Source organism: Lathyrus oleraceus, chromosome 7, assembly GCF_024323335.1.
Source record: "Lathyrus oleraceus cultivar Zhongwan6 chromosome 7, CAAS_Psat_ZW6_1.0, whole genome shotgun sequence".
Taxonomy (NCBI): Eukaryota; Viridiplantae; Streptophyta; class Magnoliopsida; order Fabales; family Fabaceae; genus Lathyrus; species Lathyrus oleraceus.
Window position 1 is genome coordinate 140,955,450 of NC_066585.1, and position 72,089 is coordinate 141,027,538.

The 72,089-nt window shown below is 39.8% G+C and overlaps 1 protein-coding gene across 4 annotated transcripts; it reads left to right on the forward strand.

The window, feature by feature from the left end:
- The first annotated feature begins 41,925 nt into the window (after positions 1-41,925).
- Positions 41,926-46,057, forward strand: LOC127100594 (transcription factor TCP2). Of its 4 annotated transcripts, none has more exons than XM_051037827.1 (4): positions 41,926-42,382; positions 42,567-42,669; positions 43,246-44,969; positions 45,808-46,057. In XM_051037827.1, the coding sequence occupies exon 3, from the start codon at positions 43,524-43,526 to the stop codon at positions 44,943-44,945; it is 1,422 nt and encodes a 473-aa protein (XP_050893784.1). In that variant the 5' UTR covers positions 41,926-42,382; positions 42,567-42,669; positions 43,246-43,523; the 3' UTR covers positions 44,946-44,969; positions 45,808-46,057. The 4 variants fall into 4 exon arrangements, with proteins under 4 accessions (XP_050893784.1, XP_050893785.1, XP_050893783.1 ...); XM_051037828.1 differs by having other exon boundaries at positions 42,567-42,634; XM_051037826.1 differs by lacking the exon at positions 42,567-42,669 and having other exon boundaries at positions 41,926-42,396.
- The last annotated feature ends 26,032 nt before the right edge of the window (positions 46,058-72,089 follow it).

Genomic DNA, 72,089 nt, shown 5'->3' on the forward strand with positions numbered 1-72,089 from the left:
GGGACAAGAAAGGGATAGAGGTGACTGAGAAGGATCAGTTAAAGATTCCAATGTCTGTGGTCCCAAAACGCCCGACGAAAAATGGAGCTTTCCCTCGTGTTGATGATTGTTGCGCAGCCGTCGCTACAAAGGGGTGTGTAGTAATTGGGGAATCGGTCCAGAGAAAGATGAAAGTAGAAATGGACGATGTAAGGGGTAAAGTACCCAGTCTGGCAGTTGAAACCGTCAAGGTGGAAAATGCCATTGGTGTTGAGAAAGAGAAAAAGCCGTCCATTTCTTCTTATAAGCAGGCATTGGAAGTGGTGAGAAATGGAGGGATCCCAGGCTGGGGACAGATCGTAGGCATTGTGGTAAAGGCGGATATGTTTGGGATTGGTTATCATCCAGGTCAAGACTCGTCTGAGCAGAACAGAGGACGTCGTCCGTCGTTCACCTTTGTCAGTGCCGGAATGCTAGATTCAGATCACGCCTATACAGTGGGTAAAGAGATTGACAGTGACTGGGAGATTGATCAATGGATAAAATCGTGCGTACCAGGAAGCTGGCAGGCCTAAACAAGATCATCACTGACACTCGTCCGGAAGAGTAATATTTCTTGTTTTCAGTTTATATGCATGGAAGCCATATGTGTTGCCCGACACGTAATGGTTCATTGTAAGGGCCACCTCATGTTCATAAATTTGCATTTTCTGCATCATTAATAAATGGATGTTTTTCAGTCAAAAAGCGGTGTTCCCTGTTTTTCATTTATTTTTGCAGTTTTAAAAAACAAATAAAAATGGCAATGTTTATTTTCATTTTTCTTTTTGTGTTTTGTCTCGTTCCGCCTTCGAAACAATAATTCTCCGGATCTCGTTGATAACGATTTGGTTACACCTCATATGACTTCGACAAACCGATCTATCATGCCGAAGAAGAAGGCGAAGAAGATTGTGATCTGCCGGAATTAGCCAGGTTGTCGAAACAAGAGGAGAAGGTGATTCAGACGCGTGAAGAGAGAGTTGAGGTTGTTATTCCAAGCACCGCCAAGGTCAGGAAGGAAATCGGAAAATGAGGCCGCTTCAGAGGCGAATCGAGAGCAGAATGGTAGTCCTGTTAAAGGAGCATGACGGTACCTTCACCTGGTCATGTTAGGATATGCCAGGGTCGAACACCGATGTCGTTGTGCACAAGCTGCCATGGAGAGAAGATTGTCCTCTAGAGAAGCAGAGCGCCGATGCCACATATCATGGTGACTTTGTTTCATGGTATGATTTATCATGAAATGGAATGCTATGCTATGACATGATAGCAAAGTCCCAAACAGGAGTGGGGCATCTGGTGGAGATAACTCAGACTGAGGTTGAATTCAGATAAGTGCACTACCAGAGTGCGATCCGGTAAGCTGTGGGGTTCGTTGTAAGGGAGGAATCGAGGTTCATCCTGCTAAAAATAAATAAATAAAAAATAAAAAATAAAAAAAAGAAAAAAAAGAACAATAAGAGAAACGCCTGAACCGAGAAAAAGTAAAGAAAGAGGTTCGTGGTTTCTTAGAAAGATTGAACTACCTGTCATGGTTCACATCTCATCTAACAGCCACGTGTGAACTCGTATTCAGATGAAAAAAAAAGGATCAAACGGTCAGGTAGAATAATGATTGCCAAGGGGCATTGAAAAATAAAAGAATAAGTTGCAGGAATCTCTGATTCTGGCGTCTCCCTGAGGAGGGACGACCATCAATTGTTAATCTGGTACTTGACGGCCTTCGAGGGGTCTATGAGGTGAAGTGGGTCAGCATGACGAGTCTTGTCGAAAAGAGCATGCAATTTACCTTAGCAAAAATTTTACCGACTGTGAAACAATACATTCACTGTTCGAGAAAACTTGTTGTACTTTGGCATAGGCTGCTCGCCGACTGAGACAGTGTATGCTGGTTCATGCCACTTTGTGGATTTCCGAGACGGATCTGATCAAGTATGGGTTTGAGGATCCAACATTCACCGGACGGGTTGCGAGAGGAGCAAAATAATGTTGACTGATTTGTGACACTCTCAGAAAGCAATAAAGGGGTGTATTGTCTGATTACATAACCTAGCAACTCATTGAGGGTTATCAACCGATGAAGTTTGAGTTCCCTGATGCGGACATCTCGAGGTGCTCCAATCGAAAGGTTGAGAGTGACCGATCCCGGAGGAGGGGCCTGACCCCGAATCCGAACGGGTTCTGATGTCTGATGGGGTTAGTGTGAAGGAGTTAGTGCTGCTTTGGTAATGCCGAAAGAATCCCATGAGCTTTTGTTGCCCGGATAACGTTTGAATACACCGATGGTGTGATTGAGTATGAAACCGTATCATGGGTATCGAACGTCGGTGCGTACATCTACTGGGGAAACTCCTTTCTCATTGGTATATGGGATGGAGGTTGTGTTACCCGTTGAGGTTCAGATTCCCTCTTTGAGAGTCCTGATGGACGTGAAGTTGCAAGAGGCTGAATGGGTAAGGACCCGGTATGAAGAGTTGAGCCTGATAGAGGAAAAGAGGCTGGCAGCCATCTGTCATGGGCAGTTGTACCAGCAAAGGATGAAGCGTGCTTTTGACAAGAAGGTGCGACCTCGGGTATATCACGTAGGTGATATGGTGCTGAAAAGGATCTTTCCTCCTCAAAACGATAGAAGGGGCAAATGGACACCGAATTATGAATGTCCATTCGTGGTCAAGAAGGTTTTCTCTGGCGGAGCCTTGTTGTTAACGACCATGGATGGCGAGGATTTTCCATCCCCTGTGAATGCGGACGCAGTTAAAAAATACTGCGTGTAAATAGACCCGCTGGACGAAAAGAATAAAATAGTCCAGGCAAAAATGGGCATCCCGGCGAACCAAAAACAGAAAGAAAGGTTCGGGCAAAAATTAGGGATAAAAGTGAAAAATGTACACCCGGCAAGTCGAAAACCTGAAAAGGCGACTTGGGCAAAAATGGGTATCCCGGTGGACTGAAAACCCGAAAGGGCGGTCCAGGCAAAAGAGGGATTGAAACGAACAACTGCGTCCCGCATGATCGTTTGCGCTTTGGTTAAAGCATCATGGATGATACCCGGTAGGGATCAATCAGAAACGTCTTGTTCAGAAGGCAGAAAAGCACGGAGAGTCTGAGGACATATGGGGTGTAACCGAGTTGAAACTCGATGAGATCACGGGTTTCACATTGCCATTAGGATAGATTTTTCCTTTTGCGCAATTACCTCTTTTCAGGAATTGCTTCCTTTGTATTGCTCATTTGAGCCACACTTTTTCAGTCAATAAATGCATGTTCAGTCAAATAATTTTGTTTTTGTTTTTCATTACCGCTTTGATTGCAAAAACATCCAGATATTTTTGATAACGAATTTTGCATTTTAAGACATACAGGTTCCTTCCAATGCATGTTTATAAGATTGAAAGCTTGAAATCTTATTCGGAAGGTTGAGTGACCCAAGTGTTGAAATCTTGACACGCCTGGGGCACGGTTTTATCTGACGATCTATTTTGCAGGTACTGTTAGATATTCTTCACTCACTTGCAGGTTGTGATGTGGAAGCTTTGACAAAACGAATCCCCAGGGAGTCCGATCAGAGGACGAATGAATGAAAGGATGACGAAGACGTTGAGACGTACGACGTTCCTTGATGATAATCAAGAAGACTTTTCAAAATCGGAAGATTGGAAAGTCTGTAGAAATTCCCCGCAGAGTCTGATCAGGTACTGATGAATGAATATGAAGGGATGACGGAGAAGACGTTGAGACGTCCGACGACCTTTGAAATTAATCAAGAAGACTCTTCAAAGTCGGAAAATTGAAATTTCTGTATAAATCCCAGGAGTACGTCTCGTCGAGCGCGACACGATTTTGGAATACGAGATGATGGAGCAGAAAAGGTCCAGACGAGTCTGGGGATTCTCAAAAGTGGAAAGATGATACGAGATTGGGAGGTAGATACCATGGTTCGACGAGTCGACGGGTGTTCTGTGCCAACTTTTCTCATTTCCCAGCTAGGTCCCCGAGCAGAATTAGAGGACCAACCCCCAGCAGATCCAATGTCTGTGGACTTCCCCAGCCGAGTCGTGATGATTATCCCCGGCAGGTTTAAAATGGTGTTTCCTCAGCCGCCAGGTCAGAAGGTTGCTATTCCCCGAGTGGAGCGGGTTTCAATGAAATATATCTCCAACAGTGATCATCCTACCAGTGGATTGGACAAGTTCCCGTAGCGGACGGATGTTTGCATGCTCAGCTGAGTTGATCCTACCTATGGATTGCATGGGTTGTTCCCAGCGGAATAATAGGCATTTCCCTAGCAGGGTCAGGAGGGTTGCCCAGCAGGTGATAGAGTGATGCGTCCCCAGTTGAGTCTGGAGATTGCTATTTTCCCCAACGGAGTATCTGTGAGCATTTCCCCAGTGAAGTCAGCAGGTATCTGTGAGGGTTTTCCCGAAGCGGAGTCAGGATTGATATTCCCCAGCAAGTCAAGAGCTATTATATCCCCACAGAGCGTTGGTGGTGATTATCCCCAGCGGTTTCTCGAGTGGATTGGGTGCAAAGGAGGTTCTTCCCCAGCAAGGGTTGCCTTATCCCCAGCAGCAGTTATTCCCCAGCATGGTGGAAATCGGAGCGGTGACGAGTTCCTCAGCGGAGTGTCTCGTATTCCCCCAGAGGAGTCCCTTGAGGGGGATACTTTTTTATGCATTCATCATGAAAAAATAACATGGCATATTGCATAGAAAAATAAATAATCGCGTAGCATTTCCATAAGTATGGAGCATTACGTAGAAAAAAAATCGATCATTCATCATTGCAAGCATAAGCTAGTCTCAAACCGTGGTTACTGTTCGAGAAGTGGTTTTGCCCAAAGGTGAAGAGGTGTTACTCCGAGGAGTTCAGCATCGTGATTAAATCGAAGATATTCCCCAGTAGTGCGATACTGGAGTAATTGTTTTCCGTCAAGCCGAGATGGGAAATGTTTGGCGTTCAGCGCAATTCAAGCCGTGGTTACCGCTTGAAGCTTTGGTGCACCAAGTGGTGAGGATGTTACTCTGAGGAGTCTAGCATCATGACGTCAGATCAGCAGTGTTCCCCAGTAGTGCGATATTGGAGGAAATGTTTCCGTCGGACGGAGATGGAAATAAAATCAGAAGACGTTACGCGATCAGCGCGATTTCGGGGTTCAAATGGAGAAAAGAAATGCTGAGGCATGTTCTGGGGTTCAAACGGAGAAAAGGAGATACTGAGGTATTTTCTGGGGTTCAAATGGAGATGGAGTTGAAGATTGTATCCGGGATGAGGTCCTCAGGATTATCTTCTGTTCATGTGTCACCTTAGACTCTGGCTGAGGTCAATGGAGGTCGTTAAAGGTGTCTTCCGAGGAAGAGTTACACATGCTACCTTCCTTTTGAGAAGGTTTACCCTCTGACATGTCGCCCTCAGAGTGGTTTGGTGTTATTTCCGACGTTGCCAGCAGAATTATCACGAGAGATTGGAGAAAAGGAAATGTTGAGGCATTTTCTAGGGTTCAAATGGAGAAAAGGAAATACTGAGGTATTTTCTGGGGTTCAAACGGAGAAAGGGAGATGTTGCGGCATTTTCTGGAGAACGGGGTTCATATTGGCGATCGCGAGTTATCGTCAGGCGACTGGGGTTCAAACTGGAGATTGGGGTTCATTATTTTGGCAAACAGGAGAATGGAGTTCAAATGCAGAGATCCGAGGGTCGTTTGCGCAGAGAAAATTTCGGGGTTCAAGAAAATGAAAAAAAGAGCAGAGAAAAATTTCGGGGTTCAAGAAAAAGGAAAAAAGAAGAGAGAATAATGATCCCGAGTGGATGTGTGGTGTTCAGGCCATAGTTATCCCTGCGTTACCATTTATTTTGGTATCCAGGTCGACGTCTTTTCGTTTTTGAGATTGTTTCTTCGCCGATGCTGACAGGCGCTGTTAATTATGTCCCGATCAGAGTGCAAATTGTTCGTCTGTTCTTGGTATTCAATCACTCTTCATCCTGATCATCTGAAAGCCGAGGCTATTCATATCGACAGGTTCACAGTGGATTGAATAGGGGCAGCTGTAACACCTCAAAATTTGCCCTCCTTTCTTGGGACTAGCATTATCATTGTACATATCATTTTAGGTCATTAGGCATTGCATATTGTATATCATGTGGTTACATTGTGCAAGCTATCCTCCCAAGTTTTGATCAGAGGATGAAGAAGTCAAAAGTGCAAGCCTAGGGTTTACTGACTGATCATTGGCCATCTGAGGATTGGGCTGTGAATTAGGGTTTTATGATTCTCAATGGATAGTGGTCTTCATCTTGATTGCAATGATACATTATCATCATCATGGTTGGATGTCATCAGGAGATTGAAGAAGATTCCTTGAGATTAGGGTTTTGACCACTGGTCAACCCTAATCAGTTGTATTGGGCCAATCAGGGCATAATCAGGAGATGAGGTTTATGATGGATATGGGGTTCATAATTTGATTATATTGAGCTTATTGAGGCTAGGGTTTCACCCTTGAGCCATTTCATCAGGAGAATGGGGCTCAGATTGATCTATGCATTGCCAGATTCATCTATCAGTTGAAAAAGTCAACTGTGGTCAACTGTACATGATCTGATGGATTTGGAGGTGGAAATGAGTTAGATACACTTCAATCATGTTGGAACAAGTGTTATTTGACATGTCAAAGCTTAAGAATGGAGAAAATCAAGTCAGAACAAAAACTGCCAAAAATAGAAAGTGACTTGTAATGGAAGTTTCCAAAAATGGAAAGTTTTTGACCTCAAGACCACGTGTCCAAGGAAGCTTCAAATGAAAATTGGTTCAACATGAAAGTTGTAGATCTTGTTCTCACCTTTCCAAAAAGTCCAAGAACTTGAAAATCCTATGTATGGTTGTCAAGTTATGGCTCAGTGAATTTCAAAAATGACCCATAATTAGGAGGCCATAATTTCCACATGGTTTGTCCAAATTGCAAGTTCTTTATATGCACAAACTCCATTTGACATGTACTTTCATGGTGCATAATTGGATTTTATCAAAAGTGGCCAATGCAAAAAGTCAAATTTCAACTGGACAGTTAAATGAACCAGGGGCAAAATTGTCCAACTTGTGAAATAATTGGAATTTTTGAGTGGGGATTTTTGCAACACCTCATAAATGGTATTTGAAACTTGTTGGAATCATCATTACATGCCTAGGCCTTGTGGTTTGGAATTTGACTTGTAAAATGAAATGGCAAAATTGGATGCATAACCATCACATAGTGAATTTCTAAAATACACATCCAATGAGAGTGAAACAAGTTGCAACAGCTCACACATGTCATTTGGAGAGTGTGTGAGCTGTCCATGAGGTGGCAATGAGCTGGCTTTGGAAAGTACCATTTTGCCCTTACTTGAAAATTAGCCATTTCACTAATCAATTCAATTTGGCTAATGAGTGTGATTAAGCTTGGATTAAGCAGGAGTATATAAACATAATCATCCACTAATCATAACAGAATATCACACATCCCAAAATCAGATCAAAAATTCATCAAATTCTTCAATTTCTCTCAAGAACACATTGAACTCAAATTCATCAAACTTCCTCAATTCTTGATCATTTGGAAAAGTGCTTGTGGATTCGAGTTTCATACATCATCTACTTCATCTGTTTGTGAAGATTCACCTCAAATTCACCACCATTCACGACTGTTCAAGCAAGGTCCTTCCATGGTGAAATCGAATTTCTCCTTCTAGAAGCCATTTCCATTGATCCTGAGTGTTCCAGGCTACTTCTTGAAGCTTGTTCTTCGACTGTTTCGCGTCACAACACCTTGAAAGCTCCGATTCCAACACTGCAATCTCAAGGTACTCAAAATTCGAGTCTCACGATTTTGCTAATTGTCATATGCGTTGTGTAGGTCATTTGTCATAGGTTAACATGTAGCAATCGGTTTGTAAAATGATTGAGCGAGTTGAGAGAAATCGCGACTCGAAGCTTTGAATGTGAAACTTTAAACGATCGATCCGGTTAGTACAGTTAGATTTAGGTTGATTAGGTTATATATTCATGATCTATGCACTGAGACGGTTTCAACGCATATCCATTTGTGAGATTTGGTTGAAGTTTGAGTAAAATCATTGTTGGACGGGGATGAGTATGCCGCGCGAAGAGGAAGGAAAATTCTGGAAAAAACGTGTTCGATCCAATTTTTCATTTGAATGTTTCAGTTTCGCTGTTTACCGCGCCAAGTTGAAGATATTTACCATACTGCCATTAATGAATCTTATTTAATTATATTAATTCATAAAAATTGCTAAAAAATCATTTCAACTTTAAAAAATTCACCAAAAATCCATAAAAAATCAGAAAAATATAGGAATTTTTGTGTTGACTTCCTTTTTGACTGTAGGATTTTTTTGACCTATTGGTTGAAGTTGTGCATGGTAATATTTGTGTTTGGCTTAGGTTTCTTTAACATGTGCTACATTTTGATACATTCTACCATTTTGATTGTGAAATGCTCATAGTTACAAATAAATTCTTGAAAATTTTTGTGATGATTGTGGACTGGTTGATGCTTATTTACATGTAAATTTCATGAGTTTTTGATACCTGGTCATTGAGATGTGAATTTTTGAACTTAGGTGTGACAATTTGTGTCACACCTCATTATGTCAACTTGCTGGATTTATTTGAATGACCTAGACTTGTTAGAATGATGTGAAATTTTGCATGGATGTTCATTAACATGTTAAGATGCTATGTGAATTTTTGTGGAATTTTATGTGGCATTTTCAAATTGATTGCTATTTTTCATCTCTGTTGGTCAAATGTGTAAGCTTGTGTGACATAGGTTGGTAGATTTTATGTGAAATGCTCATATGGTATTGAATGATCATGAAATTTGATATGCTTGTAATAGACACATTATAGGACATCCCTGTTTTGGTCTCACTCATTTCTTTACTGTTTTCATTGAGTTATGAATTTTTGAAGTGGAAGCATGTGTTGATGTTGTGATTTGGAGCATATAATTGTGTCTGTTTTTGTTGATTTTCATTGACATAGTTACCTTGGTCCAATTAGGCTAAAATTTGACATGCTAGACCTTAAGTATCCCCTGTTTAGGTGTAAATTATTTGAGAATTTTTGGATTTGTTTTGATATGGAATTGGATGCAATAGTTCTGTTTGGATGTTTTGTGTTCCTTTTGACCTAAGTTGGATTGTTTTGTACATGAAATAAATATAATGAATGATATGGACATGGGATTAATTGTGTTGGCTTTTGTTTGACATTAATTTGACTTTGGTTAGAGATACCTTGCTGTTTAGGAATTTTTCTTGCTTTTGGACCCTAGGCTTGGCCTAGTGGTCTAGTTGCTAATATTTGCTTGATTTTTCAGGATGAATAGCATAAGGCTCATGGAGAATGATCCAAGTTGATTGAAATGATGTTGTTTGATGTTTGTACACTAACACAACTTTGTTTTGTAGGTTGTGAAGTTTGGGCTTGAGCTCATAACTTGCCTTTGTTGTGCATTAGTTTGTATAGTCTGACTGATTAATACTTGCTGTTTATTTTGGTATGTCTGAGTACTAACTGTGTTTGACTGTTTCCAGGTACTTTTAGTTGCTCAGTTCCTTGTGAACTTTTGCTTTGCTTTGCTTAAGCAACTTGCATTGAGGTATAACTTCCTAACTTCATGTAGTCTGGGAGACCCGGCTGTTACCGGGCCGGGCAAATGTCTGAAGTCCTCCTTAAGAGGCAATGATTGTGGTTGTTTATTTTTTGTGCCAAGCAGGTGAAAGTCCTTTAAATAAGGCAATTGGTGGAAGTTAGGGATAAGCAATCTGTCCCCCACTATTCTGTGAGTCTTCTCCTTGCTCCCATTACATGGTTGTAGCATTGAGATTACAAGCCCAAGATCCGTGCAGTGCACATTGTGTCAGAGTCTCTGAGTATAGAAGGGTTCCCCCATTCTGGACCCATGCTCATTTGTCAGAAGCTCTCCCTGGTTAGGGATAAGAGCTGTGAGGTCTCTTCCTCACTTCATCCTTTCATCTGCTTCACCTTAGCCTCGTAATGGCAAGGTTAAGAGCAAACCCAGCCCGTACAGACGACTCGCTTCGGCAGTCAAACCTATTGATTGAGCCCCCTTGATTGGCTATAGTGCGTGCTATGTGGATATTTGATTGACATGCTTGTTTGAGATGCTTGTTCTCATTTGATGTATGCTTATATTCTGTATGCTTGTGTGCTTGCTTCTTTCCTGGTTAGGATAGGCTTGCTTATGCAAGTAGGATAGAAACCTGAACTTAGGGCGACTTTGCATGACAACATCTAGGCTCGAGTCGTAGTCTCCCTAGTGTCGTGTCTTCCCCTGGTTTCTGGTTAGGAGAGTTTCTCCCTTTCAGGGGAACTACATCGCCCTGATCCTCGTTCCAGACGAGGTATGTAGGCAGGTGGTCGTGCGAGACCACTCCGGGCAACCTTTTTCTTTTTTGCGTGTGTTTACTTGTTATCTGATTGTGTGTTTTGGTTCGGATGCCGACGTAAGTCCAATAATTGGCTGTCGGGCTCCACGTTTGCCGTTTTGTGCGTGTTCTGGTTCGGATGCTGACGTAATTCCATCAAGTGGTTGTCGGGCTCCATGTTTGCCACCCTTGCTTGTTTGTATGTGTTGTGTTGTTTGGCGTGCGTAAGCCGAACTACAGTGGCTCTGATTCTTGTTCCAGACAAGATATGTAGGCATAGGATGCGACGTCCTATCGAGCTCCCTTCTGTTAACCCCACCTGCGTTCCCTGTGTGTGTGTGATGTTTTAGCAACCTTTTCTTTTCTTAGAATGTGGATCCCGTCGAGTACGACGGACGTGAGGGGTGCTAATACCTTCCCCTTGCGTAACCGACTCCCTTACCCTTTCTCTTTGGTCGCAAGACCATTTCCTTTCCAGGTTTCTCTGAGCGTTTCCTTTCCCTATCTTGGGATAAATAACGTGCAGTGGCGGCTCTGTGTGTGTTTTATTTGAGTCTCGCCGGTTGTTTTTTCGCGGATGCGACAGCTGGCGACTCTGCTGGGGAATGAGGAGATGTAGACCTATGCTGGTCCATCGTCCCTGAGCGAGTCCTTCCTAGCGTTTTAGGATAGTTTAGGTCGCTTGTTTTGTTTGATTTATTGCATTTATTATTCTAACCAGTGTATATATTTGCATTAATGTCTGCATGCATCATACTATCATGTTGTTGCCGTCCTCTGTGCAGGTGGTTCCTCTGTTTGGGGTGGGTGTTCTGAGTGGGGCTAAAACCCAGGCCCGAGTATACACCTAGGATTAGTGTGGTCTCATGTTGCCTCCTTCATGTTAGGTCAATATGTGCCTGGCAGCATGATGTACCACAAGCCGGACGAGGTTCATTTGATAGTGCTTGCCTCTGTGGGTATTCCACTTTGGTTGAGTTACTTCATTTGAGCTGTTGATTCTGGTGACCGATCATTTCCCGGATCTTTGGTTTAGACGGTCTCAGGAGAGCTACAATGGCACACCCGAAAGGGCAAACCCATTGAGTATCTCTGCCCGATTGTCGAGACTATTATCCGCCTTAGGATGACCTGTTTAGAATTTACCTGTGAGGGGAGGGTTGATTCTTACAGATGCATGTTCAGATGGTGACTCAGATGGTGACTTTTGTTCCGTGGGTCTTATTTATAAGTCGGATTTATGGCCGTTTATTTCAGAGACGCCGGAGTGCTGTCCGTGATTTATCAGTGGGGATCCGTTTATTTCAGGATTCCCCGGGCCGAGATATTTATCAGTGGGGATCCGTTTATTTCAGGATTCCCCGGGCCGATTCAGAGGGTTGTGAATGTCTGCTCAGAGACTGGTGATGATGATGATGTATCTTTCTTCCGTTTATTTCGGAACCCGTGGGTCAGATTTGTGGTTACATATTCCTCAGATGGTTATGATCAGTTCAGAAATCAAGGCTGTGACTCAGAGCAACAAATGATCAGATGACTTGGAGGATGGCCCAGTGCATTGCATACATCTGCATCATTCTCATTTTGCATTCATCTGCATCAAACTCACGTCTAGCCATATGGGGAGTATTATTGATTGAGAATCTGGTTGAGAGACATCTTGAATTTCAGAATGTGGATGTCAAAATATTAGCTGTCTCGATGAAACCAGAATCAAAGGACAGAATCTTCCTCATATGGACAGACGTTGCATTCATGCATACTAACCCATTTGCTATTTTGTAGGTGTCGACCGGTGCGCATAGCTCGTTTGCTCAGATATCCTGCTAGGGGCAACAAATCCAAACTGATGGATCCTCCCAACGCCGACATCCTCGAACTGAAAGAGATGGTGAGGGATTTGTTCAGGGTTATGCAAGGGCTTGCCTTGGGGCAGAAAGCCATGGCCGAGAGATTAGAAAGGATTGAGGGCTGGATGATCAAAGAGAAAGTTCAGGGAAAGGCTCTGTCATCCGAAGTAACAAATCCCTCTGGCTCTGTAGCGAAGAAATCCCTTGACAGTGGTCGGCCCAAGAAGAAGGTTGAATTAGGTGGTGCACAGACTAAAAGAGAACGTGGTAAGGATCGTTATCACCCATATGCTGATACGGTAACAGTCCCTACTAGTAATCAACCTGCACAACAGCGGCAACCACCACCTCAACAGAGGACACAAAGAGCAGTGGGCCAAGTGAGAAGGAGGACGACAGATCGTCATTTCAATAAGCCGCCCGTGACTTACGCCTCTCTGTTTAAAAAGTTGAAGGATCTTGGGTTGGTACAGCCAAGGATGTTGACTCTGTTGAAATCTGATCAGAGGCCTGCCAGTTACGATGAGAATGTCAGGTGTGAGTTCCATGCTGGGGCACCCGGACATCATGTTGAGGATTGCAAAGCTTTTAAGCATGTGGTCCAAGACTTGGTGGATTCTAAGGCAATCAATTTTGCACCGACGACAGATGATAGTGCTAACCCCGTGACAAGGCATGGTCCTGTAAAAGTGGAGATGATGTCGAGGGACAAGAAAGGGATAGAGGTGACTGAGAAGGATCAGTTAAAGATTCCAATGTCTGTGGTCCCAAAACGCCCGACGAAAAATGGAGCTTTCCCTCGTGTTGATGATTGTTGCGCAGCCGTCGCTACAAAGGGGTGTGTAGTAATTGGGGAATCGGTCCAGAGAAAGATGAAAGTAGAAATGGACGATGTAAGGGGTAAAGTACCCAGTCTGGCAGTTGAAACCGTCAAGGTGGAAAATGCCATTGGTGTTGAGAAAGAGAAAAAGCCGTCCATTTCTTCTTATAAGCAGGCATTGGAAGTGGTGAGAAATGGAGGGATCCCAGGCTGGGGACAGATCGTAGGCATTGTGGTAAAGGCGGATATGTTTGGGATTGGTTATTATCCAGGTCAAGACTCGTCTGAGCAAAACAGAGGACGTCGTCCGTCGTTCACCTTTGTCAGTGCCGGAATGCTAGATTCAGATCACGCCTATACAGTGGGTAAGGAGATTGACAGTGACTGGTAAAGAGATCACGCCTATACAGTGGGTAAAGGATGCAAGTCCATGGATTGGCATTCTGTTTCCTGTTGTGTGTTTCGTTTGACGTCTCAGCGTCTCTTTTTGGTGTTTTGTTTCGGCGTGCGTTAGTCGAACTACGAGTGTTCTGATTCTTACTCTGGATAGAGAAGATACGTAGGCATAGGATGCGATGTCCTAGCGAGCATGTTCCCCATTTCCCCGAACTATGTTGACTCTGATGTTTGTTTCTGACAAACTACGTAGGCCCAGGATGCGACATCCTGCCGAGTCCCATCCCTCCATCTTCTTTCACCTGTTTATTATTCCAGTGTGTGTGCATTCTCTTTGAGCAGTTATTTAGCAACCTTTTCCTATTCTGTTGAGCGTGGATCTCGTCGAGTACGGAGGACGTGAGGGGTGCTAATACCTTCCCCTTGCGTAACCGACTCCCGTACTTTGAAATCTCTGGTCGTAAGACCGTTCCTTTCCCTTTCTTAGGTTAGTCATGCGCTTCCTTTCCGTCATAGGATGAATAGCGTCGGTGGCGGCTCTGTATTTTTCCGCCGGTTGTTTTTCGCGTTGCGACAGCTGGCGACTCTGCTTGGGATAGAAGTTGACCTATTGCTGGTCCATCTTCCCTAAGCGAGTCAATCCTAGCGCTCTCTAGGGTAGTTTTGGTTGCTTTTACTGCTTTATTTATTGCATTTATGATTATTATATTGTGACTGTATATATTTGCATATATGTTTGCATGCATCATATTATTACTGTGCTGGATTCTGGACAGGTTTGGTTCCTATGATTTGGGGTGGGTGTTCTGAGTGGGGCTAAAACCCAGGCCCGAGTATACACCTAGGATTAGCGTGGTCTCACGTTTCCTCACATGTTGGATTAACATGATTGTTGCGACGTGACATACCACAGCCGGACGAGGTTCTTTTGAGAGAAGATTTTCCTTGTGGAGTTTCCACTATGGTTGAGTTTATCTCTTTTGAGCTGTTGACTTCGGTGTCCGTTCTTTCCCGGATCTTCGGTTTAGATGATCTTATGAGAGCTGCAACGGCACATCCGAAAGGGAAAACCCGTTGAGTATCTTGTCCGATCGTCGAGACCATTATCCGCCTTAGGTTGACCTTATTAGAATTCACCTGTGAGGGGAGGGTTTGATTCCTACAAATGCAGTTTCTGTTGGTGACTATTGGATGGTGACTTTGGTCCGGTCCGTAATCAGAGTTCTATTTATGAGTCGGATTTATGGATATTTATTTCTGAGACGCCGGAGTTCTCCGTGGTATTTATCAGCGGGTTCCGTTTATTTCGGATCCCCGGGTTGAATTTGAGGGTACTCGTTCAGAGGATTTTGTTGTTATCCGATCAGTGGCTTTCCTGTGATGATGGTGATGTATCCTCCTTTCCGTTTATTTTGGAATTCCCAAGTTGGATTTGTGGTTACTCGGTCCCTCAGATGGTTGTGATCAGTTCAGAGACCGGAATCCAGCACAGTTGATGTTCAGATGACTTGGAGGATGGCACTATGCATTGCATTCATACATCTGCATCATTCCCATTTTGCATTTATCCGCATCTAATTCATGTTTATCCATATGCAGGGTACATTCTTGATTGAGATCCTGGTTGAGAGACATTCTTGTTCCCGATATGAGGACCGACTTGAAGGCTGATGTTGTATACAGTTTCTTCAATCCAGAGATAAGCGTGCTAAAGGGTATGATAGCATTGATTACACCTGACCATGTGGGGATGTTCCGTGAGGCTTATGGAGGTATTCTGAAGATGGTTTTCAAGCTCACAGATGGGGGTAGGGACGCCATCCATACTCTTCTCCAGTTTTATGATTCGGGTTTGAGATGTTTCGTCTTCCCGGATTACTTGTTGGGACCTTTGATGGAGGACTATGCCAGTATCTTGGGTATTCCAGTCAGAAACCAGATTCCTTTCTATGCTACTAAGGAAGAACCTGATGATGGTGAGATCTCTCGTGCTCTTTATTTGAGCCCCGAAGTGACTAAGGGGGGTCTGAAGGAGAAGGGAAAGTTGCCCGGTTTTCATCTGAGTTTCTTGGAGGCTAAAGCCAAGGAGCATGCTGTTTTGGGTGATTGGAAGGCTGTCTGTGCTCTGCTTGCTGTGAGCATTTATGGAATCATCTTGTTCCCTAATCAGAAGAACTTTGTAGACATTAATGCCATCAGGGTGTTTGTGCAGAGGAATCCTATTCCTACTTTGGTCGGGGATGTTTATTACTCGGTCCATAATCGGAACGAGAAGCGACGTGGGGGATTGGTTAGATGTTGTGCTCAACTGTTATATAAATGGTTCATGGGATATTTGCCTTCCAGGGGTGCCTTTGTTCTTCTTGACCATACGGTTAATTGAACAACCAAGTTGATGGGTTTGAGAGCCAAGGACATGGTTTGGACTCACATTGATGAGGCTGGACGAGACTTTATTTGCAGTTGTGGAAGTTTTCCCAATGTACCTCTTATGGGAGTTCAAGGTTGCATTAATTACAACCCGACGCTTCTTAAGAGACAATTGGGATTTGCTATGGAGGTTCCTCCTCTCGAGTGTGAGATTCAGGAGTCTTGTTGCTTCCCGGTTGAGGGTAACCAATCATCGTTGGAGATAGTTTCTGAGGCGTGGCGCGACATTCACAAGAAAGGCAAGGTTCCTTTTGGTAGAGTTAATAACAGGTCTTTTCCTCCATTTGATGACTGGCTCAGAAAGAGGGTTGAGCTCACTCGTCTGCCATTTCCTGTGGGTGATCTTTGGTACCCGGTGATTGAGGAGCCATGTTCTTCTGTCAGTATGGAAGAATTCTTGGAGATGAAAAGGGAGAGAGATCAGCTGCAAGCAGAGAAGACTGAGTTGGAGATGAGTGTTGCTAGAATCCAAATGGCTAATCAGGAAATCAAGAGGGAAACAGAAGACCATGCTAAGAGACATGCTCTTATGGTGAAGCGTTTCGAGATAGACACCGCTTATTATTGCAAGATCAGCCAAGCTTTAGAATCATCTACAAAGGAGCACGACATTACCAAGGAGAAGTTGGATAGAGCTTTGAAGGTCATTGAAGATCAGAAGAGAAGACAAATCCTTGTGAAGACTCAGAGAGAAGTTAGAGCCAAAGCTCTTACCGTCGAGTGGGAAGCAAAGCTGAAGGTTAAGGGAGAAGAGCAAGTGAAGATTGTGGCTGAGAGAGATCATTATCTGGCTGAGAGGGACCATTATTTCCGACAGATGAAGATTCATCAAAAGGAGGTGGGAAGACTTCAGCAGGAGAATACTGAGCTCAGGTTCGCTGTGAAGTTTACCCAGATGGTTGATGATGCAGAGCCTTCTGTGGGACCTTCTTCAGTTTAGACTTTTATGGCAGTTGTTATCATGTGTTGGATTACCGTCAGGCATGTTGACGGAATTCACTTGCTTGTATTTTCTTTCTGATTATGGAGAATTGTAAAATTGATTTGTATCAGACATGATGCATGACTCTTGCACGTGTTGTGCACTTTTGATATACAGGGGTTATTATCATTCAGTGATCGATCTTCAAGGCTTTATTTGCTTTTCCGCGTACACTCACATAACACACACATGGTCGGGTGATGTCTTTGATAAATCATAACTTTTTGTTCCGTATGGTGAAGCCAGTTGACTTACATCAGAATGTTGCTGTCGGATTATTACCTGTCTCAATGAAACCAGGATCGAAAGACAGAGTGTTCCTCACATGGATAGACATTGCATTCATGCATGAATCATAATAACGTGTCTTCTATTTTGCAGGTGTCGGTTTCTAACGTGTTTGATTGTTTCAGGAATCATTGCTCGCGCGCGCAGAATCATTCCCTTGCACGTAGCTCGTCCGCACAAATACCCTACCAGGCGCAACAAATCCAAACTGATGGATCTACCCAACGCTGACATTCTCGAGCTGAAAGAAAAGATGGGAGAGTTGATCAGTGCCATGCAAGGATTTTCCTTGGGGCAGAAAGCACTTGCCGATAAGGTGGAAAAGCTCGAGCGGGCTTCGGCTGCCAATAGTGGCAATAATCAGGAGGGTGTTTCCAACAATGGTCTCGGTGGTTCTAGGGATGGTGGTGATCCCAGAAGGAAGGCGACTACTGCTGGTGTAGTGATCAACAATGGGGGAGGTTTTGGTTTCGCTACAGGCGGAGGGCCAGGTCCTGTAGGCAATAATCTGAAGGATAATCAGTTTCCTCCTTTCTTTGGGGCCATGGAGGATAAAGAAGAAGATCAGTTCTCTGTGTTGAATGAGCAATTTGGTCAGTACGGTGTTCCGCCGCCAAACAAAGAAATTCAGGTACTAGCAGAGAAGATCAGGGCTCTGGAAAGCCATGCTACTCCTGGGGCTATCAATATGACAAACATGGGGCTGGTTGAGGGGATTGTGATCCCACAGGAGTTTAAAGCGCCCGCTTTTGATAAATACAATGGGAGTTCTTGCCCGGAAACTTATCTCCAGGATTTTGTCCGAAAAATATCTGCTTATACAATGGATCAGAAGCTCTGGATGTACTTCTTTCAGGACAGCTTGTCTGGTGGGTCTCTGGAATGGTATACCAAGTTGAGATCATCGGATATCAAGAGCTGGTAGGATTTGGGAGATGCGTTCTTTAAACAGTACCAATTCAACGCTGACATGGCTCCTAGTTGTACCCAGTTACAGGGTATGTTTCAGAAGCCAAATGAAGGGTTTAAAGAATACACACAGAGATGGAGAGAGTTGGCTGCCAAAGTTCAACCTCCGTTGGTAGATCGGGAGATGTCTGATCTATTCATGGGTACCCTCCAGGGGACGTTTGCTGAAAGAATGGTGGGATGCCCAATCACCAACTTTGCAGACATTGTGGTGGCTGGGGAGAGAATCGAAAGCTGGCTGAAAATGGGGAAGATACAGGGAAATGCTTCGTCGTCTGGGTCGAAGAAGCCATTCGGTAACGGTCAGCGTAAGAAGGAGGGTGACACGAGTGTTGTGTATGCCCAGAGAGGACACGGTAGGGATCGTTACTACCAGCATACTGCTGCGGTAACAATTCCTGCTGGTGATCAATATGTACAACAACAACAACAGTCACCTCAACAGAGAACGCAGAGAGCTGGGTACCAAGTGAGAGGAAGGATGGCAGATCGTCAATTTGATAAGCCACCCATGACGTATACTCTTCTGTTGAAGAAGTTGAAGGATCTCAGGATGGTACAGTTGAGGACGTTAGCTCCGTTGAGACCAGACCAGAGGCCTGTAAGCTATGATGAGAACGCCAAGTGTGAGTTCCATTCTGGTGCTCCCGGGCATAATGTTGAGAATTGTAAAGCCTTCAAGCATGCCGTCCAAGACTTGGTGGATTCCAAGGCCATCAATTTCGCACCATTGCCGAATGTTAATGTTAATCCCATGCCGGCGCATGGTCAGGTGGGGGTGAATGCAATTTCTGAGGATGCAGATCACGTCTGTGCGGTGGGTGAAGAGATCGATAGTGACTGCGAGCTCGACTCATAGATAAAACCGTGCGTACCAGGGATGGAGATCCAGAACTAGATGGCCGAAAAGATCATCACTGTCACTCTACGTGAAGAGTAATATTTCTGTTTTTCAATTCTGTTTGCATGAAAACCATGTGTTTTGCCCAAAACGTAATGGTTCATTGTAAGGGCCACCTCATGTGTTTCATTTTGCAATATTTGCATCATCAATAAAAGGATGTTTTTTTATTAAAAGCGGTGTTCCCTGTTTTTCATTTATTTTTGCAGTTTAAAAACAAAACAATAAAAATGGTAATGTTTATTTTCATTTTTTCTTCCTTTTAATTTGCTTCGCTCCGGTTCTAAAAGCAATGCATGAATCAACATTCATGCAGATGCGATCGTTCTCCGGATCTCATTGATAACAATCCTGTTACACCCTCATATGACTTCGACAATCAGATCTATCATGCCGAAGAAGAAGGCGAAGAAGATTGTGAACTGCCAGAAGAATTAGCCAGATTGTTGAAACAAGAGGAGAAGGTGATTCAACCGCACGAGGAGCAAGTCGAGATTGTGAATCTGGGTACCGAGGAGGTCCGAAAGGAAGTAAAGGTTGGGGCTGCTTTGGAGGTGAATGTCAAGAGCAGAATGGTAGCGTTGTTGAAAGAGTATGTTGATATCTTCGTTTGGTCTTATCAAGATATGCCAGGGTTGGATACCGATATCGTTGTGCACAAGTTACCATTGAGAGCAGATTATCCTCCAGTGAAGCAGAAGTTGCACAAAACTCGACCTGAGATGGCCATGAAAATTAAAGAGGAGGTGCAGAAGCAGTTGGATGCTGGTTTCCTAGCTGTTACTAATTATCCGCCTTGGGTCGCGAATATTGTGCCGGTGCCGAAGAAGGATGGAAAGGTGAGGATGTGTGTGGACTACCGGGATCTGAACAGAGTTAGCCCGAAGGATGATTTCCCATTACCTCACATCGATGTGTTGGTAGATAATACAGCTCAATTCTCGGTGTTTTCCTTCATGGATGGCTTTTCTGGCTATAATCAAATTAAAATGTCGCCAGATGATATGGAGAAAACAACGTTCATCACACCGTGGGGTACTTTTTGCTATAAGGTAATGCCATTCGGTCTCAAGAACGCCGGTGCCACGTATCAAAGAGCTATGGTGACTTTGTTTCATGATATGATTCATCATGAGATCGAATGCTATGTTGATGACATGATAGCAAAGTCCCAAACAGAAGAGGGGCATCTGGTAGATCTGGCCAAGTTGTTTGACCGATTGAGACATTTCAGACTAAGGTTGAATTCGAATAAGTGCACTTTCGAAGTGCGATCCGGTAAGTTACTGGGGTTTATTGTAAGCGAAAGAGGAATCGAGGTTGATCCTGCCAAAGTAAAAGTAATACAAGAAATGCCTGAACCGAGAACAGAGAAGGAGGTTCGTGGTTTCTTAGGTAGATTGAACTACATTTCACGGTTCATATCTCATCTAACCGCCACGTGTGAACCCATATTCAAGTTGTTAAGAAAAGATCAGACGGTCAGGTGGAATAATGATTGCCAAACGGCATTTGAAAAGATAAAAGAATATTTGCAGGAGCCTCCAATTCTGATGCCTCCCGTGGAGGGACGACCGTTAATTCTGTACTTGACAGTCCTTGAGGGGTCTATGGGGTGTGTACTGGGGCAGCATGACGAGTCTGGTCGAAAAGAGCATGCAGTTTACTACCTTAGCAAAAAGTTTACCGGCTGTGAAACAAGATATTCACTGCTCGAGAAAACTTGTTGTGCTTTGGTATGGGCTGCTCGCCGACTAAGACAGTATATGCTGGTTCATACCACTTTGTTGATTTCCAAGATGGATCCGATCAAGTATATATTTGAGAAGCCAGCATTGACCGGACGGGTTGCGAGATGGCAAATGATTTTGACTGAATATGATATCCAGTACACTTCTCAGAAAGCAATAAAGGGGAGTGTATTATCTGATTACCTCGCCCAGCAACCCATTGAGGATTATCAACCGATGAAGTTTGAGTTCCCTGATGAGGACATCATGTTTCTCAAATCGAAAGATTATGAGGAACCGATCCCGGAGGAGGGGCCTGACCCTGAATCCGAATGGATTCTGATGTTTGATGGGGCCGTTAACGTGAATGGTAGTGGAGTTGGTGCTGTTTTGGTTACGCCGAAGGGATCCCACATTCCTTTTGCTGCCCGGCTAACATTTGAATGCACCAACAATGTGGCTGAATACGAAGCTTGTATCTTGGGGATCGAAGAGGCGATTGATTTGAGGATCAAGAACCTTGTCATTTATGGAGATTCAGCTTTAGTTGTGAACCAGGTTAACGGGAAATGGTATACGCATCAATCTCATTTAATTCCATACCGGGATTATACGAGGAGATTGTTGACGTTTTTCACCAAGGTGGAATTACACCATGTGCCGAGAGAAGAGAATCCTTTGGCAGATGCTTTGGCTACTCTGGCTGCCTTGATTAAGGTGCAGTGGTGGAATCAGTTCCCTAGTGTTGAGGTGGGACGTATGGATAGACCGGCTTATGTGTTTGCTGTTGACACAGCGCCTAATGATGAAAAGCCGTGGTATTATGATATCAAGCGCTATCTGGAAACCCGAGAGTATCCCGAGGGAGCGTCTAAGAAAGACCGAAAGACTCTGAGGAGGTTGGCCATGGTATTCTATCTGAATAAGGGTGGGGTTTTGTACAAGCGGAATTTTGATTGGGTGTTGCTTAGATGTGTCGATGACAAAGAAGCGAGCCAATTGATGAAAGAAGTGCACGAGGAGTCGTTTGGTACCCATGCCAGTGGGAATGCAATGGTGAAAAAGTTGTTACGGGCTGGTTATTACTGGATGACAATGGAGGCCCAGTGTTTCAACTTTGTGCGGAAATGTCATAAATGCCAGATTTATGCTGATAAGGTGCACGTGCCTCCAAACTCGTTGAGTTTGACGTCATCTCCGTGGCCGTTTGCTATGTGGGGCATTGATATGATTGGGAAGATTGAGCCCACGGCTTCGAATGGGCACCGGTTCATATTAGTGGCTATTGACTACTTCACCAAGTGGGTGGAAGCGGCATCTTACGCAAATGTGACGAAACAGGTCGTTGATAGGTGTAGGTGTTTAATTGGCTGCATTATATGGTAAAACACTAATGTCTTGACTGATGTCATGACATGTATATGTGACTACATTATAGTTACTGCAGGACTAGCTAACACATGATTATTGAATGCTGTGACATTCATACCTGTCAACAGATACTAAGGAACAGAAGTTCTGTTAGAACTTAGTATGCATTTGCAGTCTGGTTATCAAGGAAGAACCAGACCTGGCATAAGGCCTACTGACTGAATGTCAAACTGGATGTTGTGACATTCATCATTGACAGCAGCTACTGAAGATTAGGCAGAGTGGTGTTCTGCTATACTTCAGCATGTAACTTAGTTTGTTCTTCAAGAGAATAACAAAACTAACTTAAGGCCAAATGTGTAAATGTTAAGTTGGACACTTTGACATTTATTAATGTAAGTTGTTACTGTAGTATGGTCATTTTGATCCTGTACAGGTCAGCAAAATTGTACAGTCTGTTTTCTGGAAAAACAGACTCAGCATATGGACCTTGATGTCAAGCTGAATGTCGTGACATTCATGCCTGACAGCATATGCTAAATTGTAGGTTGTGCAGTTTTCTGTTTCAGCTTTTTCTTGGGCTATTCTTCAGGAAGTCAACAGCTTAGAGAAAATCCAGGAAACCAACAACCAAGCTACAATTAAGGAACCTAACAAATAGCCTATTTGTTAGCACACTAATATGTGGAAATTAGTTAGAATCCTATGTGGCATTATTTGTGGAGGTCTTGAGATATTTTAGGAACTAAATGTGGAGATATTTTAGGAACTAAATATGGAGATATTTTAGGAACTAAATTTGGAGATATTTTAGGAACTAAAAGATTGAAGACCTTGTTTGTAGCAGAAAGTTTCTGCTAATGTTGTAACAGCAAAGGAGAAGTTTGCTGCGATTTCTGAAGGCCCAAATCCACTTGGGTGATTAGGTTATAAATAGCTGATTGTAATCTAGTCTTTGTAAGCCTCTTAGAATGAATTTTTAGGGGTGTGTGTAAGGTAAACCTCCCAATCTGTGGGAAGGTTACCATGTGTCTCTCAGTGGTAAACCTGAGAGTGTTTGTCACTCAAAGCCTGTAGGCAAGAGTGATTATGTTCTTGAATGAAGCTGTGAAGCAAGTTCAAGGTGTTTGCACATTACATTGTATTTGTAGTGATAGGAATGGAAACTGGAGGTTTCTATCTAGGAGTTCCTAGGTATAGATTGCATTGGGTAGGGATTAAGTGATGAGTTGTAAACGGGGGAGTTTAACTCTGAATTGATACTACTAATAGTGGATCTTCTTCCTGGCTTGGTAGCCCCCAGATGTAGGTCATGTTGGACTGAACTGGGTTAACAATTACTTGTGTTTTTACCTTTTGCATGTTATAATTGTGCCAGTTATAAAATAAGGTAAACTTGTAATGCTGTAACAGATGATGTTCAAATCAACAGTAAGACATCATGCTGATAACTATGGAAGAAAACAACTGAAGTGAGTGCTAGGTTTGACTTCTGTTGAGTCTTTCTTCCTGAAGCACAGAACCAGGGGTTCATACATTCTAGGGCGACATAGAATGAGATGTCGTGACATCTGTGAACCTGTGCATATTAGTACAGTGGTTAATAACTATCTTGCTGTATTAGTTACAATGTTAGATCAGATGTCATGTCGTGGTGGATAACATCTGAATTCTGACTACACCAGAATTTCAATTGGTATCAGAGCAGGCATCCTGTTCTGTCTCTGGATGAGATCCATGGGTGATACTTTCTGGTATCTTGCCAGAAGTTATGGTAGTACTAATGTTGGAACCTGTGAAAGGTTCTGTACTTTCCCTGAATGGTCCCTTGAAGTAGGTGGATGGACTGTTCATGACAGGAATGGTGTGTACCTGTCTCTGGAGGGTGGCAATTGGCCTGTGTGTGGGACAGCTGTGCCAGTATTGAATCACAGTCAAACGTGGTATGGTCTTGGAGGCTGATCTGGTGAAGTGTGTGTTCATAGGTTGAGTTGTATTATGATTTCCGCTGCATAATACCTGGCAAAACTCAAACTCTGATGTTGTTTCCCCTCATGTGGATGTAAGGCTGCTGTATTCAAGATCTCATCATAATCTACTGAAGATGTCAAAGATACTTGAGTCCCCTCAAGTCCACTCATCATGACGTTCTCACTTCAGGATGGTAAGAATCACTTAATCACTGATTCTTTTACTCACTTGAGTAGGGTGTATGAAGACCTTGAAGACCTTCAAGGAAGGTTTGTTCCAAGGAGGTGGAACTAATGTTCTATGCGATGTTAGAACATGTTGTTCAACAAGTATGCAGCTACTGGTTGAAGAGCAGATATTTTTAGGTATCAAACAAAGGGATACTTCTGTTTGGAACCTACTCCTGACCTGGAAGAGGAGACATTTGTGTGTGCTAAGTTGACAAGGGAAGGGTCAACTGTATGTGTGCTCAAGAAGGTCACCTTTAGAAGTCTGATCTCTAAAAGTTGAGCTGGTTGAGATGTGGCAGTGTGCAATCTCCTGCTGTTTGGCATATTCCTGTAGATTGAGCAGGGTTGGATAGGTGTTCCCTGAAGTACTATGCTGTGTTGGAAGACAAGTCCCCTGGATGTTAGCAGTCAATAATGGGGTAACCTGAGTGTTGTATCATCTACGAGGATTGGAACCATGAATCATGTTATTCAAACACCACGTGCAGAAGTGGCAGTTCTGTCAAGGAGTAAGAATATGAAGATTCAGAGGTTGGTTGAAGTAGTATGCCCTGGCAATGCATAACTACTATCGACTGGTATTGTGTGTCTCACTAGTACTTATGGTCAGTTGGAGTCTGATTGGAGGAGTTAGTTGCCACTGGTAGGGATAATGTATGTCATGTTGAGACATATGTGTACAATGCATGGATATTGGTGTGGAGTATCCATGATTGTTAAGTTGAGGGGGAGTTTTGGTTAACCTCCTCAAGTCTGGTCAGCCTAGGGTCTGGTTGGCTGTTGACCTGTGTCACATGGGTTCTGGTGGTTGTGTGACACATTTGCAAGGAAGAATTCATCTCTCTCATTCCTAAGGGTGAATTTAATCTGGGAAGACTTTCAAAATTGTCTAGGTGCTTGCAAGCAGAAGATGTTGACACAAGAAGAGTATTTTCAAAGTATTCTTATGGTGGAAGTATCTGAAGGGATGATTGGGAAAGGATTTAAGATCAATGTCTACTTGTGCCAAGTGCAAGTGTTTAATTGATTATCCTTGGAGCTCAAGATAACTGATGTTCTTAAAGATGTTGGAACATCACTTCTTCAAGACCCTGTGCAGAATCACAGGAAGGACAGTACATTGGCTTATGATCTATCTCTTTGGTGGCAGCAAAAGCATATGATCTCTGAAAAGGTTTCCTGGCAAGAAACATGTTCAGCCTTGGTATGTACAAGAAGAAGAAGACATCATAGTCTTGATGGTGGTTACTTGGATCAGTTTATTTCTGATCTAGGTAAGGAAGTGCATTAGCTTATGCACACTGTGAAGTCAAGAACAAGTGGCAGTAGTCTTGACATCATGGAAACAGCCTTGCCTTAGGATGTGGAATCCTTGGTAGAGCTGAAGGGTTAGTTTCTAACTGGTCCTTCTGAAGACTCATACATCAGAGTGTCTGATGTCTTTGGAGAAGAAGCAGGGATTCATCAAGGTGTGAGCTTGGATGACTTAACTGCAAACCTGCAGGATGGAGGTTGTTTACTCAAACTTGGTTCCACAATCAAGTCTATGAGAACATTGAACTCTTGTTCTGTGAAGGGAGGAAGTTCTTTCAAGTGGCAGAAGAAGGAGCTGAATTCAACAGCTGGATGTCAAAACACAATGTTGTGACATTTGGTTCAACATCAGATTCTTAGTTGGTGAAGTGGCACATCAACTTGAGATAGAAAGGTCTACAGGGTTGTAGATTGGATACTTCAAAAAGCTTGAAGTTCAAGTCTCACTTGGAAGGTCAGAATATCTTTGGGAGAAGTCTGATAAACTTGGGGAGGTCAAAAAGTAGCATTTGACCTTGTCATATGAGGATTCATGAAGGAGGTAATCAACCAGTGGCATTTGGTCTATCTCAGGAGTGAGTTCGAAGAATCAAGATAATCCATATGGCAGCTGATTATTCTTGAGGAAAGTCTGAGACAAATTACTTTTGAGCAGAAAAGTAGTAAGTTGAAGACTAAAGGAGGTGTTTTCTATTCATCCCTTGGAGCTTGTGGTAGGAGTTCTGAGCTATCTATGGAAGATTATCTCTTGTAATGGGATGAAAATGTATATGTCCCAATGTATGTCTGGGTTCTTCTTGATCAACCCGGTGACTCAGTGATATCTGAAGACTATCAGATGGTGTGCCTTGTCCTGTTATTAAGGATGTCCCAGCTGATGTTAGAACATCTTGTGAAGTGGTCTTCTGTTCTGGTTAGAAGAGAGATTGACACAGAGTGTGAATGTGTTCAGCTAAGAGGGTTGAACAGAGGGTGTGCTCTTGAAGACATGAAGATGCGTCTTATGTTTTCCATTCATCAAGTGGTCTGGAGTCTCTTTGAATCAGGAAGTATGTGAAGGTCCAACTTTGGGATGTTGGATATGCCCATGTGTGATCTCCAAGCTTCAAGAGGAGAATGGGTTGTTCATGACAGGGGGAGTTCTGTCCTTGCACTGCAAGTAATCATCAAGCTTGTGGTCTATGTGTTCTCAGATAACAAGGTTTGGAAACCTGTTAGATAGTGGGATAAAGTTGGTATGTGTCAAGGCTGAGTGAGCAGAAGAATGTCTGACCGGATGTCATGACAATATGGAAGCATATGCCAGTAGGACATTCTGGCTGGTACAGGTGCTGGAGTTACAGCAGCTGTTATTTGATGAATGCACAGACTTAGGGGGAGAAGAAGTACCCTTGTGCATGTGTGTATTACTAGTAGCCATAACTAGTAATTGTTTTTGCTCCTGCTGCTGACTAAACTACTATTATGTGGTTTAAACTGCTGATAGTTTGCCTTGTTAACAAAAAGGACAGAGTATTCACAAGATGTCTTAACATAAGATATCTTATGTGCCTGCTGGAGTTCAAGAAAGTGTTCATGCAGGAGTGGATCAAGATGTCAGACTCAAAGTCTTGGAATCTGATATGGCTGTACCTACTGTAAAGCAAAAGTGGGTGATTACTTGATCGAAGCTGTGAAGCAAGATCAAGTGGATGTGAACTTGGTTGAAACTGTGAAGTAAAACCAAGTCTGGAACTCTGTCAGTGTGCTCTGGCTATGTTGCTGGCTTTGGCAACATTTTTGACAAAAAGGGGGAGTAATAACCACCAATACCCCTGACAAACAGAGTGGGTCTCTACAACAGACTTTCATGACAGATCTGAAGATTCCCCCCTGCAGCTGATGTTGAAGTTTAGGTGCAACTTCTAACATGTGTGTGCTGCTATGCGAAGTTTTTATTTAACTTCCATGTGTGTGAGTGTGCTGCCACTCTGAGTGTATTAGCTAGTAGTATTCCGCTGCCATGAACTCTGTTATGGGGATCAAAGTGTTTTAGCCAAAAATTTGCCAAAGGGGGAGTTTGTAGGTGTTTAATTGGCTGCATTATATGGTAAAACACTAATGTCTTGACTGATGTCATGACATGGATATGTGACTACATTGTAGTTACTGCAGGACTAGCTAACACAGGATTATTGAATGTTGTGACATTCATACCTGTCAACAGATACTAAGGAACAGAAGTTCTGTTAGAACTTAGTATGCATTTGCAGTCTGGTTATCAAGGAAGAACCAGACCTGGCATAAGGCCTACTGACTGAATGTCAAACTGGATGTTGTGACATTCATCATTGACAGTAGCTACTGAAGATTAGGCAGAGTGGTGTTCTGCTATACTTCAGCATGTAACTTAGTTTGTTCTTCAAGAGAATAACAAAACTAACTTAAGGCCAAATGTGTAAATGTTAAGTTGGACACTTTGACATTTATTAATGTAAGCTGTTACTGTAGTATGGTCATTTTGATCCTGTACAGGTCAGCAAAATTGTACAGTCTGTTTTCTGGAAAAACAGACTCAGCATATGGACCTTGATGTCAAGCTGAATGTCGTGACATTCATGCCTGACAGCATATGCTAAATTGTAGGTTGTGCAGTTTTCTGTTTCAGCTTTTTCTTGGGCTATTCTTCAGGAAGTCAACAGCTTAGAGAAAATCCAGGAAACCAACAACCAAGCTACAATTAAGGAACCTAACAAATAGCCTATTTGTTAGCACACTAATATGTGGAAATTAGTTAGAATCCTATGTGGCATTATTTATGGAGGTCTTGAGATATTTTAGGAACTAAATGTGGAGATATTTTAGGAACTAAATATGGAGATATTTTAGGAACTAAATTTGGAGATATTTTAGGAACTAAAAGATTGAAGACCTTGTTTGTAGCAGAAAGTTTCTGCTAATGTTGTAACAGCAAAGGAGAAGTTTGTTGCGATTTCTGAAGGCCCAAATCCACTTGGGTGATTAGGTTATAAATAGCTGATTGTAATATAGTCTTTGTAAGCCTCTTAGAATGAATTTTTAGGGGTGTGTGTAAGGTAAACCTCCCAATCTGTGGGAAGGTTACCATGTGTCTCTCAGTGGTAAACCTGAGAGTGTTTGTCACTCAAAGCCTGTAGGCAAGAGTGATTATGTTCTTGAATGAAGCTGTGAAGCAAGTTCAAGGTGTTTGCACATTACATTGTATTTATAGTGATAGGAATGGAAACTGGAGGTTTCTATCTAGGAGTTCCTAGGTATAAATTGCATTGGGTAGGGATTAAGTGATGAGTTGTAAACGGGGGAGTTTAACTCTGAATTGATACTACTAATAGTGGATCTTCTTCCTGGCTTGGTAGCCCCCAGATGTAGGTCATGTTGGACTGAACTAGGTTAACAATTACTTGTGTTTTTACCTTTTGCATGTTATAATTGTGCCAGTTATAAAATAAGGTAAACCTGTAATGCTGTAACAGATGATGTTCAAATCAATAGTAAGACATCATGCTGATAACTATGGAAGAAAACAACTGAAGTGAGTGCTAGGTTTGACTTCTGTTGAGTCTTTCTTCCTGAAGCACAGAACCAGGGGTTCATACATTCTAGGGCGACATAGAATGAGATGTCGTGACATCTGTGAACCTGTGCATATTAGTACAGTGGTTAATAACTATCTTGATGTATTAGTTACAATGTTAGATCAGATGTCATGTCGTGGTGGATAACATCTGAATTCTGACTACACCAGAATTTCAATAGGTTCCTCAAAAGAGACATCATTTGCAGATATGGGGTTCCCGAAAGAATCATTACTGATAATGGTTCTAATCTTAACAACAAGATGATGGCAGAACTGTGCCGGGAGTTCAAGATCGAGCATCACAATTCTTCTCCTTATCGTCCAAAGATGAATGGGGCGATTGAGGCAGCCAATAAGAATATAAAGAAGATTGTGCAGAAGATGGTCGTGACCTATAAGGATTGGCATGAGATGTTGTCATTTGCATTGCATGGGTATCGAACCTCGGTGCGTACATCTACTGGGGCAACGCCTTTCTCACTTGTATATGGGATGGAAGTCGTGCTACCGGTTGAGGTTCAGATTCCTTCGTTGAGAGTCCTGATGGATGTGAAATTGGAAGAAGCTGAATGGGTAAGGACTCGGTATGAAGAGTTGAGCCTGATTGAGGAAAAGAGGTTGGCGGCCATTTGTCATGGGCAGTTGTACCAGCAGCGAATGAAGCGGGCTTTTGACCGAAAGGTGCGACCTCGTGTGTACCACGTAGGAGACATGGTGTTGAAAAGGATCCTTCCTCCTCAGAACGATCGTCGGGGCAAGTGGACACCCAATTACGAAGGTCCATTCGTGGTCAAGAAGGTTTTCTCTGGCGGAGCCTTGTTGTTGACGACCATGGACGGTTTCGCATTGCCATTAGGATAGATTTTCCTTTTGTGCGCAATTACCTCTTTTCAGGGATTGCTTCCTGTGTACTGCTCGGTTTCGAGCCACCTTTTTCAATCAATAAAATGCATATTCAGTCAAATAATTTTGTTTTTGTCTTCATTACTACTTTGATTGCAAAAACATCCGGTGTATTTTGATAAAGAATCTTTGCATTTTGAGACGTAGGGGTCCCTTACAATGCATGTTCATAAGATTGAAAACATGAAATCTTATTCGGAAGGTTGAGTGACCTGGGTGTTGAAATTTTGGCACGCCTGGGGCACGTTTTTATCTAACGATCTCTTTTGCAGGTGCTGTTAGATGTTTTCACTCACTTGCAGGTTGTGATGTGAAGCTTTTTGACGAAAGATTCCCGTGGAGTCCAATCAGGGACGAGGAATAGAAGAATGGTGAAAAGACGGCGAAAGGGTGGCGACGATCCTAGAGGTTTAATCAAGAAGACTCTTCAAAGTCCGAAGTGGAAAGTTGACATTATGGTTAGACGGTGAATGCCAGTGTTTGACGAGTCGACAGGTGTTCCGTGCCAGATATTTCGTATCTCCCCCGCGGGTTCGAGATCGGTGTTTCCTCGGCAGCCAAGTCTGAAGTGTGTTGTTTCCCCTAGCATGATGGAGATTGTTATTTCCCCAGCAAGTCAAAGATTGTTGTTTCCCCAGCGGAGGTGTGCGTTAGTAATTTCTTCCTCCAGTGAAGTCCCCAAGTGGATCGGGTTCAGGGGAGGTCATCCCAAGTGAGGGTTATCCTTTCCCTAGCAGCAGTGCTATTTCCCCAGCAGGATTGGAGATTGGAGCGATATCGAGTGCCTCGAGCTCCTTAGTAGAGTCCCCTGAGGGGGATATTTTTTATGCATTCATCATTTAGATAAGCATAGCATATTGCATACCTGAGTGTGTAGCATTTCCATGATTATAGAGCATTACGCTGAAAAACTCATGCATAAGCATTGCATGCATAAACTAGTCTCGAGTCGTGGTTACCGTTTGAGAATTGGTTTGGCTGGTTGGTGAAGATGTTACTCTGAGGAGTTTAGCATCGTGATTTTGACTCAACAAGTTTTCCCCAGTAGCGCGATATTGGAGGAAGAGATTTCGTCGTACGGAGATGGAGTTTCAGATGGAGAGTGGGGTTCATTGTTTGGCAGTAAGAGTGACATAAAAGTTTTGAGGTTCAAGAAAAGTAAAAAAATAATAGTAATAAAAGAATAATCCCCAGCGGAGCGCGAATTGTTCGATTGATCTTGGTATCCAACCACTTTTTCACCCGGATCATGTGAAAGCCGAGGCTATTCATATCGACAGGTTCACAGTGGATTGAATGAAAGACCATCCTGTTTATGACTTATTATCCCCAGCATAGGTCGTTGGCCCGCGTGCCGCCTCAATTATCATTTTCCCTATTTTCTGCCGATACTGACAGGCATGAAGAAGTTTCTGATGTTCAGATTGAAGAAGTTTCCGACGTTCAGGTTGACGCACTTGTGGCAGTCAGACTAAGTTTCCGATGTTCAGATCGAAGAAGTTTCCGACGTTCAGGTTGACGCACTTGTGGGAGTCAGACCAAGTTTCCGATGTTCAGATCGAAGAAGTTTCCGACGTTCAGGTTGAAGCACTTGTGGCAGTCAGACCAAGTTTCCGATGTTCAGATCGAAGAAGTTTCCGACGTTCAGGTTGAAGCACTTGTGGCAGTCAGACCAAGTTTCCGATGTTCAGATCGAAGAAGTTTCCGACGTTCAGGTTGACGCACTTGTGGCAGTCAGACCAAGTTTCCGATGTTCAGATCGAAGAAGTTTCCGACGTTCAGGTTGACGCACTTGTGGCAGTCAGGCCAAGTTTCCGATGTTCAAATTGAAGAAGTTTCTGACGTTCAGGTCGACACACGGTGGCGGTCAGGCCAAGTTTCCGATGTTCAGATCGAAGAAGTTTCCGACATTCAGGTCGGCGCGAAGTGGTATTCAGACCGAAGTGGTATTCAGACCAGATTTCTGGTGTTTAGACCGATATTAATACTCTCATATTCCGATGCTCAGCATTCAGACTGATGAGCGGTGTTCAGGCCATGGTTATTCCGTGTTACCATTTATTTTGGTATCCAGGCTAACGTTCTTTTCGGTATTCAGACTGACTCTCACCGTACCAGACGGATTCTCTTTCGAGGTCACCTCTTTGCCGATTCTGACAGGCATTGTTACTTAATTCCCAGCGGAGCGCAAATTGTTCGTCTGTTCTTTGTATTCAACCACTCTTCACTCTGATCATCTGAAAGCCGAGGCTGTTCATATTGACAGGTTCACAGTGGATTGAATAGGGGCAGCTGTAACACCTCAAAATTTGCCCTCCTCTTCTTGGGACTAGTTTGACACATTGCATTTCATATTTTAGGGTATTAGGCATTGCGTTTGCATATCATATGATAATAAAAATATCATCCTCCAAAGTCTTTTCAGAAGATGGAGATGTTACATGGTTCAAGCCTGAGGGTTTCCATGGATTGATGATCAACCATCTGAGGGTTTGCACTTCAATTAAGGTTTCCTGATCCTTCAAAGGTCTTGAGCATTATCTTGTTTGCAAGTATATATTACCATCATCATGGTTCTTTCATCATCAAGGGTTTCAAAGTTCATCCTCAAGTTCCTTTGGATTAGGGTTCTGACCCATGGTCAACCCTGATCAATGACATTCTTCCAGCCAGGGTTTCTTAAGGAGATGAGGCATTCTATTGAGATGGAGGTCACATGGTTATATTGAAGAGCTTATATGAGCTAGGGTTTCATTTTTGAGCAAATTCCTCAAGTGGTAGAGGCTCAAGCTGTTCAGGGCATGTCAAGGTCATCTGAGGACCACATAAAATCAATTGTGCAGTCAATTGAGGGCTATGAGTTGAGGAATGGAATTTCTTCATCCTAATCATGTTCAAAAGAGATCCATTTGTCATTTCAAACATATATCTTGAAGATTTTGAAGTCAGGGCAAAAGTTTCCAAAAATGGAAAGTGACCTATAATTGAAAGTTTCCAAAAATGGCAAGTTTTTGGTCCATATTCAACTTGATTTTCCAACATCAAAGAAGTTTCAAATGGATTTTTGGTGAACATGAAAGTTGAAGATCTTTCTCTCCTCTTTTCAAAAAGTCCTATATCATGTCCATCTGATGAAGGGTTGAGAAGTTATGGCCAAATGATCACAAAGTATGCATGGAGGTTCAAAGTGGCATAACTTTTGACTCAAATCTCCAAATTGGTCCACTCTTTTTGAAAAATACTTGTCATGACCAATACTTTCCAAATCAAGCCTTGCCTTGCATGAAAGAAGATCACATGACCACTTGTTCATTCATGTTTATTTTGGAGGGAAATTTAGCAATTCAAATTTGGTTCAAGATGCAAGCAATTTAACCATTCCATGTTGATTATTGGATGTTTTTAAGTGAAATTGGACCCTTGCATGGCACTGTTCACGTGCACATGACCACATGATGTCACATTTTGCATTTTTTTGCAAATATTCCATATTTCACTAATCTTAATTAACCTTTGCCTAATTTTGATTACAGCATGATTAGCACATTATATATAAGCCTAATCATAACAGAATTTGCCAGAAGAACAATTCTAGATCTGAAAATTCATTTTCCCTCCAATTTTCTCTCACTTTGATTTTCATTTTTCTTCACACAAACACCTAATATTTTCTGAGATTCTTGATCCTCATGGAATTCTGAGCAGGAATCAACCATTATTTGTTGGAATTGAGCAAGAATTGGAGTAGTTCGAGCACATCTTCATGGACATGGAATTCTGAAATTGAGCTAGATCCACGTGCCTTCAACCACTATTTCTTGCACAAAGCTTCATAGGAGGATTATTGGAGCATATCTGGAGAGTTTGAGCACCTGAACACGCGATCTCCATCATTGCCATTTCAAGTAGGTGCAATTTTCGACCTCTCTTTTTTGCCAATTTCTTGTGATAATCATGTAGATCTTACTTAGGGGATCATGCTCATATGTTTAGAATTGATTTTGGCTGAAAAATAAGGAAGTTATGTGGAATATAAGTTTAGATCTAGGATAAGTTTCTCTTCGATTTGAACAATCCATGGAGAGTTAGACTAAACCAAAGCCATATTCGTGATCCTCGTGGCGAGACCTTTTGAATGATATAGGGCACGGCGAATTCTGGAAAAAAAATTGCAGCTCCGCCGTGGACACGGTCGGAGAAGACGACCGGAACTACTGTTCCGGCGTCTGGTTTGGTGGCTTAGGGTTTGTGTTTCAAACGCTGCGTTTTGGCGCTTTTGACCCTAGCTAGTGCGGGTTCGAACCTTCGTTTGTACATTTTGTTTTAAAATTCCAATTGAGCGCTTCTTGGACCGTGCGTACCTGAGTTCGAAACCTGGCTTGCGCATTTTTTTGATTTCCAATTGTTTTTTACTTGAGCGCACGTTATCCTGGCCAGCATGGGTTCGATACTTGGCCTGTGTACTTCTGAATTTAATTGTTGGTTTCTCATTTGACTTGCCATGCGTAGGTTCGATACCTGGCTCTTGCAGTTGCTGATTTTCATCTGAATTATCATGTTTCCACATTATTTCATATTAATCCATTTTATTCATTCAACTTTGAAAAATCATTAAAAATAGTAAACATGTCCAAATTGATCAAACTTTTTTTCACATGTCTGTTTTAATGTCTAGTTGTTTATAGGATTTATTTCATGATTTTTTGTGTTTCTGGATTTTTAATTGTGATTGTTTGTTTGAACATGATGCCAAATTGATGTGCCATGTTCATTTGCTTGTGAAATGCTATGCTTTAATCTAATTGCCTTGAAATTTGGCATGCTTGATCATAACATGTAACATGATTTTTTCGATTTTGTTTGGCATTTTTATCATTTGATACCACTGTTTTGGACACATGAACATGTAGTGTGACATTTGGTGTAACATTTTGTGCCTTGCCTTTGTGCATTTTCATTCATTTACCATCTGAGCTCTTCTGAATTTAATTTTTGGTATGATGCTTGTACATAACATGTTGAGCTCTCATAAAAAATTTCATGATCATTGGATACATTTCTGTTTTAATGTGGATTTTCTATTCTTGATGTCCAATTTTGATCACATTGCTTGCCTTTGCTTTATCTTGATTATGTGTTGGCTTTGCCTATTGAATTGGCTTTGGTCCTTTTGAGGACTCTTTCTTGTTTGATTGAATGTGCTTCATGTGGAATGTTGACTTCTGTTTTGGTCATTTGACTTGCCTTTGACCCTAGTCTTTGTACTAGTGGTTTGTACTCACCAATTGTGTTTTGTGTTTCAGGTATTTAGCACTAAAGATTGGTGTGGCCTCATTATTTGAGATGCCAGTTGCTTTGATTACTAACTTTTATTGTGTTGTAGGTCCATTGATGTGATGAACTCACTTGAGTGCTTGCATTTGAGACTTGCATTGTGTATAATTGTTGGATGATTCCACTGTTGTCTGTTTGGTTTTCTGAATACAATATTAACTGTTTGGCTTTTGTACAGGTACATTAGTCGCTTTTAACTCTTGCTGAGCTTTGCTTTGGAGTGTGGTTGATACACCATTGAGGTAGTTTAGCCTTCTCACTCCATGTAGTCTGGAAGCCCTGTCGCTTTTTTGGCAGGCATTTGGCTGAAGTCCTCCTTAAGAGGCAATGTTTGTGTTTGTTTACATTTGTGCCAAAGACCTCTAAATGAGGCATGTTACTTGTTAAGTCCTCCTAAGTGAAGAGGCAATTGATAGATAGAAGGGATTAACAATCAATCCCCTGTTATTCAGTGAGTCGTTCATTATGCTCGCACTACGTGCTGATGCTCTTGAACAACGTACCCAAGATCCTTGTATAGAGTCAGTCAAGTGGAACAGGGTCCCTCTTTCTAGACCCCCACGCTTTCTTGGATTGGAGCTCACCCTGGCCAGGGTTAAGAGCATGAGGTCTCATCCTCATTACCTTTCATCAGCTTCACCCTAACTCTCAATGTTAGTGGTTAAGAGCTTCAGCATACCTCTACAGTTTTGGCTTGTTTGTCGAGGTTGATATGAACCCTCTTGACTAAAGCCCAACCATTTGTCTGAGCCTCTTGTTTGTATATAAAGTGTGATGATTGCTGGTATGTTTATTTGCTTTCCATTTCTCATCTCCTTTTCTGTAGGAGTCGTATGATCAACTTTCGAGGAAGTTGAACGTACGTAGAGATAGACTTGAGTTGACTCACTTCCTGTGTGAGTCAAACTCTTGTTAGAGACCTCAACCTAGGGTTTTAGTTTGCATGACGACTATTAGGCTTGAGTCAGTCTCCCTTTTAGTTCGTTGTTTCCCTTGGTCTCTGGTTAGGAGAGTTTCTCCCTTGTTAAGGGGAACTACGTCGCCCTGATTCTCATACCAGATGAGATACGTAGGTAGGAGATCGAGCAAGATCTCTCCGGGCACCCTTTTGCTTTTTTTTTTATGTTCAACCTCTTTGTTTCTTTTGACGTCTCAGCGTCTCCTTCTCTTTGTGTTTGTGTGGCAGCTACTAGGCTCGAGTTCTAGACTCCCTATTAGTTTGTCAATCTGATAACCTTTTTCTTTGGCGTTCGCTGGTTAGCGTGTGCTATCTGTTTCCTTGTTTGTGTTGTTTGTTTGGAGTCGGATGTAAGTCCATGTATTGGCATTCTGTTTCCTTTTGTTTGTTGTTTGGAGTTGGATGTAAGTCCATGGATTGGCATTCTGTTTCCTGTTGAGTGTTTTGTTTGACGTCTCAGCGTCTCTTTTTGGTGTTTTGTTTCGGCGTGCGTTAGCCGAACTACGAGTGTTCTGATTCTTACTCTGGATAGAGAAGATACGTAGGCATAGGATGCGATGTCCTAGCGAGCATGTTCCCCATTTCCCTGAACTACGTTGACTCTGATGTTTGTTTCTGACAAACTACGTAGGCCCAGGATGCGACATCCTGCCGAGTCCCCTCCCTCCATCTTCTTTCACCTGTTTATTATCCAGTGTGTGTGCATTCTCTTTGAGCAGTTATTTATCAACCTTTTCCTATTCTGTTGAGCGTGGATCCCGTCGAGTACGGCGGACGTGAGGGGTGCTAATACTTTCCCCTTGCGTAACCGACTCCCGTACCTTGCAATCTCTGGTCGTAAGACCGTTCCTTTCCCTTTCTTAGGTTAGTCCTGCGCTTCCTTTCCGTCATAGGATGAATAACGTCGGTGGCGGCTCTGTATTTTTCCGCCGGTTGTTTTTCGCGTTGCGACACATGACTATACCAGCCTCCTATCTTAATTGCACTCAAGTTCGGGTTAGAACTTATCTCACCACTCAGAGATCACCAAGCACAACAAGCAGATTATATCATAGAAACAAATATACATACATCAAATATATACAATTATATACACAAAAAAGTAGGCTAAACCCACTGGAGACTACTCCCCAGTAGAGTCGCCACTTAACTTCTGTAGCGGTAAATTCATGATCATCAAGCTATGGATAAGCAAGACATCAAATAACAAGAGTCGCCACCGCGCTTTTATTTTTTCCAAGGTAAAAGGGAAAAGTACGAACAAAACACAAAAATAAGAAGTTTTCAAAAACTAGAGCGGATATTCACTGTTGGAGGGGAAAATGGGGAAAATAAATAGAGCGGATATTCACTGTTAGATGGTGAAAGAAGTGATATTGTGTATTGTCCTTCGCCCACAAATTCAGCAACATGTGTGATGTATAGTACTATCCTTGCCCACTATATCAGGTAGTGAAAAGAATATTTAATTTGTATTATGTACTATTTGATCACGTACCCATTTGATCTTATCTTCAAGTTCATTGGCTTCTGATGAAAGTGGATGAAGCATGAAATGAAGAAACATAAAGCAGGATTCATAAACTTCAGAATCTTCGGTCAGAACCTTGACAACATCAGCAGTCTGGCTTGAGATCTTCAGTATCTTCAGAATCTTCAGAGTTTTCAGAATCTATACTCAGAACCTTGATAACCTCAACGTCTAGCTTAAGATCTTCAGAATCTCCAGCTAAGTAACAAAACTTCAAAAGCTTGTCATTCTTTAGAAGCTTGATAATCAGAGTTATGTCCAAAAGTAGAAGTGGAGAGAATGTTGCAGCAACAAGCTAGCATCTCTTCAGAAACTTCTCAAGAGTGAATCAACACAGAAGCAGAAAGAACATTGCAACAACAACTTGATATCTTTCAGAACTTCTCATGATTAGCGTAAAAAACGGAATTCGAAACACAATTGTTTAGAAACTGATGACATTGCACGTCATATACTCAAAATCAGAACTAATTATTAAAGCTACACAATAACAAACCATTAGGATACCAAAATTGTTCTCACACAAATACAACATTGTTATATGGAAACAGATAGTGAAGAACAAGAGGAAGGTAAACCGAAAGCTTTCAATAAGATTTTGAAAGCTCATGCGTCATTTAGAATAAGAGCGCCTAGATGAAGGGTCTTTCTAAACGGGATTGTGAGTAAGGATCAGTTGTCTATAAGAGTTATCTTAACTTCCCCCGTCGATCTATCTTGTGTTTTATGCTTCCAGGTTGCCAAAAATTTGAAGCATATTTTTTTCGAATGTTATGAGGAAAAAAGGGTTTGGCAGAAAGCGAAAGATTGGTTAGGCATTACTTTGCGGATGAATGGGTCGTCTTGGAGGTTTCTTTACATAGTAGTAGAGTGTTGTTGTGAAAATGATACCGAAATAACAAAGTATAATCGGTTTCTTAATCGGCAAGAAATCCACAAGGGTAGAAAAAAGCGAAGTAAGAAGAACACAATAAGTTGGTTATAAACTGTTATTCTTTACTTTCTCTTTGAAACAAGATTATAAGTGTTACAGAATAGCAAATAACCTCTCTTACCCTAATTAGGATTTGAGTTATAGAATGATGAGAGAATAGTATCCTATTTATAAGAAAACTAACACACTAAACGAAATGGCTTTTACACACAGGCTCATTCTACAAGCTAACTTAGAGGACAAGCTAACTTAAATAATTGGGCATAACAAACATGCCTAATTCGACATGCTAACAATCCTAACATACTTCGACTACAACATGTGAACAAACTTTGATGGTATGTTAATGATCATGCCAAATTGTCGAACCAAGAAGCTAGCCTTCAACCATACTAGAGTTTGATCCAATATCTCACAAATTTCCACCTTGGAACAAACTCTAGAACGTCAAGGAAACAAACTATCTTTCTTCATGCAGATTTATCAACTACATACAGTGGAAAATTTGCAACTTGGTAATGTCTTGGTGATCATATCAACAACATTGTGATCTGTCGAAACCTTCAGCACTTGGACTTCTCCACGCTCGATTACCCCTTTGATGAAATGCAGTCTCACATTGATGGGCTTGGTTTACTCATGATAGGCTGAATTCTTTGATAGGTGTACAACACTTTGACTGTCACATTTAACAGTGATAACTCAACCTTGAGGTTTCAGATCCTTAGTAAAACCTTCAAACCACAATGCTTCTTTCACAACTTCAGTAAGGGTGATATATTCCACTTCAGTGGTTGATAAGGCAACAACCTTCTTAAGTGTTTCTTTCTAACTGATTGTTGTGCCAAACATAGTGAACACATATCTAGAAATAGATTTTCTAGAATACATACAACATGCATAATCAGAGTCGACATACTCTTCAATTTCTACTTTACTATTTTCACCACATGTTCCACCATAAATCAGGACTCTGTTCAGAGACCTATTTATGTACCTTAGAATCCACTTCAATGCTTGCCAATGAGCCTTTCCAGGATTCCCCATGTACCTACTTACAATACTTACTGCATATGCTATGTTGGATCTAGTACATACCATAACACACATCAAAGAACCTATTATGTTAGCATATGGGATACTATGGATATAATCTTTTTCTACCTGACATTGATTCGTACTTAGGTTGAATTGAGGGTTTGTTGGAGTCACAACAGGCTTTGAATTCTACATACCAAACTTGTCGAGAATCTTCCATAGGTATGTCTCTTGAGATAAGCATAATTTTGACTGCTTTGTATCTCTTCAGATGTCAATCCAAAGAATCCTGGATGTAGCTCCCAGATCCTTCATATCGAACTCCTTATTGGGTTCATCTTTCACCTTCATTACATCCTCGACATTGTTGCTTGCTATGAGAATGTCATCCCCATAAAGCAACAAAATAACAAATGAATTTTCAGGTCAAAATCTGAAGTAAACACAGTGGTCGAACTGATTTCTAATGAAACCTATGTGTGCCATGAACTTGTCGAATCTCCTATTCCACCATCGAGGATATTGTTTCAGTCCATATAAAGATATATTCAGCTTGCACACATAATCTTCCTTTCCCTTTTCTGCATACCCTTCAAGTTGCCTCATCAGAATTGTTTCATTTAGATCTCCATACAAGAAAGTAGTTTTCACATCCATTTGTTCCAGTTCTAGATCAAATTGTGCCACCATGACAAGTAACATTCGAATGGACTTGTGCTTCACAACAGGAGATAACACATCATTGAAGTTAATACCTTATTTCTGAGTGAAACCCCTTGCGACCAATCGTGCCTAGTATCTCTTCGACGTCACTCCTTTGATTCCTTAACTTTGAAAATCCACTTACAACTGACTAACCTGTCTCCAACAGGTTTCTTGACCAGTTCCCAAGTGTGGTTATCATGAAGAGACTTCATCGCATCATCCATGACCTTCATTCATTCAGTCTTATTTCGACTTATCATAGCTTAAGTTGTTGTTTGTTGGAATGTTTCTTTTATCCGAATCTTCTCGATCTTTTGTAATCGGACAAGAGTATCCCTAGTACTATTTCATCAAAATCTTTGCTTAAAAAAAGCTTTTTGAATGTGTAATTCATATTTGTAAGATTTTTTGTTTTGTTTTTTATTTGTTATACACATCTAATGCTTTTTAAATCAACATTTTTTTCTATAAAAAAATACACTAGTAAAAAAGAAGTATTTCCTTTATCTCATATCTTATTTAAATTAAATTTTGTTTCTCAAAAATAATTAATTGTTTTAATTATAAAATTTTTTATTAAATTATATCAATGAAATAGTTAAATATAAGACAGCCTAAATATAATAATATACAAATTATTTTTAATTTTTAAAAAATTATTCTACTAAATGCATATTTAATTGACATTTCTATAAATTTAAAAAACACTTCTGTTGAATTCCACTTCAACATAACAACTGTTTTTCTTTCTTCTCTAAAATCAATTTTGTTCCTTCAAAAACAATTTTATTAAAATATATCATTCCTATAATTTGAGGTTAGTAAGAATCAATTCTAAATTATAATATTTTGATTGTTACAAAATCAATTATATTCATCACTAATGCAAACACACATCAAGTTAGCTAGAACAATCAATTATATATTTTTTTCCTTTTCTTCGAATAGTTTAATAACTAAAATTCACATTTTAAAACTAATACATATATACCAATAAAATTAATTTAACTAGAAATATTACATCATCTATTTATTCACATTAAAGAAAGGTGAAATTCTAATGATTGAATAAAAAATTTCAAAAATATTTTGATATAAAGTATAATTGAAACATTTGTAAGAGACGTACAATACTTAGTATGTATATAGTACTAATTGATTGTATAGATAAGGTATTGAAGTAAATATAAGAAAAAAGAAGGACAAATTTAAAAGAATATAAGATACATACAATGTGTAACAGCACCGTGTCTGGTCTTTTCCGATAAGCTCGTTCATTGTTCCAATGGCGACTTCAAATCTTTCTCCTTCTTAATCATCATCTTCACCCTTTTCTTTCTTTCTACCTCTCACACAATTCTCATATATGCACTCTCTTTTTGTTTCTCACCCACTAAACTACCAACCCTATAACATTCTTCCCTTGTGTACCTCACTCTTTTTCTCTCTCTTACTATACTTTACATGTTCAACATGAAAGTGTTAATCAAACTCAAAAATGTTAACATACTTTGGTAGTGGATTTGAGCTTTTATCTTGAACTTCTTCAACAACAAACAAAAAAACAAAAACAAAAATTTATAATTTTTATCCTATTTTGCATTCCAAGGAAAGACAATTTCAGAAATTCAGCAATTCCCTGAAAATCAGGCAGCAAAGAAGGTCTTATCTCATATGTATTTTTCTTCTCAATTTTATATTCATGATTTTTTTTTGTTGGCTTAATGGGGGTTTTACTTGTGATCTGAAAAAGTATTGTCTTTTACAATTAATAATATTAATGGAACCTCATTTTATGTTTGTTTTTTTGTTTCAATGGAACCGGTACCATAACATAATTGCACAGATCTGTGAGGTGTTTAAGAGACACGGAATTGTTGATTAATCAGCAACAACAACAACAACAAAAACTGGGTTTATTTTCTTTCTTTTCTGTCTTTGTTTATGAGGTTAACACCTGTCAAAAACTCCGACCAAACATTGTTCTAAGTAATAACCTAGCTGTATTGTACTTGTACCCTTCAACTTTTTTTAATCATTTCTGAAATATTGTTTCATTAAAAAAACATGTGAGTTTCAAAAACCTTGTAGCTGTGTCTGTGTGTGTGTGTTTAGTTTGGTTTCTAATCTAATGAAATAATAATGTATGCTATTTTGAAGGACATGAAAAAGCAAAAGCTATAAATACTATAAAGGGTTTGGTTCAGATCGGGTAGATAGTTTTATGCAAATTTTGCTTCTTTTTTTTAGCTTAAAAACAAAGCAGAAAGGTTCAGAATCAGATCTATGGTGCAAATATGTAGGGGTCTATAAGTTTAGAGTTTTTTCATAAAATGATGTAGGTTTTTTTTAGGCTCTATTCTAAGCTATGTTGATAAACATATATTGAGGGTTTATGCTATGATGAGCTATGAATGATGCTAAACATACTCAGATCTTATATCTGTTTTGTACTATAGATAGTGTGTATTTTGATTTTGATTTTGTTTTTGCAATTTAATTGTGTTTGGTTTTGAGTTTTGCAGGAAGTGGTTTGGTTTGCTTTTTGAAAGCGTTTTATTCTGCAAAACTGCAAAAGGCTAAACAAGGTCCTCCTGACTTGGACCGTGATATATCAGAGTGTAAAAAAAGTCCTTTTTTTCACTACACAGCCAAACAAGTCTCTGAATTTTCATCATCAATGCAAAGGACATATTAGCTAGCTAACCCCACAGACACACACTCTCTCTCTCTTTTCTCTCTCTATATTTGTGCACAAAAAAAAAGCCAAGTTGGTTTGTTTTTGCAAAGGCATGATTTTGGTATGGAGGAGGAGGATGAGATTCAAGCGCAACAATCATGTAAATTCCCAAGAGTTGGAAATGAAGAAGAAAATGGGAGTTTAAACAGGTTCAACAATTGGCACCATCATTCATCTAGAATCATAAGGGTGTCAAGAGCTTCTGGTGGAAAAGATAGGCACAGCAAGGTTATGACTTCAAAGGGTTTAAGAGACAGAAGGGTTAGGCTTTCTGTTACAACAGCTATTCAATTCTATGATCTTCAAGATAGGTTGGGTTATGACCAACCAAGTAAAGCTGTTGAATGGCTTATCAAATCAGCTTCTGATGCTATTTCAGAATTACCTTCACTCAACAACTCGTTATTCTCTGATAATAATAATAATAATACTAACAATCCGAGTGAACAAGGCGGCGTTGATTCGGTTCATGATGCTGAAATGGTTGTGGAGAATGGTGAGAATAATTATCATCAAAGCCAGAATCTTTCTTTGTCTAAATCTGGTTGTAGTAGCACTTCCGAGACAAGTAAAGGTTCGGGTTTGTCTCTTTCGAGATCTGATGTTCGTGTGAGCCGCGTTAAGGCTAGGGAAAGAGCGAGAGAAAGAACGGCCAAAGAGAAGGAAAAGGAAAATCATGACAGTGTTAATCCTCTTCATCATCATCAACATCAACAACACCAGAATGTTAACTCTTCTTCCATTTCTCAAACAGCTTCATTCACTGAACTTCTTACGGGTGGAATCAACAATGCAGCAGCAAGGAGTCCAAGAAGGTCAGTTGAAGAATCAAATTTCTTCAACAAAGCTCGACAACAACAACAACAACAGCAGCAACAGCATCAGCAACAACAGCAGCAATGGAGTTCTTCTTCGGCGCCAATGGATCATTACTTTAGTCCAGTGCTTATAGGAACTCCTTCTTCATCAAGAACACATCATCATCATCATCATCAACATTTAGGACATTCACTTCATGATCACCAATCCATGACAATGTCTAATTCAGTTTCACCCTTCAGCAGTGGTGAAAACCAGAATCAGCATCAGTTCTCATTCATACCTGATCATATGATGCAAAATGTGGTTACTTCTTCTTCGACTCAACCAAGCGATTATAATCTCAACTTTACTATCTCATCGGGCCTTGCTGGTTACAATAGGGGGACCCTTCAGTCCAATTCACCGTCTCTTTTGTCTCATCTTCAGAGGTTTTCAGTTTCATCTTTAGACGGATCCAACAATCTACCTTTTTTCATGGGAGGAGGAGGAGGAGGTGCTGCTTCTACTTCTTCTTCTCCTGCTTCTGGTTCACCTGCAATGGAGAACAATCATCCTCATCCTCACCATCACCACAACCAGATTCAACACCATCCATTTTCATCTGTTTTTGATGGTAGCAGCTTGCAACTCTACTCAGATCAGAAAGGAAAACCCAAAAACTGAAGAACCTCCATTTTCTTCCTGCAGGTATGTCATACGTCATAACAAAAAAAACAATATTTTCTTTTTTTCTCTTCTCTTTATTATTATTATAAGTAGTACCCTTTCATTTTGATATTTATTGTGAAATAGTACAACATTGTTGATGTTTTTTGTTTGACTGATTTCTTCCCCATTGGCTTTGGTAAACCAACAAGTGATTTGAATGATATAAAAAAAATAAGACAAGTTGCATAAAATGATGCATTTAGTGATGTGTTTTAATTTGATTAGATTAATTATTGTACATAGGTTGGAGTGAATAAGGTTGATGTTGTTGTTGTATTATCGGCTGGTTGTCTCCTTATTGGTTCCCTCCTAAATAGCATGTCAGTAATGTGGCATAACACAAAGCATGTGTTAGCGAGTGAATGGGGTTAAAGTGCTAAAATGTAACTAAATGGCTTTAACTTTAGTTAATTTAATTATACTGTGTGCACCCACATGATATGACCCTGGTTTGCTCAGGTTGTGTAAGCTAGTACTAGTAGGAAAATAGGGTAGCTATATGGGATTGATGGCTTTTTCACTATGCTTGAAAGGTCCATGCACGTAGGAAACACATTTCATTTCTGACACTCATCCATGCTCACAAACACTCTCTTAACCTACCTAGCTACTCTAGTAGTACTAATAATTTTCCATGCTGTTAATTATCTAAATTATCTTTGTTGAAATTATAAAATTAAATAAATACTTTATTAGAAATACCAACATTAAAATTTTTTAGATGGTTAAGAAATACTGTACTATGATATTGGAATTGCTTAAAGGAGTTACTGTTACATATTACAATTGTTAATACAAGTATATGATACTAATGTAGGACTCAAAAAAATGGAGTACTGGGAGCAAGATGTGGTTCCTGATAAAGCTTGTCTTCACCAAAACAGTTGATATGCTAGCTGTTGGCATGTTGTTATCAAGTGTTGGTTTTTTTTTTCTTGTGGAATCATTTTCAAGTCGTTCTATTTGGTTGAGTATTTTTGGATATAATTAAATATATTTATTTATGTATGTGTGCAAAGATCATTGTGTTTTGGAGATTTGTAAAAGCTACTTAATTTGACTTCTCAGTTTACTTTCTGCCATTGTTTTTGCATTGCTGGGAAAAGATCTGTGTCCACTGGAAGAAGCTATATCTTCTATAATTTCTACTGTGTTATTGAAATGCTTACGATGAAAAACAAGAATATGTTGAAAAAACAAAGAACCCATAAAGTGATTTAAAATAAAATAAAGATATATTTTTAGTATTTCAATAAAATAGTTATTATTATTATTATTGAAAAGTGATATAGATGATTAAATAAATTCAACTAACTAACTTGTGTCACACAAAACAGTCATACTACTATAGACTAAGAGTAATTTGACTAAAGAATGAGTCAAACCTTGAGACAAACTAATAATAAACTAGTATTATTCAATATCTCCTTACAAGTAGAGCACATATGTAAAATAGAGAGTTAGGGCGGGACAATAAACCGGAAATTATCCGCAATAATCGAATTGAGCTGAGTTGAAACGGGTTGGCGGGTCATCAGGTCCAAACCTTGGTTTTGGATAAATTTTAATGGACGGATTCGATTCATTTAAATAGACATTCGGATATTCAAATCAACTCGAATGAATATTATATTTTTATTTTGCAAAATATTGGTGTGGTAGAATATTAAATTTTTATTTCTTTATAACTTCTCAATCAAATTTTGAATATTACATTTGTTTATATTTTTATTAAATTTGGATGAGTATATAGATTTTGAATTTTTCAAAATGCGATTTAGACTTATTTATTAAATAACTAATTTAAATTGCAACTATAATTAAATCTGCAACTTAATTTAAGAGTGAATTTTTTTCTATTCAATAGAGCATGTAAAATGTACTAGTATATAATATTATACTATCACTTTTAAATGTTGCCCAATTAAATGTTTGACGTATTTTTTACATTTGAAATTTTGATATGTAATGTAAGAACAAATTAGATTTTGTCAAGATCAAATAATGTCATTGGGCTTAAAATGGGTAAGCCCAAAACCCGAATAAATCGATCAAAATAACATGTAATCCGTGCTAACTCAATCCATCAAAACCGATTTGAAAAATAGGCAGAAATGGGCCTAGTTTGTTCAACGGTGGTTTGGGACGGATGTCACTTTTGGACCCGAACCCGCCCAACCGACTCGTTGTCCACCCCTAATCAGAGTAATAACACAACACACGACTAATTACAATACTACACCATAACTAATGTACTAATTTCATTAAACTTATCTATTTTTTATTCCATATGTAAAGTGGATAAATATTACAAATTATGATCACGTGCATTAAAATAAATTATGTGACTGATCATAATTGAATTGAATGAATCATTATTTAAGGAATATAATAGACTTGGCCTTATTTCTTGTTTTTCTTCTTCCACTTATACATCACAAAGTCATTACGGAACTTGGCCTTTGTTGTATTCCTCTTGGCCCTAAGTTGAAGCCACATATCATTATTTCCTCAATCTTATCCAATGTTCTATTTTGGGCATCTTCCTCTTCTTCATGGTTCATGACATCCCCTATTCCATCAAAATTCACCTTGTCCTCAAAGTGGAAGTCAATGTATGTTTGCAGAATATCTTGGTATGATTCTCAAATGACATCCTCAGAGAATAGCCATGTTCATTAGATGAGGACCATTTTGTCCTCGCTTTGTTCACCAGGTTTTCAATCCAAGACACTAAGAAGTTGGGCCACAAGTTGACTCCCTACTCTAGTGGAGATATGTCCAATGGGTTATCATTCGTGTTAAAGTAGGGTTTGAGTTGAGATACTCGGAAAACCGAGTGTATCTTACTTCAAGGTGGTAGCTCAAGCTGAAAAAGTTGTATCCCAATTTTCCTTAAGTAACTTGAAGGGCCCATAATAGCACTTAGATAGCTTTTTGACACACCATCCAACTATAAAGAAAATTCTACAGGGTCTCAATTTAACAAACATTAAGTCCCCTACCTTGAACTCGTGTGTAGTTCTCTTTCTATCAACAATTACTTTCCTCCCACTCCGAGCTTTCTGCAACATATTCTTCAAAATTTGCATGCTATTAGGACACTATAAAAGTGTGATGTCCATAGCTTCTAGTGTAGTGGTACCTGCTATGTAATTTGGTAGTGTCAGATGGGGTTTTCCATACGCCTCCCAGAATGGTGAAAATCCAGTGGACGTATGAGTTGTCATGTTGTACTGTTGTCATACCCCAATTTTGTCCGGACATTTTAAAATTTTCATACATCCGAATTTACTTTACGTTGTATCATCTGCATAGTATAACATGCATTTCATCACGCATAATGCCTAAAATGTCGACCAGAATAAATTTTCGGATATACAAACAGACCAGTTAAATCAATTTTCAAATTACGCAAAATTAGCGGGCGAAAAAATTCAAAATTGAGCTTGTGAAAATGTTTTGAAAGATCACTTGACATTGGATCAAGTGTTTGGAAATTTTGTTATGAAAGGTGTGATAATGGAATAGAGATAGAAGTGGGAGAATAGAATGGAATGCAGTGGATGAGATACTTGACGTTGGATCAAGCACTCGCGTTGCTTTCAAGTGAATTTGATTTAGGAAAAACATTTGACGTTGGATCAAGTGTGTTTTTATTCTTTAGAAAAGTTATTTTTATCGTTTTGATTTTATCTTGTTAGTTAACATGCAAAGGAAAGCGATAAAGGTAAGTAAATCCTAAACTATTACATGTTCATGGGAATGAGAGATATTTTACCCACAATTGGGGGATGAATTACTACATGAAATGGGAAGATTCGCATACAAATATACAATATTACCATGCCTAAAATAATCAAGTGGCAATGGTAGAATTGAGCACATTCAACTATGCAATGCAAAATGAATGTGTTGTGAAAATGATGTCGAAATTACAAAGTATAATTGGTTTCTTGATTGGTAAGAAACCCATAAGGGTAGAAAAGAATAAGACAATAAGAACACAATGAAATTGGTTATAAACTACTATTCTTTACTCTCTCTTTAAAACAAGATTACAAGTGTTACAAAATAACAAATAACATCTATCATCCTAATTAGGATTTGCATTATGCAATGATGAGAGACTAGTATGCTATTTATAAGAAAACTAACATACTAAACTAATGGGCTTTTACACACAGGCCCATTACACAAGCCAAATTAGAGAACAGGCTAACTTTAACAATTAGGCATAACAAACAGACCCAATTCGATATGCTAACAATCCTAGCATACTTCGACTACAACATGTGAAGAGACTTCGACGACATGCTAAGGTCTTGTCGAATTGTCGAACCTAAAAGCTACCATTCGACCATACTAGAGTTCGATCCAATATCTCACTAATCTCCACCTTGGAACAAACTCTATAACATCAAGGGAATAAACTAACTTTCTTTTTTCTATGTTCGTTAACGCAACGTCCATGGCTTCGGCTCCCTTCAACGCTTCTAAATAATCCCGTTGAACCAGTATCTTCAAGCGCCACAGATCAAAATCGTTCACTCCGGTGAATTTTTCAATCTCATGCTTTGTTGACGACATCCTCTCCATGCTCACCGCACCAATTTGTTTGGAAAACGATGTCGGAATCACAAAGTATAATTGGTTTCTTGATCGGTAAGAAACCCACAAGGGTAAAAAAGAAGAAAACAATAAGAACACAATGAAATTGGTTATAAACTACTATTATTTACTCTCTCTTTGAAACAAGATTACAAGTGTTACAGAATAGCAAATAACCTCTCTCACCTTAATTAGGATTTGCATTATCCAATGATGAGAGACTAGTATGCTATTTATAAGAAAACTAACATACTAAACTAATGAGATTTTACACGCAAGCCCATTACACAATCTAACTTAGAGAACAAGTTAACTTAAACAATTGGGCATAACAAACAAGTCCAATTCGACATGCTAACAATCCTAGCATACTTCGACTACAACATGTGAGCAGACTTTGATGACATGCTAAGATCCTATCGAATTGTCAAACCAAGAAGTTACCCTTCGACCATACTAGAGTTCAATCCAATATCTCACATAATGGATACAACAAGAATGCAAATTAGGGCTAGGTCTAAAGCCATACATCAAAATGAAGTACAAAGCTAAATGAAATCATGTGACCAAGTGATTTTCAACCAAGAAATGAATTAAAATCTAATGGGAAATTAATTGTAAATTAACCACAAAAGTAATTGAAGATTAACATACAAATAACATTAAAATTCTACTATGATGGATCAGAATTATTAGAAATTGGTTAATGGACTATACTAATCAAAAACCTAATTAACTCTAGCCTAACCACTTCATTTTCAAAGTATTTTCCAAAGCAATTAAAACCAATTAACCCTAATTAAGATTTTATTTACTAATCATTTTATTCTCTCTAAACAAAACAAAACAATCTCTTTATTATTATTATTATTATTATTATTATTATTATTATTATTATTATTATTATTATTATTATTATTATTATTACTATTATTTTAAAACCTAAAATATGATAAAAATGCATCAAGCAAAAATAACATAAAAAATAAGATAAGAAAAGAAAAGAAAATGGAAAGGAAAGAAAGGGGAGGGGGTTTAAAGCTGAAACAGGGGTGTGATAACAATCTATGGCGCATGGGCCCATTGACAAGCCCACTGGCCTTTGCCCTTGCAGGCTGGGGGTGTGCTTAGCATTTCTGTGGTGTGTAAAGCATATTAATATGGGTCAAGGGGGATGAGCCCAATACAAACATGAGAGAGGTAAGAGTTCAGTTCAAGTTCAAACTAACGCACTCGAAACACAATGAAAACTTTACCTCGTACCCCTACAATTGTACCCACACCCCTACAAATACAATTTTTTGACCAAAATACCCTCATATAAATAGGGTATATTTTTCAAAAATGGAAATTTTTTCCATTTGCGCTTGAAGACTTCCGGAACACTCATTTTTGGATTTTTTGGTATTGTAAACCGGAACACTAAGAGTAAGTCTTTCGGTTCACATATTGTATACCGGAACACTTATCTAAAGTCTTCTGATTCGCTGCATTTTCGGGGCATTGAACCGGAAGTCTTTTAGAAAGTCTTCAGGTTTGGTTGGCTATATACCAGAACTCTTTCTTAAAGACTTCCGGTTTGGATGAACTAAACCGGAACTCTTTTAAGAAGTGTTCCGGTAGTCAACCTTTTATTTTTCCACACCGGAACTCTTCTTTGAAGTGTTCCGGTGCGTTTTTTTTTTGTTTTTTTTAATTTTTTTAATTTTAAAAAAGTAACAATAATTTTTTTATAATATTTTTTTGTAGTGGTTCGAAGACGAGGTGCAGATGGTAGGATTCCATACCGCACTTTAGGCCAGGACGCATCTTCATCTGCAGCTGAGTCGGCTGGATATCTAGGAGGGCCGTACGATACGTCTCTTTTGGTGAAGTACGAGCATCATGTTGCTCGGCATTTATGGTTTGGTGAGGTAAATAAACGGGATATATTTGAAAATGAATAATAGTTGAATATTTTATATTGTGTTTTCTAATATGTGTTTTAATTGTTTTTAGGAAAGAGGTCCAAAGAAAGAGTTAAAGGTTGTTGGACATGGACTGAAGCTGACATCTAGGGTTCCATTGGCTCTTCCACCACAGATGGAGAGTTGGGTATCTAGATCTGGTTTATCTTCAGTTCAGAGAACTAGTCTGAACAAGATAGACACAAATCTTGTCTCTACATTTGTGGAAAGATGGCATCTAGAGTCATCTTCATTTCACATGTCGTTTGGTGAAATGAGCATTACTTTGGATGATGTCTCATGTCTGCTTCACTTGCCCATCAGGGGTATCTTCTAGAGTCCTCAGGATGTCACGGAAGAGGTAGTTGTTGAACTTGCTGTTGATTACTTAGGAGTGTCACATGGTGAGGCACAATCACATGTTCATAGCTGCAGGGGTTCGTATTATAAGTTGGAGTGGTTATACGATTTATTCGTACAGCATAGAGCTGCTTCCAACTGGGCATATGCGACCAGAGCATATCTATTGATATTGGTGGGTTCCACCATTTTTGCCGATAAGACATTTACACTTGTAGAGGCACGATACCTCCTACTGTTTACGGACTTAGATAGATGTTTAGGATATAGTTGGGGAGCAGCTGCAGTAGTTACCCTATACAAATATCTTGGAGATGCGTCCATGTTTAGTTGCAAACAGCTAGGTGGATATCCTACTCTCCTAAAGGTATATAATTTAATTTTGTTTATTAAGTGTTGGATTCATTTTATAAAATATGTTAACTTAATTTATTTTATTTATTATGTTTGTATTTTGTAACAGTGTTGGATTCACGAGTACTTTCCAACTGTTGGAAAAAGAGGGGAGAATTGGAAACCAGCTGATAATTGTAGTCTTCCTCGAGCGATGAGATGGTCGTATAGGCAAGGAGTCCTGAAGGTTGATGATTTACGACATATTTTGGACGAGCTGACACCTGCCGACATCATATGGCATCCATTTGAGGATCATAGAGCATGGCGTTAGTTTGATGAGTTATGTCTCTACAGGGGGTGTTTGAAGTGGGGTGACACAGTTGTTCCATACTTGCCTGACAGATGTTTACGTCAGTTCGGGTACAGGCAATATGTTCCATCCCCACCTCTTGATTGTATGATGGCGACAGATATTGATGTTGATTGGATTGGTTACCATCAGAGCGTTATCGCTGTGATCCGTCCAACTACCCTGGCCACCACTCCATCTGATGTAGAAGATGGTTATCTAGAGTGGTATTATTGTGTTTCGCATCCACGGTTGGTCCCTCCCCATCGTGATGATCCAAGAGAGGTACCAGTTCCTGTATATGACGCCGGACCATCTGATCCTGATTGGGCTCGTGTATCTACATTGGTTCATCGTTATCTGAGACAGGTTAATGCCGAAGAGGAAGATCCACAGTTTGCTGATTTATTTGAAGCTTTTCATATTTCTCGTTCACATTGATTTATGTATTAAGTTTTAGAACTGAATATAATAGACATAATATAAAATTCATGTTTTGATTACATATTCATGTTTTGAGTACATATTCATGCTAATATAGGCGTAAGTAATTGCCAATGTTGTAGACGTCCTGCAAATCCTAACATCCAAGACGTTGCTGTATGAGAACGAAACTTCTTCCAATATAATGTGACCGGTGGCAACGGAAACCCCTCTTTCATGTTAACCTGATAAAGTGAAATAATTAAAATATTAAGTCATATAAAATATTAAGTGAAATAATTAAAATATTAAATCATATAAAATAACTTGTCATAAAAAATACGTATCTGAACCCAATGATTTTGGTTAACAAAACCAATGCAATAAATAGAGACATTTGGTGAATGTGAACTTGTCATAGGAAAGAAAGTCATGCACGGATTGCCTAAACAGACAAGTACAACATTATAGCGATTCACTATCAAGTAACCCATATCTGGTAGAGTCAACCATTTTTCAGGTGGCTGTGAACCAAAGGATTCTATCATCAAAGGTTCTCTCACTTATGACAACCGATTAGAAAATAACTTTGTGAATATTGAGATGCCTTATCAACACACTCATGATACGAAGGGTCCCTATAAACATCATATTCTGCTGTTTTTTTCCCTTTCTTCTTCACTCCTCCTTTGGTTTTTGGTTTCTCGGGTGGTGGACACAATGGAGTCATTGTTGGGTATGCTAGTTCACATACCCTACTCTTTAATGCCCTTTTCCCAATAACATCTAATGACCTAAATCGTTTCCACAATTCATCCATTGCACAAGTCATATCCACCTCTGATCCATCATCTGCACCTACCTCTAACTCAACTTCCATAGTTAGTTTCCTCCAATGAACATGAACAACATCTATGGGTATCGGTATACCACCTAGTGTGTATCTTCCTAACTCACAAGCACAAGGTAACCCATAAGATGTTCTAAGAGTACAACCACATATTTGCTTGTTAGTTCCAACATAATCAACTCTCAATAACTCTTCAGTAATACGTCTCAAAGCAACTCGAGATACGGAACCACACAAATAACCATAAAAGGACTTATGTGCGCGTGCTCAACTTCGTAAAAACTCTTTTAAAAAGAAGCTCTAATGTTTCCCAATTGTAACCTCAAGTTTTTATTCATAGCTTCCCGACATTTGACCATGTCACCTATACTGTTTCCTAACATCTGCTTTAACTTCCAATGAGCAGATTCAACCCTAAAAATATTGAAAATAACACATAAAAAATACATAGAAAAAATATCACATATAAAAATAATACATAAAAAATTATAAGACGTACTGATTAGTCGTTGTGTTACCCAAATGTAGCACTCGATTAATCCATGCTCCAACAAATCTATGTCTATGTGGAGTCAACCATGTGTCCTTCACATAATTCATAAATCCACTATAATCAACACATGCTTGCTCAAGTTGATGCAACCGTTGACCATACTCAACCTCATCACTAGCCCAAACAACTTCCATCCATAATGTGTCTATCGTGTTTTGCAGGTCATTCACCACATGTTGTTTGCATTTTGCACCAACGTTTTTGTTAATGTGAAATCTACATAGCAAATTAATTGACCTGGGAAACACAATTTCAATTGCTTTCATCAAAGCAAGATCTCTCTCTGTCAAAATCACTTATGGACACAAGTCTTTCTTCACAAACAACTCTTTTAGTTTCTTCAATACCCAGCAAAAATTCTCTGTCTGGTCAGACTCCATATACGTAAATGCAATAGCAAAAGTCAACTCGGTTAATGTCATGCCAACAATTCCAAACAAAGGTTGTCTATATTTGTTTGTCTTATAGGTGATATCCATAACTAACACAATCGGAAAAATATTCAACAACTTAACTGAATCAGGATGGGCCCAAAATATCTCTCCCACAATTTCCGAGTCATCCTTTTTTCTACTCCAATACACATAGCATGCATCCTCAATAAGCTTAAACAAATGTTGTATCTCACTTCTAGGACCTCTTATCTCTTTTTGTATCACACTCTTATGCTTGTATACTTGCGTAATCCGAGTGACATTCTCAGGATCTCGGTCTTGCAAGGAAAGCAATATGTATCTAGGCGGTACATGTCTCTTTGTCAAATCAGCGACATGTTGCTTCTCATCTGTGGTCAACCTACCAATAAAGGAATGACCTTCTAATCTATCAGGTAAACCATGATTATGTAACCCACATTTTACATCAATCTTCCAACCAAACTCATCTTTCGTCGAAGTCGAGCTGATTTTAAATGGGCATCCACATTTCTTGGACGCACTTTAGGTTCCACTATCAGTACTCTTGTGTTTCCCACCTTTATCACAACCAAATATTAATTTGTTACTTCTCCCTCTCTTCCCTGTTTCAGTATTTGAACGACTGATAATAACAGTTACTTTATTATCGATTCCAACCTCTTTAATCCATCTGATCACCTCTTCTCGTGTACCAAATCTTTCAGTCGTTATAAATGCATCAGTAGTATTTACACATATTTGGGGAAGATTTTCCATTCCTGCATAATAAAAGATTAAAACAAAAAATAAAACAAAAAAAACAAAAAACAAAAGCAAATCGGAAGTCTTCAAAAAAGAGTTCAGAAACACATAATACACAAACCGGGAGACTTCTTCAAAGAGTTCCGATATGTGTCACTTTGTTTATCGGAACTCTTTCAAGAAGTTTTCCGGAACGTGTCTTTTTTCTTAAAGAACCGGAACTCTTTCGTGAAGACTTCCGGTTCATTACTTGGTGTGTTCCGGATGTCTTTTGTGAAGTCTTCCGGTTTGGAAAAAATACATACCGGAAGTTGTAGATGTTTGATTGGCTGCATTTTGTGTTAAAACACTAACTGTACTCTGATGTCTTGACTGATGTCATGACATGCTTGAGTAGTATGCTGCAGGATTAGCTAATACAGGATTTACTGAATGTCAAACTGGATGTTATGACATTCACCCCTGACAGCAGATACTGAACTATCGAATAGTTGGTTTTTCTGTTATAGCTCAGTATTTAGTTCAGTCTGTTTTTCAGGAGAATAACAGACCTAGCACATAGCCTATTGTCTGAATGTCAAACTGAATGTTATGACATTCATCCTTGACAGCGGATACTCAATTATAGGCAGGTTGGTTTTTCTGCTACAGTTCAGTATTTATTTCAGTCTGTTGTTCAGGAGAATAACCGACCTAACATATGGCCTATGTTCTGGACGTCAAACTGAATGTTATGACATTCATTCCTGACAGCATATGCTAAAGTGTAGGCTAGTTAGTTTTTCTGTTTCAGTATTTATCTCAGGCTGTTTTTCAGGAATCTAACAGCTGTGCTAAAATCTAGGAAACTAACAGAAGAGCTAAATTCAAGAGCCTTAACAAATAGCCTATTTGTTAGCACCCTAATATGTGGAAATTAGGTTAACTTGCTTAACCTTAATTTTAGAAAATACAAGTACAAGGCCCAAGTGCTGCAATATAAAAGGATGGTAATCCTACTTTCAGCAACTCAGGGATTTCGAAGTGTGAAGCATTAAATACATCATTGTATTTCATAGCTGTAGTTTTTATTGTGTCTTGTATTAGGTTTAACTTGTGAGACAAGCAATTATCACCTAGATGATTGCGTTGGACTAGGGTGTTCATTGAGTTGTAATTGTTGTGTCACTCTAAGCTTTTAAGCGTGAGTGATGTGTCTCTTGATTAAAGCTGTTAAGCACAATCAAGAGTTGTTTGAAGTATAACTTCGCCATTTAACTTTAAACTAATTAAAGGTTGTAATCATTGTGGTGATTGAGGGGGAGTGAGTAGGAACTCTGGTCTTAGTTTAGATTGAAATTGCATTGGTAGGTATTAAGTGATAGGATTAAACAGGTGGTTTAAGGCCTGAATTAATACTGCTAATAGTGGATTTCCTCCTTGGCTTGGTAGCCCCCAGACGTAGGTGTGTTTGTCGCCGAACTGGGTAAACAATTGTCTGTGTTATTTACTGTCCTTTACATTTACGTTCTGCATCATTCTTGTCTGCGCAGAATTGGATGTCATAACAACCAGTGTGACATCGATAGTCTGTTACTAGAATTTCAATTGGCATCAGAGCAGGCACCCTGCCTGTTAATTTCTGGGTGAGATCTAGGGACGTTACTTTCTAGTACCATGGACAAGGATGTAGGATTCTCAAATAGACCACCCATGCTGGATGGTTCTAACTATGATGACTGGAAACCTCGTATGATAGCCTTCTTGAGGTCTCTGGATAGCAAGGTCTGGAGAGCTGTCAACAAGGGATGGGAACATCCAACAAAGACAGGTAAAGATGGAATCATTATGCAAATTCCTAAAGAAGAGTGGGACAAGGAGCAAGAGGCATTAGCCCTTGGAAACTCTAATGCCTTGAATGCATTGTTCAATGGGATAAATAAGAACATCTTCAGACTGGTGCATCACTGTGAGCTGGCTAAAGAAGTTTGAGGTACTCTCAAAACAACTCATGAAGGTACCTCCAAGGTGAGGATGTCTAAACTTCAGATGCTGACCACCAAGTTTGAAAATTTGAGGATGAAAGAGGATGAGACTATTCATGACTTCCACATGAATATTCTTGAAATTGCCAACACTTCTGGTGGCTTAGGAGAGAAAATGTCTGAAGAAAAACTTGTAAGAAAGATTCTCAGATCATTGCCCAAGAGATTTTCCATGAAGGTCACTGTTATAGAAGAGGCTCAAGATATCTGCAATATGAAGGTTGATGAGCTTATTGATTCTCTCCAAACCTTTGAAATGGGCCTGTGTGAGAATGTTGAAAAGAAGAACAAAAGCATAGCTTTCATATCAAATACTGAAGATGATTCAGAAGAAGGAAGTATTGGAGGTGATAAATGTTAGACTATGGCACGGATCTAGAAGGGGGGGGGGGGGTTGAATAGATCCCAATTAAAAATTGAGTCGGCGCTACCAATTAAAAGTTGGTTTTGAAAATTTGTTTTAAGTGCGGAAGCGGCCGAGGAAAATATAGTCTAAAACGAACCGTTATTGGAAAACCGGATATGCGTCAAGCCTATGGATTATAGATAATGTAGAATACGAATCACTACACTAGTCACACTATCAATGATTTGTTTCACTTACTAGGATTCCTAGTTCCAATGATTCAAAGAGCAAACCAAACTAGATACACAACTAAGATAATTTTGGTTTAGGCAAATTATCAAACACTTGGTGTGCAAAAACACTCCAAGTGATATTTATGTTGAGTAAGAGATTTCACTTAGTCTAGTACAATATTTTATTGTACTTTGAATTCAAAAACAGATTTTTAACTTCTTACTCAATTAATATCAAGGTTTGATAAAAGTGCTTATACAAAAATCACTTAATTTTTAAGCCAAAACGAACATGCTGAAAAATAGAGAAGACAAAGATTTGATGAGGCAGTTCCCCCGCCGTCCTCGCTTCGGGGTACGTCTGCCCTCAATTCTAAAACTAGAATTGAGATGATTTAATAGATAGCACCTGTTGAATTTAACCGTTTATATAAGGATTGCAAAGCAAATATATAACAGAATCCTTAAGACGTTGAATGTTGCTTCCACTCCTTGTTCCTTGATTCAAGGTGAATCAAGTCCTTCGATTGTTGTTGATAGACCTCCGATTCCAGCCCCTTTGTTGAATAACCCTCAGTTCTTCAAACCCTCGGCCCGACTGATCTCAACTACAACAAATCGAACCCGAAATCTTCCCTTCAATTTCACTGAATCCGCTACTAGATTGACAAAGACTTCCTCTTCTCAATCACCTTCGCTCAGCTGAAAATTGATGAAGAATTCGTCCAAAAACCCCCAAACACAAATCAGTCTTGGAGGACAAAACCCTAATGGTTTTATTCAAGAAAAAACCTGTCACAAGCTTCAACCCGAACCGGATTCCCCAATCTCGGCTTCGAACGTTATCACCTTTAACCAATCACAAAGCACTTCAAAAATGGTTGTGTGTAGTTGATGTATTGTGAGATGTTGAAGATGAAGATGATGAATCTTGGACACCTATTTTACTTTTTCTTGTTTCTTTGAACACTTGAATCAATTTGACAAATGTTTGTTGATACAAGTAACCAAACTACTATATATAGTAACCAACTTACCAACCAAACTTAACAGCTTTTCAAACAGAGTGGGAAATAATCAAAAACTGAATTTGCGCACGAGCGGTCGACCATAGCAGGTCTATGCGTCGATGCATGGCCTGCAATTTTGGATAGACTGAAGAATACATCAGTATGCGTCGACCATGGGTCGGCGGCACTGACCCGTGGGAAAGTGAAAGCTTCATGCGCCGACCCTGTGGTCGACTCAAGTCTCCATACACTGACCCGTGGCCAACTGTACTATGTTATGCGCCGACCTGTGGTCGACTCAAGCCTCCATGCGCTGACCAGTGACCAACTGCACTATGTTATGTGCTGACCCGTGGTTCATGCGCTGACCCTTGCGGTCGACTCAAACCCTGTAAATCTGCAAAAATTCATATTTTTGTGGTTTTCATGCATTTTGTCATGACCACATTTTATCCACATATGTTGTATGAAGTATAGCAGTTTAGATGAGCATAGAAAAGGATATGATAGGTGATATGTTGCATTTGTTTTGTAGAGGTGGAATCGACAATGCCGATTCATCCATGGTGATCATTTGTCATCATCGAAACCTATGATCGTGTGTTGTATGACAATTTGCCCTTACATACTCCCCCTTTTTGATGATGACAACCTGTGTAAAAGCCAAAGAGAAAAACAACATGCAATATTTACACACATTATGCACACTCCCCCTTTCTTTTGTAATCTAAGGCTATCTGCAAAACCAACTGTTAATTGTTGTGAATATTTTGGCTGCTTGGCTTTGGTATTGGCTTTGGTACATGCTTTTCTCCCCCTTTGACAACATCAAAAAGAGAAAAGGAATTATTATTCAACGTAACATGAAATACAACAGGAGATAGGGAATCATATAACAATATCACACCAAATATTATTACTGAACAAAGTAAAAGAAGATAACATTAAATTGGATTTGCACAAATGAGCACAACAGAAAATTAATTCAGTCAAACAACAAAAAATTACAGATGCATATGCAGTTTTATGTCCTAATGGTCTCGTCCTCGATGGTAACAGATATTCGGGTTTCTATAAGGGTCTGCCAGAGACGATATCTGATCAGCAACACCACCTAGATACTTGAGGCCCACTGTAGCGGTGTATTCGTCACTTTATGATTTATTGATTAAATCAAAAGCAAAGCATACAAAGAATCGAGTCGCCACCGCACTTTTATTTATCCAGAGGAATGGCTAAAAAGCGAACAAAAGCCTAAGAAGTTTTACACATAGAAAACTAATGAAAAGATCAGAGAATCTGGGTAAGGGGTAAATTACGCAATGGGAAGGTGTTAGGCACCCAAAACGTCCTAGGTACTCCTAGGGAGCCCTTTTCACACTTGTTGAATGAAATGTTATTTGTTTATGAAATATTTATTGTGCAAACACGAATGAAGGGATGAGAAAAGAATATACAAGTTATTATTTTTGTGTTTGAACGGATGAACCCGTTGCCTACGTACCTTTCCATGGAAGGTAAGGATCAAAACGCCGTAGTTCGGCTAAAAGATTTCCAAAATATGAGTGGGTTCATTTTAAACAAAAGCCCTAAGGTCTTTCGTTATCCACGGGAGAAGACTCAACCTTATACAAACAACAAGTCCACCATGTGAGAAAAGCTTCAACTTGCTAGTGAGGGGTTAACCCTATAATAAGCAAGGAAGTCTTATAATTCAATCACTAAGGACAAAAGGTGAGATTAACATCAACCAACTAGGATAAATCAAACCTATGGCTAATGTAGGAAAACTTATCAAGAATGGACAAAGCCACAAAACAATTGAATGAGTTGGATTAACCAATTAGAATTTATTCACAAAAGATGGTCAAAGTATGATTAAAGTTCAATTCAAAAGAAGTATTATGAAAATGAAGTTTGAAAAATCAAAGGCTTAAGGCCTAGGTTCCTAGTTTGAAAAGAATGAAAATGTTTGCACAATAGTTTTCAAGTTGGTATTAACATGCAAATGGAGGTTTAAAAACAAAAGGTGGAAGGTGAGGGAGTGTAAAACTTCTTAGATGTTCACCTCTTGAGATCATATGGAAGATGATTCAAGTGATTCCTTTGGAATAGGCAACAATGAGCAATAACAAATAAGCAAAATAAATGGATACCAGATGCCAATTACTGGACTTATACCAATCTCACTGAAGCACAAATAATGATACCAGATGCCAATCACTGGACTTATACTAGTCTCACAAAGGAAAGAAAGAAAACCGGATACCGGATGCCAATCACTGGACTTATACCAATCTCCTAAAGCAAAACAAGAAAACCGGATACCGGATGCCAATTACTGGACTTATACTAGTCTCACAAAGGAAAGAAAGAAAACCGGATACCGGATGCCAATCAATGGACTTATACCAATCTCCTAAAGCAAAACAAGAAAACCGGATACCGGATGCCAATTACTGGACTTACACCAATCTCCTACCATATCACAGGAAACAAATGCCAATTACTGGACTTACACCAATCTCCTACCATATCACAGGAAACAAATGCCAATAACTGGACTTACAATTGACTCCTCAATGGTCATAGGAAACAACTGCCAATAAATGGACTTACAGTTGACTCCTCAAAACAAAATGATCACACAGATATGAACAATGGTCATGCAATTATGTACAATTAATGATGATAAATGCACAAGGGCACACATAAGCAAATATGCACAGATGAATCAAGCAATCAGACAAACAAGTCAATTAGCACACACTATATACAAGCAATTAGGCTCAAGCAAGGTTAGACTTTACAGTCAACTGGAATGGGGTATGCTGTGCTCTTAACCTTAACATTGAGAGTTAAGGTGAAGCAGATGAAAAGGAGATGAGGGGTGTGCCTCATAGCTTCTATCCCTGGCCTGGGAGAGCTTTGAATAATAGAAGTTGTGGGAGTTCAGAAAGTAGGAACTCTTCTCCACAAGTGATTGACTCTATAGATCTTGGGTTAATATCCACAATGCATCAACATGTAATGTGAGCAAAGGGATGACACACTGAATAGCAGGAGATGGATTACACATCTCTTTTATCTGCCAACTGCCTTATCAAAGGACTTTTCCTTCTTAGCACAAAAATAAACACACAAGAACATGGCCTCTTAAGGAGGGCTTCAGACAGGTGCCTGCCCAAGTAACAGGACAGGTCTTCCAAACTACATGAAGAAGAGAGGTTATACCTAAGTGGTTAAGAAACCAAGCAAAAGCAAGTTCAAAGTGAACTTAAGCAACTTATGTACCTGTGGAAACATCAAACAAATCAGTATACAACTCAGACAATCAAACAATCAGTCAATATCAACAGTCAAACCCAATAAGCAAAGGCATAAGCTACAAGTCAAGCTCAAATGAGTTATCAACCCTACAAAACACACAAGGTTAGTAATCAAAAGTAAACATCAAATGCTCAAGTGATGGAGCATCATGAACCATATAACTTGGATGTTCAACTTGAAATCAAAGCTCAAACATGAGAGGCAAACCACTAGGTCAAAGCCTAGGGTCAAATATGGAGAAAAAATTTAAAACAGAAGCTGAAAATTAACATGAATCAACTTCAAACACATCTTGAAACAATCCAAAAGGTCTCCCATCAATATCAATTACCAAATCCATTTCATGATCAATTGAAGTTCAAGACTATTTTAAAGATCAAATGTGACCAACCAGAATGAAAAATCTCAATTAAATCAGCAATCAATCAAATAATTCCAAGAAAATTCATGCTCATTCACAACATCCATATCAAACATCAAGCAAAAATTTAAAGCAATTGGAATTCATTAGGCAAGGCAAACACATCACATAAGATGAACAAGCAATGGTGTGACACACATTGTCACACCAACATTCACATGATCATAAAACAGAAACTACAAATGGTAAAAATACCAAATCAACACCAAAATGTCAAGCCATGAGTCTAGTTTCATTATGCAAATTTTCAAATTCATAGGATAAAAGCTCAGCATTTCACAAATGATATGGCAAGGCAAGGTACAAAAAGCATACATGTTCACAAACCCTAGGGCAAATTATTTTCCAGCCATGCACAATTTATGGAAAAATGATGAAAACATAATAGACACAATAAGGATCATGATGCAAAAAACCACATATTTTTTGGAGCAATATTCAATTTAATATGAATTTTGGAAGATGATGAAAAAATAAAAAAACATGAAGCATATCATATGAATGAATGGAGGGAAATTGGAAAATAAGGCATGGCATTTGAATAATTGCAACAAGCTGGAATCGAATGGAGGAACAATTTTAATTAGCGCGCCCTGGCTGCAAACGCAGCGTTTCATTAAATGACTTGGCCAGTCAATGCACATGTGGCCAAGTCAAAACGCTACCAACCAATCAAAATGCCAGGCGAAAGAAAACGTGGACCAGTACATGCGCTTCATTTCACAAACACATGCAAAACACCAATAAAGCATTCTGAAAGATCAAACGCGTGCCTGGGAATGAAAATCATCATCTTCATCATGTTCATCATGAACAGTACACAGCTCAAGAACAAATTTCTCAGAAATGGCAATTAAACATATCATCATGTAGATCTTGCAACATACATCAACAATCCATAAACAAATCATCAAGAAAACATCAAATACGCATGGATCGAAGAGAAGAAGAATCACACATGAAACTTTAATCTAACATATCTAACTCAATTGTGCATGAAAATTTGTGGTTTAAAGCTCAGATTAATCAGCAAAGCAAGATCTATAACAACATCATAATCATTTTGAGAAAGGAGAGAATCGATTCCTGACCTCTTGGAGAAAACAGAACTGGAATTCAATGGATCCAAGCCTTGTGATGCTCAACAGATCTTCCACAACACTTGTATGGATGATTGGATGAAGAATTGAAGCTTAATTGTGCACGATCTCTCCAAACTTTGAGTTCACCATTAATGCATCAAGCTTCGAGCATACTTCAAAACTGTGCCAAAAATCTTGATTCCACGTGCAATTCTACTCAATAATGCTTCCAGATGATGAATTGATCAAGAAAAGTTCAATGTGTTTGCAGAATTTGAAAGAAAAAAAGTGAGAGAAAAATTTCAAGAATTTGGATCTAGATCTGAAAATGGATTGTTGTTAGCTGAAAACAGTTAGGGTTTGTGTTATATACCCCCTCCTAATCATGCTCTTAATCATGTTTAAGCAAATGGCAAGTGGATTAGTGAGAATGGAGTGCATATGCAAATTAGCATTTTCACCCTATGCATGAAAATGCATGGTGAACAGTACATGAAATTGCTTCAATTTCACTTAAAACATCATTTTGGAGCTATTGGCAATGATAGAATGTTCCAATAATTGACCAATTTTAAACTTTAAAATTTCCCTCCAAAATCAAGTGAAATTGCCAATGTTCATGTGATGACAATTGATGAAATGCAATGCATGTTTTGGTAAGTAGAGGTCAAGAGAAGAATGTACAAAAAAGAGCCACTTGAATTGGAGCTTTGGTTGAGAAGTTATGCACATTTGAATCTCCATGCACACTTTGCCATGATTTGGTCATATCTCCTTAACCACACATGAGAAATTGATGATCTTGGACTTTTTGGAAATGGGAGAGAAAGATCTACAACTTTCATGTTCAACAAAATTTCATTTGAAGCATTTTTGATGATGTAATTTATAGTTGAAGTTAGGTTAAAACCTTTCCATTTTTGGCAATTTTGAATTATAGGTCACTTTCTATTTTTGGAAAGTTTTGACCTGACTTTATTTTCTTCAATGTTGATGTTTGAAATGTCAAATGAGACTTGTTTGAACATGAATGAAGTATTTCTAATCACTTCCCACCTCCAAATCCACAGTTGACTTGGCAGTTGACTTTCTAGGCCTTCAGATGACCTGGCAATGTTCTGATGAATTTCAAGCCTCTACCACTTGAGATTTTGATTCAAAATGATATCATAGCTCATATGAACTCTTGTGGATGATTGTGGTGTCCAAATTCTCAAGAATGGCCACCACTTATTGCTCAATGAATGCCTTAGACTGTCTTGGCTGTTGATTGCTTCATCTGCAAGACAAAGGTTAGATGACGTATTTTTGTACTTTTGGTTAGTGGTAAAAAGAAAAGTAATGATATAAAAATGCAAAACATGCTTGGTGATCAAGAAACAATCTAAAAAGATAACCCACCCATAGGGAAGGGAAGCAAGGTGCACAAAGATCCTTGAGGCAATGAAATGATATGATATGATGCCATGAGGGATCTTAGGGACAAAATTGGGGTCTTACAGATGCCCCTATTTAAGGTCATTCTAGCCGGAGAAGTGAAGTTTAGAAATCTTCATCTCGACGCGGTAGAATGGGCTTAAATAACAGTAATGAGATAAATTTTGGTCCCTAAGAGACCTCATGGTGCAGATGTATGCATGCAAAAGAAACAACAAACTCTGTGGGGAATATGGGTTCACAAAGAAGAAAAGACGATCCATCGGAGTAATACACTCACCAGGAACAGAGACTCTAACAGGACTCTCATGGGGATGAGAAAAGAAAAAGAATGCGTGAGCAGGACACGACTCTGAATTAGGGAAAAACTGACACCGCGAACAAGACACGACTGGACCGGAGACCTCACTGGGGAGTAAAGGACTCACACTGGAGAAAGAAAGAATTCCAAAGGAAAACACATCCATTGGAAAGACACAAGCTGACTCAAACTATCCACGAAGGATACTTCGGATAAAAATTCGGACTCGGACTAGGGAAAAGATTCACGAAGAATCTCCCTGCAGAGGCAAATTGCATATATTGGTGAAAACGCCAATACAGCAAGAGGGTAAAAATCACCACAAGAAACTCCACTGGAGAAATGCCTAATAAAGAGACTCTCCTGGGGAAGCAACAAAGAATGAGGTGTTACCGGTATAAGGGTAACAAACTCAGGAAGAATGAATATCTAAGACCGGTATAAGGGTGAGAGATATCAATCAACCAAACATCTGAGAAAGACCTGAAAAGGGTACATCAACTCAGGAAAATCTGACTCCGCAGGGGACCAAGGTCATAATAGGGAGCAGAAAGGAGGGAACACCAGGGATACCGGTTACTGGTATTATGCACATTTGAATCTCCATGCACACTTTGCCATGATTTGGTCATATCTCCTTAACCACACATGAGAAATTGATGATCTTGGACTTTTTGGAAATGGGAGAGAAAGATCTACAACTTTCATGTTCAACAAAATTTCATTTGAAGCATTTTTGATGATGTAATTTATAGTTGAAGTTAGGTTAAAACCTTTCCATTTTTGGCAATTTTGAATTATAGGTCACTTTCTATTTTTGGAAAGTTTTGACCTGACTTTATTTTCTTCAATGTTGATGTTTGAAATGTCAAATGAGACTTGTTTGAACATGAATGAAGTATTTCTAATCACTTCCCACCTCCAAATCCACAGTTGACTTGGCAGTTGACTTTCTAGGCCTTCAGATGACCTGGCAATGTTCTGATGAATTTCAAGCCTCTACCACTTGAGATTTTGATTCAAAATGATATCATAGCTCATATGAACTCTTGTGGATGATTGTGGTGTCCAAATTCTCAAGAATGGCCACCACTTATTGCTCAATGAATGCCTTAGACTGTCTTGGCTGTTGATTGCTTCATCTGCAAGACAAAGGTTAGATGACGTATTTTTGTACTTTTGGTTAGTGGTAAAAAGAAAAGTAATGATATAAAAATGCAAAACATGCTTGGTGATCAAGAAACAATCTAAAAAGATAACCCACCCATAGGGAAGGGAAGCAAGGTGCACAAAGATCCTTGAGGCAATGAAATGATATGATATGATGCCATGAGGGATCTTAGGGACAAAATTGGGGTCTTACAGATGCCCCTATTTAAGGTCATTCTAGCCGGAGAAGTGAAGTTTAGAAATCTTCATCTCGACGCGGTAGAATGGGCTTAAATAACAGTAATGAGATAAATTTTGGTCCCTAAGAGACCTCATGGTGCAGATGTATGCATGCAAAAGAAACAACAAACTCTGTGGGGAATATGGGTTCACAAAGAAGAAAAGACGATCCATCGGAGTAATACACTCACCAGGAACAGAGACTCTAACAGGACTCTCATGGGGATGAGAAAAGAAAAAGAATGCGTGAGCAGGACACGACTCTGAATTAGGGAAAAACTGACACCGCGAACAAGACACGACTGGACCGGAGACCTCACTGGGGAGTAAAGGACTCACACTGGAGAAAGAAAGAATTCCAAAGGAAAACACATCCATTGGAAAGACACAAGCTGACTCAAACTATCCACGAAGGATACTTCGGATAAAAATTCGGACTCGGACTAGGGAAAAGATTCACGAAGAATCTCCCTGCAGAGGCAAATTGCATATATTGGTGAAAACGCCAATACAGCAAGAGGGTAAAAATCACCACAAGAAACTCCACTGGAGAAATGCCTAATAAAGAGACTCTCCTGGGGAAGCAACAAAGAATGAGGTGTTACCGGTATAAGGGTAACAAACTCAGGAAGAATGAATATCTAAGACCGGTATAAGGGTGAGAGATATCAATCAACCAAACATCTGAGAAAGACCTGAAAAGGGTACATCAACTCAGGAAAATCTGACTCCGCAGGGGACCAAGGTCATAATAGGGAGCAGAAAGGAGGGAACACCAGGGATACCGGTTACTGGGTATATAATAGGTGACCGACCAAAACGTGAATTGGTATATATGCCAAAACACTCATCATCCGAAAGGAGGGCTTGAAAAAGCAAATCGACTTACAGGATGGACATTCAAATCCGCAACGGGAAAACGAATCTTACTCAGCTGGGAACAACCCAAAGAGCGCATGAGATATAATATCCATTACCGTCAGAACGTGGATAGAATACTCGCATGAGATATATTATCTATTACCGTCAGAACGTAGACAATATACGCGCATGGAAGGAAACACCAGGGATACCAGTTACTGGGTATATAATAGGTGACCTACCGAAAACGTGAATTGGTATATATGCCAAAACACTCATCATCCAAAACACAAACTTGTTAAAGGATGGATATTCAATTCTACAAAGAATACGAATCTTACTCCATTGGGGAAAATCAACAAAGGACTCCTACCAAAGAGCGCATGAGATACATTATTCATTACCGTCAGAACGTGAATAATATACTCGAAAGGAAGAGACACCAGAGATACCGGTTAATGGGTATATAATAGGTGACTAACCAAAAAGAGAGAGAATCGATACCACAACAACAGGGTAAACGAAAGACAACTCACAGGGGATAAATTGCAAGCATCCGGCAATTATCCAAGAATCAAAGGATATTCGATTCCGCAAAGGAAAAACGAATCTTACTCGACTGAGGAAACACAACAGGCTTCGACTGAAGAGTGCATGAGATATATTATCCATTACCATCAGAACGTGGATAACATACTCGCATGGAAGATTATCCACAACCGGTTACTGGGTTAATAAAGGATAAATCGGCCGAAAAGAAAGGCATCGGGAAACCAAAACTAGGTATATAAAGATGACCAATCAAAGGGAGCAACAACATTACCACAAAAGGGTAAATGAAAGAAGACCCGCTGGGGATGAATTGCATAAACAGCAATTATCCACAAGGACTTGCTGGGGATACAATTGCTAGCAAACGGCAATTATCCAGAAGCAAGGAGGGAATATCAACATCGAATACTGAATGAAGATAACCACAAAGAGTAACCATCATCGGTTAGGATGAACAACAAGGTTAACTCTGCAAAGAGGAGAAATTAGGGTTTACAACTACCGAATACGGGGTAGAAAACCAAAGACTCAACTGGGGATAGAATTGCTAGCATCCGGCAATTATCCACAAGAAAGCACAGACTCTGTTGGGGATAAAACCACAACAACACAAAATCCACCATCAACTAGAACGAACCACAAAGGTTACCTCTGCTAGGGGAAAAGAGATAGGACTTACAACTACCGAATACGGGGTAGTAGCCAACAACTCTGATGAGGATAAAAAGATAGGGTTTACATCTACCGAATACGGGGTAGAAAACCACAACGTCCGCGTGGGAATGAAAGAATCACAATTCCGTACGGGAAACAAAAATAGGGTTTATAACAAACCACAAATTGCTGGAGAGCAGGAAAAATAGGATTTACAACTACCGACTACTGGGTAGAAAACCAACGACTCTTGCTGAGGAATAAAAGGTGTATAACCACAAATTCTGCCAAGAGGACAAAGGAACATAGGACTTACAACTACCGGTATAAGGGTAGAGGCCCAAACTCCGTTGGGGATAAAAAGAATTATTGCCAGTTACTGGGCAATTCGTTCATTTATTCCACAGGGAAGCACAAGAAACAGTTGACAAATAGTCAATTCGGAATCAAACCGAAAAGACAGACTGAATCAAGACTCGTCCTAATGAGGATATAACTCAATAGGAACATCCATCCCAATATATGTGTTGGGAGGAAACGGAAGAAACCGTCATCCACGAGGATATATCTCAGTGGGGAACTGCAAAAGGAAAGACAGACGCTTTCTGCTTATGGGGCTGACTCTATATAGAGAGATTAAACACCCGACATCTGCTTGGGGAGATCTACTGAAGAGATCTATATCACCAATTAGCAGGGAACAACAAACAAAATATATATGGCAAAAATGCAACATGAATATCTGAATGTTTATGAGTATGCATGAATATGCGTGATTTATGTTTGATGAATGTCGACAAAACAGACATATCTAACACAAACAGGATCCAGGAATCAAACGCCCAGTACTACAATTCCAGAGGAATAACCAAAGAATCCAACTAGAAAGCCAATCTGCTGGAGATCTACATGCTGAAAAGCAAAGATCTGCGGGGAGGCAAAAGATCAGAGATATCACAAAATCACAAAATCTCTGAGTGATGGATCAACAATCAACCCAACTGGGGCACAGAAAGTCACAACAGGCAACAACGGTCACAAAGACAAATCTGTTGGGGAAAAGGAGAAATCCCGAGATATCTGCAGGGGATCCTCAGTATCAACTGGGAAACAAGAGTTCACTGCTCAGGCGAAAACTGCCACGAAAGCAATTCCAAATAACTCCGCTGGGGAACAACCCACAAAAGGAGAACAGATCATCCATGTAGAATCTAACTGCACAAGCAACTCTACTGGGTATACTGTTAGCCATTCCATTGGGAACACATCCACTGAGGAAGGATAGATCGCACAAGTAGATTCTGCAACAAGCCACTCTACTAGGGATCAAAAGCATCAGGGAGATCAACCAAATCTCTGGATGATAGATCACCAACCACCCTACTGGGGAAAACAACTCTGGCGGGGATCCTGACTCTATTGGGAATACCCACTCTGGCGGGGAACTCTGGGGAAATCACACAGATATAATCCACCATACCACAAATCTACTGGTGGCTCCAGTGGGGAATCCACTGGGGAATCCACTGGGACTAGGGGGAGAGTTGGGGATCAACCACCAAATTCTGAACCTCTCGAGAGAAACCCAACAACTGCGGAGGAAGAAAATAAACACTGCTCTACTGAAGGGATAAGAGGTGAAAACCTCAACAAGCGCTCTGATGGGGAGGAATAGCATAAAATGCAGTATATCATATCGACAACTCTGCAGAATGCGCTGAGGAAAGTGGTAAAGTACGGGGATATCACTCCACCAACCACTGAATCTTCAAAAAGAAAGCAACCATGCTGGGGAGAGAAGCAACAACTCCGCTGGCGCCTGCACTGGGGAGAGTGACGGGTACCAGGGTGTCAAACCACCAACTACCGAATCTTCCAAAGGAACGCCACCCATGCTGGGGAGATAATATTGCTGGAGAAGAAAACGAAGTCTTCAACAAGCACTCTGCTTAGGGAACAACCCCAACAACAACTCCGCTTGGGGAACAACCCCAACAACAAATCAGGATAAAGAGAACACAACCATGCCAGGCATATGAACAAATGTCTTACCTGTTGGACATCACGCCACCCTTGGGAGAGCACTGAGAAATTCTTGAGTATCCTTTCATCATTGTGAATGTTCACTTTGTTTAAAACAACAATTTTGAAAAATTTATTTGTTTAAAACAACGACATTTTATCAATTAAAACATGCAAAACATTTGTTGAATTGAAACAAATAAGAGTGCAAATAATTGGATAAAAGCTCAAATTGATTTGATGGAATGGTAGCCTGCAAATGGCAAGACTCCATAGATCTGTACAAATTTGAAATCAGTGATATATATTGGAAGAGGGCTACATTAAGCATAATGATCCTTTCTCTACCAATTTGAATCTCGATGTATTCGAAGCTTCAGTTGACGACGAATCGAGAACTTCTGACGAAAAGACAGCTGTGGAACAGAAAGTCTTGTCAGGATGCAGTTACTTGCCAAATCCCTAATTTTTGCCTAGATTGCCCCAGGGTGAGGTACTCAATCTAGTGGGATACAAATATCTTCTTTTTTTTTCAAGTCTCTAACTTTTGCCTGGATTACCCTTGCGGGTTCTCCACCGAGACGCTCATTTTTGCCTAAGTCGCCCTTTCGGGTTTTCAACTTAGCCAGCTATTCTGTTTTTCTTTACTCTCCTTTTTTTTAGGAAAAGTATTTCTTGACTGCATTTGAATTCACAGGACGAGTCAAATCCTCCCCATCCATTGTTGTAAGCATCAAAGCACCGCCTGAAAAGGCTCTCTTAACAACATATGGACCCTCATAGTTTGGGGTCCACTTGCCCCTGGAATCGGGCGCGAAAGACAAGACTTTCTTGAGCACGAGGTCACCTTCT

Coding starts and splice junctions, on each gene's coding strand:
- LOC127100594 (XM_051037826.1), top strand. CDS start 43,524: ATGGAGGAGGAGGATGAGATTCAAGCGCAACAATCATGTAAATTCCCA.